General features: G+C 47.5%; 1 protein-coding gene across 5 annotated transcripts; it reads left to right on the top strand.

Annotated features, from left to right (window-relative positions):
- Nucleotides 1-28709: 28709 nt before the first annotated feature.
- Nucleotides 28710-71768, top strand: SUDS3 (SIN3A corepressor complex component SDS3). 5 transcript variants are annotated; one of them, XM_085897618.1, is made up of 13 exons: nucleotides 28710-28850; nucleotides 30740-30849; nucleotides 30953-31022; nucleotides 34607-34662; nucleotides 34919-34990; nucleotides 39525-39544; nucleotides 43551-43707; nucleotides 43825-43920; nucleotides 44013-44074; nucleotides 44495-44516; nucleotides 57410-57506; nucleotides 57616-57700; nucleotides 71180-71768. In XM_085897618.1, exons 2-13 carry the CDS (start codon nucleotides 30744-30746, stop codon nucleotides 71276-71278), a joined length of 942 nt encoding a protein of 313 aa, XP_085753744.1. In that variant the 5' UTR covers nucleotides 28710-28850; nucleotides 30740-30743; the 3' UTR covers nucleotides 71279-71768. The 5 variants fall into 5 exon arrangements, with proteins under 5 accessions (XP_085753744.1, XP_085753746.1, XP_085753747.1 ...); XM_085897620.1 differs by having other exon boundaries at nucleotides 28820-28887; XM_085897621.1 differs by lacking the exon at nucleotides 28710-28850 and adding an exon at nucleotides 29842-30424.
- The last annotated feature ends 321 nt before the right edge of the window (nucleotides 71769-72089 follow it).

Below are 72089 nucleotides of genomic sequence, written 5' to 3'. Positions count from 1 at the left end.
CCCCGCGCTGAGATAGTGCAAAAGGGGGCCCCGTTCCCACCCCACCCCAAACGTCGTGCCAACGAAACCCGCCAAGGAGCACGAGTCGGGGCACAGCAGCACGGCCACATTTTGTGGCCTGCCCGCCAACGCGTCACGAGGACGCAGGTAAGACCTCCCCGGTCTCGCGGACCTGGCCGCTCCTCCAGGTCACGCGCACATTTGGCCTACGGGCCCGTCTGCCTCCTTGTCTGTGAGGGTAGCTTCTTTCCTTTGATTTTGTGTGAATGTGTGTTGGCGCCGTCTGTGAAGTAGAACTGTGTAAGTGTTGCCGTGTGTACGCGTTAGTCGGTTGTATCACATTTGCTTTATGTGCATTTCGATTCTGTATGGCTGTATATACGTGCTTTCTGTGTGCCGGGAAATAAAGTGCTTGCATGTTGAACTGTGCCCGTTTCGCTTCGTCTCCTTCCTTTTAATTGACTCTCCATCCTGCTTCACGTAAAGGGTTCGTAGTCGGTGCAACATCCCGGTAATTAATCTGAACCGTCCAGGTCGACGATAACACCGCTCGGTTATCCTGATAGTACGGAACGGACCGCCCAAGCGGCTCGTGTCCGGAGTCGACCTGCGGCGTGGTACGATCGCCCGGTTTACCATCCACGTGGGTACTAAGGTAGGTCGAGTTTGGCGAACAACCCTATCCTACGCGGCTGGCCGATTGGCATGATTATGGTGAGGTCGAAAGGCCCACCCGTGACTGGCTGCGGGCGTTAGTTCCCGGAGGGTCACGACTGAATTGTCCGTCCGGTGGGCTACGTGCCGCGATCCGAGTTACGTGGCCATCCGCACGCCGGCGGGCGCGAATTCGCAACAATATTTTTACCGGCCGAAAACATCTGGATCGACCAGACAGGCCTTCAAGTTGACTAAGGCAACTTTTTGCTTAAAAGGCAGCCACATTGGCTATTAAAGGTAGTTACATTGACTATTAAAGACAGTTACATTGGCTATTACGGATTAAATCAAAGACAAAGAGACTTCGCGACTCAGCCTGATGAAAAGTAGAACCGCCACAAGAGGATTACTGTCTTAGAAGTCCAGTATTTCTTCCTCTGAAGTGGTTGCTGAACTTGGCTCTTGACTGCTGCTATTACAAAACTCAAGTCCACTATTACATGCTAACCAAACTGAATACTACTGTGTAGTAGATCACCACAGCAAAAGCAATGTGACACCCGCATTCACAGTTCATCGTCTGAATCATCATCAGTTCTGCTTTCATCATCCATAAGTTCCATTTCTGCATGGGTCTGCTCATCGTTGGCACAGTTTTGACACCTGCAGCACTCTGTGCAGGACAGTCCTTTTGACCGGCAAGAACACTGGTTGGTCTCGCATTTCGTCTTCTTGCAATTAAATTTCGTCGCCTCTAACAGTTCCTTCGGCGCTGGTGGTTTGTTCAGCCAGTGAACAGTCAGTGCTCCGTTGCGTTCCACCCATCCGTGACATGTAGGAGAAGGGGCTTCTATATACCTCTCAGTCACGCGGTGGTGGATCGCAGACTGATAGTTCACTCTTTTGCAATGCAGCATCAGAGCGTCGCTTGTAGGCGGCAACTTCTGTTCTCCCAGCGACTGGCTGCAGAATAGCTTGTAGCGAACCTCATCCACACTCTTCATGGTCGGCTGATTGTACATGGAGCAGACGAATTGTTCCAGGTCGTGAATGATATTCTGATCTAGCGTGAATCCTCGACCAATGCTCCCGAAACAGGTGATGAGATGGGGACCCTTCATCATCAAGTCAAATGGCCTTGTTTTGCCCTTACCGTGGAATGCACTAGTGGTATCACTAAACATGACCAGATGGAAATTTTGCGCCCGAATCAACTTCTAATGAACAAATGCCAACACACACATCAGTGTCGAAACTCTCGATGCGCACCGACTCTTCATTCTGTCCCGCGTGAGCGGCATGTAGCAGGAGCTTTGTTTCAGCTTCCTCATGGTCACATTCAAGTTCAGGTACTGACGACACAGTCATGACACCATTCGATGCCTTGATTTTCTCACGTTTTCTGACATGAATGACGTACAACAGCATGTCGCCCAGTTTTGATGGAGAGATTTTTCTCGCCCATGATTCGACGATGAACTCTATCAACGCCTCCTTGTTGGCTCTGCTCAGGAGATAATCGGCCCACTGTTTCGGAAGGGCTTGATCACGTCTGTAGATGGTTCGCACCTGAAGATCGCCCGCCCTGCCCACTCGGCTGTCGTGCTCCAGGCACTTGATGCTGATACTTGGGTAAGTATCAAACACCACGTCCAGTCTCGAAGATTGGTTATGTCGTGCTTTGGCCGCTACGATGTTCAGCACCATCTCTTCCGGTTTGCCGAAAGTGTTTGGCAGTGACCCAGCCTTTATCGCCTGAATAACGGCCATTCCATCCACAATCATTGCACCTTGGATAGGCCGAGCGTCCACACGCCAATCGGGCCACAGTTTCAGTATATGGTTGCAGAGTTTGGCTTTGTCCATCTTAGCAATCGAACCATCACCGAATGCCAGCGGGAAAGATATGTTCGCCAGTGGATACACGAGCAGATCGTGGAGTGTTACATTGCTTTTCTCGCCAATCAACAGCAGTCGTGTGAAAAGACGACGTTCATTCGCAATTTCAACCTTCAGCGTCTGCTGGTGGGAGTCGCCGACTTGCCTCGCGCCTTTGAGATAGTTGCCAATTTGGCCTTCGAAATCGGACTGAAGAATGGGACCTCACCTGAAAGAAGCCGATCACGCATGAATTGCACGACAGCATTCTCTCCCTTGACATACGTGTTCATCAAGTCTGCGGAAGTGGCTGGCGGTGCGATGATACCTGAGCTAATATTAACGAGTTCAAGGTGAGCGCCGGAGAAAGGGTTAATCATTTGAAGTACTGTGTCCATCACTTGTACCACCGCTGCTTCATTCTTCTTCGAGCTCGACACATCCAAATCCTTTCTCGTTCGGGGCTCGTCGTGGATACCCGCCATGGACTTGCATCTCCTTGCGATTTCCGCATGTGCTGGTTCGGACAGGAACCACTTCTTCACAGCTGTGCTTTTCTGAGTGTAACCAATGATGCCTCCACTGGTCTCGCTGTCCCTATTTAAAGTCTGCTCTATGATCTGATCACACGCAACACTACTAAATCCATAACGAGTATGCCGTTGGGCAGTCCATTTGCCGTCCATGAACGCTTGATAGGTGTCTTGGTGGGAGTACTCTAGCCCGGCCATTTCCAGCCAGTAAACGGGTAAGTACCTTGCATAGTTTAGGTGATCGTACGCAAAGTACCAGGGCATTGACGCTCTCGTGATCGCAAGGTGTTTCGGCCAGTTCGAAGTACGCGTTGCCTGTATAAGCTCTAGTGCTAGCTCCACCATTTCCAAGTAGGGCCATGTAATGTCCACACTTTGGTGTTTGTTCAGGTCATCCCTCACCATGAGTGCTCCCGAGTATAGAACATGTAAATTGAGGTCTAAGTCACCCTGCTGTGGACCCTGGCTGGCTTCATCCTCTGTAGTTGACTCTGTTTCTGTTGTAGAGCTACTGTCTACAACAGCAGCCTGAGCAATGGAATCAATATCAATGTCCTTCATGTGCACCACTTCGCTCTCAGACATTTTTGGTGGACGATTAGAAAATCATGTCTGGGTACCGATCCTGCAGTCTTTTCTTCAGTGTTGTTGCCTGGTAGTTGGCCTTATCCTGACCTTCGCATACTCTGAGTAGGTCATTGAACATCTCACACAACTTCTTCATATGTATAGATTGCTTTCCATAAACGAGTCTTACCTGGATTACTTTATCACAGAAAATGTCAAATGTTGAGTCATAGTTCACTTTATGAGTTTGGAGTTTACTTTCACTCTGTCTATGGTATGTGTCATTCACATACTCATTATAACATTTACAGTGATAACAAACTTCCAGCGCCACACAGTCTTTATCCTTTATCGTTGTTATTATTCTCACATCACGTTCATCTCTTCTCTGCTCAGCAGTTTCCCTCAGCTTTCCTCCATCCTGTGTTTCTGCCAGGGACAACTGATCACGTTGAGATTTTCCTTTGACACGGATGAATTTGTCTTTTTTCTGGCATATAATGCAAATTCTTGGCAGTACACCAGCTGATTTGCCAGCCACCCTTTCTACAGAGGTTCTGAGGGATTTTCTACATATTTTGTGGTATGAGTGCCCCTGTTCTTCTTGTCCGCCCACCACCTCACTAGCTCGAGCAGAAACTGCAGTAGTGCTGGCTTCTGATTTCCTTTTCCTGGCTTCAGCACGTTTTATATGATCCTTGTTACAAAACGACGCATAGCAGAACGGATGACAGCCGGCATCCACAGGAGGATCAGTCATTGGCAGCAGTTACATCATTTGATCAGCCAGCAAATGGCATTTGTTGATAGTTTCACTATCTGCGGCGTCGCATCAAGCCTTCGCACACTCACATACCTTACGCCAGCTCTTATCCGTGAATTGCGTCACTTTCTCATCATCCTCCACACCCAAGTGTGAAACAACGCATATTTGGTTGTTGAAAGACCAAAAATCACTCGACAACCATGGGCGCCGCCATCTTGATTTGTTGTTTCCTGGTCGTTTCCTTCGCGATTACAAGCATGCCTCGCCCACTTCACGGAGGTAATTTCAAATGGTAATAACTGTCGGTGTGTCAACTTGTGCATATGGAAACAAGTACGAATTTCAATGGTGTGTTCTCATGAATGTACAGGGTGAATTTCGTTAAGATTGGTGATCTGCACAACGAAACTGAACGAACCGACCCACCTCCACATGACCTATATGTTGAAAGTGCCACCATACCACGTGGAATAACTGGTAGTGGGTTTCAACACCCGATAAACAGAATCGCATCCATCGAGGTCGGCGATAACACTGCTCGGTTAGCACGGAACGGACCGCTTTAGCGGTTCGTGTCCTAGACTGACCTGCGGCGAGGTACGATCGCCCGGTCGACTACTCGCGCAGGTACATAGGTAGGTCGTATTTGGCGAGCAACCCTATCCTGCGCGGGTGGGCAATTGGCACGATCGTGGTGAGGTTACACCCCCACCCGTGACTGGCTCCTGGCGCTAGTTCCAGGAGGGTCACGGCTGAATTGCCAGACCGGTGGGCGATGCGGTCGCGATTAGAGTTATGTGGCCGATCGCACGCCGGGCAGACCGAAATTCGTAACAGTGGTGTCCAGGAATGCGGGATTCGAATCCACCTCGGTCTCCAACTAAATTTACGGGAGTCGGACCAGGGGTGTGCGAAGCAACCCACCCCCCCCCCCCGTTCCCCCAAAATTAATTTCTTCTACGGGATAAGATGGCATTTCAACGCGAACGGGAGCCGGGGGTATTAGAAATGGATGTGGAATTGGTAGAATCCATGGTTCAGGATGAGAACCCCGAGCAGGAAATGCTTGTTGTGCAGGAACAATTTCCCCCCCAACCGAACCCAGAGCTTGAAATGGGCGCGGCAGCGCCCGCGGTTAATGACACCTCCCCTCCCCCTCTCCGCCAAAACCCCCCAATCCTTGCCGAATCGGCTCAGCCGAGCGCACCCGACATGGCCCAGCTATTCGCCATTCTGGCAGGAATCAGTGGGGATATGCAAGGAATGAAAAGCGAAATGAACAACAAAATGGATGGCATGAATAAAAATGTGGATGGCATAAAAAACAAAATGGATAACAATGTGCAAATGCTGCGGGAAGAGATGCAGTGCATGGGTGCAGGCCTGCAGGATGGGCTGGACAAAGTGAAGAAGGGACAAGACCAATTAAGGGGGGAAATGGAAAAGAATACGAGGACGGTAGAGCAATTAAAGAAAGAGCAGGGGGAAATAAAAAAGGGATTGGGAGACGTGAAGAGGGAGAGGGAGTGTGAAAGGAGACATCGGGAAATAACGGAGAGAGTGGAAAACCTGCGGCAGGAGGTAAAAGCGAAGACACAGAAGGGATTAAAGGCCGTGGGGGATGAATGTAGAAAGAGACATGAGGAAATAATTATGGAAGTGGAGCGGAAAGCCGAAGAAAAGACAAAGGAACTGGGGAAACGAATAGAAACACACGAGGACGAGAGGAACGAGCAGTTTAGGACAACGAAGGAGGAAATAGCAGAGACAAACAAGGAGGTGGCACAGGTAAAAGAGGAGCTCGGAAAACTATCGTTAGAGACGATTGGGGAAGAATTAAATGAAGTAATGGAGGGGAAAATAGAGGATATGGAGAGGAGGCTGGCGAAATGTGTGGAGACCCAGTGTGAGAAGCAGGGTGTCCTCCTTCGGGAACAGGGGTGGGGGGGAGGATATGCTCCCTCGAGGCAGATCGTGCCCAAGTGGGGCCGGTGTCACAGGGTGGAGGAGGAGGGTTGCACGATGCGGGGGTGTGCATGCCGAGTTTGGGGAGGTTAGAGGCCGCGGGGTTTTTTGGCCTAATGCGGGCATCCGGTATGACTGTTCCGGTGGGTGTGCAGAGTGCGAGTCTGATGGCTTGGGAGAGTAAGCGGAACGGTGCGGAGCACGCACAGACATGGACGGGGGTGGTAGATTCCCCAGGCAAATGGCTCGGGCCCTGTGGGAGTGGGGTGCCATTGGGATCTGGGGGGTCCACCCTCCAGGAGTCCCTCGGGAACTGGAGGGGGGGACCTCAAAAGGACCAAGGATGCCGCTACCTCCGTACAATGGCAAGACGGACCTGAGGGCATATATGGCTAAGTTCAACTGCGTGGCCAGAGGCAATGGCTGGAACGAGGTGCAGGGCGTGGCACGGCATTGGAAGTCCTGACCACGGTACGCAGCGAAGGGGTGACCCTGGAGGACCTCCATTCGGCCCTAAAAAACCGATTTGGCATGGACCAGCAGAGCGAGCTTGTTAAAGCTCAGCTCAGTGGGCGCAAACGAGGCTCCCAGGAATCACTGGGAGAATTGGCACACGACATTCGCCGCTCGGTGGGGATCACGCACGCCAACATGCCGCCGGAGTACCAGGAGGAGATTGCCCTGGACCATTTTCTCCGAGCGATAGGGGGCACCGATGTCGGGGCGATATAATTCGGGGGAAGAATTTGGCGGTTTGGCGTGGAGCATGGCCCAGCGGGAAGACCCCGTGATGGGGCCAGTGTACAAGTGGGTCCAAGAAAACAGGAGGCCCAGTGGGGAGGAGATCGCCCCACTCGGAGCACGAACAAAAGCGTACTGGGCTCAGTGGAGGACCCTAGAAATGAGGGATAACATCTTGTATCGCAAGTGGTTGGAGATTCCCTCAGAACAAACTTCTTGGCTGGTGATAGTCCCTGATGAGTTTAAGACCCAAATTTTGAAACAGGTGCATGGCACCTGCACCGGCGGGCATTTGGGCAGGACCAAAACAAAATCTCGGGTCCGCCGGCGGTTCTATTGGGTTAACATGGGGCGCGATGTACAGGACTGGTGTGGAGCATGCGTAAAGACGCCTGTACTGCCAAAAAGGGACCGCCACAGAGGATGAGGGCCCCACTCCAACTACATCAGGTTGGGGCCCCCCTTGAGCGAGTGGCTATGGACATTTTGGGACCACTGCCCCCCACTCGCCAAGGTAATAAATACATCCTCGTGATTATGGACTATTTCACCAAATGGCCGGAGGCCTTTGCCCTTCCCAACCAGGAAGCGGGCGTCATGGCAAAGGCCTTCGTGGAAGGATTTGCATGTCGCTATGGGATTCCGCAGGAGCTGCACACGGACCAGGGATGAAATTTTGAGAGCGAATTGCTAAGGGAGGTGTGCAGGCTCCTGGAAATTTGGAAGACACAGACAACGCCCCTGAGACCACAGTCTGATGGCATGTTGGAGAGGTTCAATAGGACCCTGGTCCAACAATTGGCCCTCTTCACCGCCACTAATCAGGAGGACTGGGACAAACATCTCCCGTACCTCCTGATGGCTTATAGCGCATCCCAGCACAGGGCCTGTAGTCCGGCGCTGTTGATGTATGGACGGGAGCTGAGAAGCCCCGTCGACTTGTTGTGCGGTCCGACGCCTGAGCGTCTTGATAGGCCCCCGGGGGAGGGCTATGCCCGTCGGTTGGAGGAAGGCATGGAGAAAGTCCATGCCTTCGTGCGCCACCAGCTCCAAGAGGCGGGCATAAAGATGAAACGCAGGTACGACCACCGGAACCAGGTTAGCGAGTACCCACCGGGGGCGAAGATTTGGTTCTTCAACCCCCGGCGGAGGAAGGGCAGATGCCCAAATCTTACCTCACCTTGGCAGGGCCTGGGGGTCGTCCTGGCGCAAATCAGTGACGTCCTTAAAATTAAAATGGGACCACGGGCCCTTCCCCGAATAGTCCACGCGGACCGCCTGAGACCTTATAAGGACGACCTTATGCCCTCATGGACATGTCTTGCCGGAGGAGCCGGTGCTGGAGCAGCCGCTCCAGCAGAGGCGCAAGGCTCGCAGAGCCTTGCTACGAGTTCACGAGCCCAGTAGGGAGGGATGAAATCCCCCCTGCGAACAGAGGATTTTGAGGACAGTGAGACTGTGAATGGGTAGAGGGGATGTAGCTTAGCTTCGTAGTGTTAAAAGGATGTGCTATAGTGTAAGGGATGACATGGGAGCACGAGGTAGTTAGGGGATTTAGTGAGCAGAATGGCAGGATTCAGCGGTGTGTGTGGAAAGTGGAAACATGTGCTTGATGAGTGAGTGAGGCCAGCGGGTCTGTATGTATGGAGCAAATGTCGTATGCATGGTGTGATGAGTGATTGGGGGGAGGAGTGACTCCCGCCCAAGGGACCCCGGGGTCAGTATAGAGTGAGGTAGCTGGGTTCGTCAAATTGACAAAAATGGAGGTTGTTTTGTTGTTGGTGGAAAAGTAGGCTCGATACCCGCTTGGAGGGGTGCAGGAGCCCTGTTGACGGGCTGGGAGCGTGGCTACGAATGGTGAGTATCACTGAGTGGGTACCCCGGGCACCGGGCTAGTCGGCCGCGGTAGGCCAAGGGCCCATGGGGGGCCGGGATAGTGAAGTGGGCATGGGTGCGCCCACATGATGCGGGAGCCCGGGGCGCCATATGCCACGGGGGCAGTGTATAGTTTAAGCGAGAGGCGCTTGTTGAAAGCCCGGGGTAGTTTAAGGAATATAAGCTAGGGTAGATAGGAAGTGTACCCCTCCGCACCATCCATCCCTTCGCTCTCGTTGTGGGCCGCTGGACCCACTTTGGGTTAAGATTGCGGGACGATAGCTCTCCCTCATTCCCCTCCAGGAAGGGAACGTAGGGGTTGGGAGTAGGCTCGGAGACGATAGGTTAGCCGAAGAAGGACAGTAAAGGGGGTGAGGGGACGAATTGTAGTGGTGAAGTAGGAATAAAAATAAAAACAACAAAATATTAAGTTGGGGCTCAATTGGGTTTTTGACAAATTAAGGGAGTGGGTATGGATAGAGACAGGCAAAGGCAAAGGCGATGGGTTGGGAGGGAGACCGTAGGGTAGGTCTGAGCCCGCCTTCTGAGTGGCCAGCACCACCGCACTCCCGCCACCAACCTCCATCTCAAGGCAGAGGATGACCAACTTCATCGGCTGGCTGTTTTACTGCAAGGCCTGTGCCGGCCAGATCGTCTGCCAGCTGTTTACTGCAAGGCATGTGCCGGCCGGATCGTCTGCCGGCTGTTTTACTGCAAGGCCTGTGCCGGCCGGATCGTCTGCCGGCTGTTTACTGCAAGGCCTGTGCCGGCCGGATCGTTTGCCAGCTGTTTACTGCAAGGCCTGTGCTGGCCACGTCATTGGCTGCCTGTTTTGCTTCAAGGCCTGTGCCGGCCATTTAATCTGCCGGCTGTGTTCGCCTGCAACGGCCTTATTTTGCCATGCCTTGCCTGCCCACCTTTGCCATGCCATGCCTGCTGCCCATGTTCACCAGCCCCCGTTCTGTTTTGCATCCCCCCCCTCCTTTGTTCATGGCCATGTGCGCCAGGATCACCGCGAAAATTGCAGGGACTGCTCTGATGACAGCTGCAACACGGGCCTGCATTGACGGCCCATGCTTGTTGTTGTCCATCGTTCATTGCTTGTGTTGCTTGAGCCAACACGGAGACTGCGTTTGCGCAGCTCGTGCACCGTTGTGTTCGCTGCGTTCATTTTAAAAGGGGGAGGCCTTGGACTGCGTGTGAGCAGCCGGCCCCGTTCCCTGTCACCTGCATTTCATGAGCCAGAGACTGTGTTTGAGCAGCCTGGCTCCCTGCTAACTTTTTTTTTCACAGAGTCCATTGATCCTGGGCCATGGTTAGTGTAAAATTTGTAAGGTTAAGTTGTATTGTACATGAGTGCGCCCCTGGCATGTCACTCATAGCGCCGGCAATGTAGTTAAGTCGTCTGTATGAGTGGGTTTGTTTCGTTAGTTACTCAGCCCGGAGGTTATTTTGGGGACATGAATACACTGAATACCGCACTCAGGGATCCGAAGGTAAAACATATTAGGGGAGAACTACACATGATGGCACACGAAAATTCGACGACTCGGGACGAGTCTGTAAAAAAAGGAGGGGGTAGTGTTATGGCTGTGGAAATTTGCAATACACCATAAAGGTCCTCAGGTCAGTTATGCCAGTAACTTTTTGTTCAGTTAGTTCCCCACCGTTGTTCAGAGGGATTTATTCGTGTGTTCATCAGGCTGCGACTCTTTGAGATAGCCGTTTCTCTTTATCTATCGTTATTTTGGATCAACCACACAACAACCACCTTAACCACAACACCAACCATGCCACCATTACAACAACCACGAACCACGTCGCCTCAACAACCACCACGTTCTACCTCGGCACACGGTTGCCAGAGGCCTGGCCTTCGACAAGGGAAAGAAGGCGGCCCCCGCCCCCTCCCCCCGAGCGAATGGCATCGCCGCGGTGGATTTCACCGCGGTGCAAGGGAAAAAGAAGAATACCGCGGTGGTGCAAGTTTCGCCGATTTGGCGGGAAAACCCCCCCTTCTGGAAGTTTCCCGCATGTTCTGGAAGGAGGGCGGGAGTTGAGAAGGGGCGGGGATTGGTGGAAAAGAGGCAGAATGCAAGGGGTGGGGCTTGGTGAAGAAAAGGGGCGGAACGCGAACGCGAACGCGAGCGAGTTGAGTTTGGAAAAAGAAAAGGAATGCGAGAGTGAGTTTTTTTTTCCGCTGAGGAGAAACGCGAGCGTGACGACAAGGTCTGAGGCGTGCGTGTGAGCGGATGCGAAGGCTCGCTCGCTGGACCTCGCTTGCCGGACCGTGCTGGCTGGGTCGCTCTGGATCGAGGGCACCTTAAGGGGGTCGGTGGTCGTGGCGGAGTCCCTCCAGATCGTGTGCAGAGCCGGATCGTGGAGGACATGAGCTCGAGGAGCTCACCACACGGTCACGCTCTTCCTTTTATTTCTTTGGGCTTTTGTATGTGTGTTTGTGGCACCAGTCTCCATAAGTAAAACAGTTTAAGTGCTCGTAAAGAATAACTAATAGTCGGTTGTAGTGCTTTTGCCTTGCTCGTGTCTTTGTCCCCTTCCCGTGCACGATTAATTTTCATTGCATTGCCTGTAAATTGCATGACTGCCCCTTGCTTGTGTGCAATAAATGTGCTTGTGAAATGTTTCCCGTTCATTGCGTCCTCTCCCTATGTTGAAAGTGCCACCCTACCTCGTGGAATAACTGGTAGTGGGTTTCAACACACGATAAACAGAATCGCATCCGTCGAGGTCGGCGATAACACCGCTCGGTTATCATGGTAGCACGGAACGGACCGCTTAAGCGGTTCGTGTCCTAGGCCGACCTGCGGCGAGGTACGATCGCCCGGTCGATGACTCGTGCAGATACTTAGGTCGGTACGAATTTGGCGAGCAACCCTATCCTGCACGGTTGGGCAATTGGCACGATCGTGGTGAGCTTAAACCCCACCCGTGACTGGCTCCTGGCGGTAGTTCCAGGAGGGTCACGACTGAATTGTCCAACCGGTGGGCGACGCGGTCGCGATTTGAGTTACGTGGCCAATCGCATGCCGGGTGGACCGAAATTTGTAATAATTGCATAAATTAAGATTGTGGAAGTTCTAACGAGATACGTCTGCTCTGTGTCTGCTTTTGTAAATTGCTTGCCTTTTGTCGCACCCCACAAATTCCTCGCTATCCCTGCTGCACATACCAATAAACCCCATTCACTGTGACACATACCTTTCCTCGCTTAATTGTAAATAAATGCTTGTATAGAAATGTTCCCAGCTCGCTTTCGTCATTTCCTTCATTGGTCCAGCATGGTTCGTATCCTAGCCTTGCCGGGACGTTATCCTCCAACGATTTGTTTTTCTAGACGGTATGTCCTTTGGCAGTTACTCTCAGCTGTATCTGATCCGATCAGGTTATCCGGTTTGAACAAGACATACTGAGGGCATGTCCCCCAGTAATTATATCACGTGAATATTAGGTAAACGGTATTTATTAGTCAGAGGACCTTAAGTCACGTGGTCGAGTTATTGGCGTTCACGGTCGATAAGCGACCCGCCGCATCACACAGTTATTCAGGTGCTATGGCCTGTGATTCCAGAGGGTCTGGTAGGAACCCGAGGTAGCTTCCGCCCTCTTGGTCTTCTCGTCCCCGACCCCCGGTCTGCATCAATATATTGTTACGAATTTCGGTCCGCCCGGCGTGCGGTCGGCCACGTAACTGAAATCGCGACCGCGTCGCCCACCGGAACGGACAATTCAGTCGTGACCCTCCTTGGAACTATCGCCAGGAGCTAGTCACGGGTGGGTCTTTCGACCCCACCACAATCGTGCCAATCGGCCACCCGCGCAGGATAGGGTTGTTTGCCAAACTCGACCTACCTAAGTACCTGCGCGGGTAGTTAACCGGGCGATCGTACCTCGCCGCTGGCCGGCCGAGGACACGAACCGCTTAAGCGGTCCGTTCCGTACTTCAGTGATAACCGAGGGGTGTTATCGCCGGCCCTGACGGAAGTGATTATTTACCGGGTGCTTACACCCTTCTACCATTTCCTTCTGTGATGCAAGATGGAGCTTTCAAATAAAGGAAAGGACGCAATGAAACGGGGAACAGTTCGACAAGTACATTTATTACGCACTCAGACAAGGCAAGCACGTATTCACAGCCATACAGTAAGAATGCAATTTACAAGCAAGAGTTACAACCGAATAAAGCAATGTTTATTTACATGCACTTAAACAGTTTCTACTTTACAAGACACGGCGCCACAACACACATTCAAAGAAAACACAAGAAAAGACCCCCTCATAGACAAGGGAGTCAGACTGGGCCCGTGGGCCTAATGCGCATGGAACCTGGATGAGTGTCCAGGTCCACGAGACCAGAGGGTCCTACCCGCGCCCTCGTGGCGCGATGGCGGGCAAGCCGCGATGTCAGCGTAGCTGCGCCTGGCTTTGTGCCCCTGGCGTGGTCGGCGAGCGCTCTCTGGCGCTCCCTGTCTGCCTTTCCCGTCGGCTACGAGCTCCGTCTCCCGACTCGACTGCCCCGCCGACACTGCTGCTGCCACTCCACTGCTCCCACTTGGTTCTTGACTTTTCTGCCGACGTACTGCACCGCAAGCTGCGTTGTGCTCGCGCTTATATAGCCCGGGGGAGGGGCGTCTATGTAAATTTCTGGATCACAGCGGGTTCGGAGGCGGGGCTATGCCACCCGATGCTCAGTCATTGGATGGATGAAAAGGGGGCGTGAAGCATTCCTGATCCGATTTTTGAGGCGAAAGAAACGCATTCACAACCCATGGCCCGGCGTGTGGTAGAAAGGCGGAGGTGGTGGGAGTTTGGTTGTTGGCGGGTGTCGTTTGAGAATGGCGGTGAAGCGATGTTTGCGGGATGGAGTTGTGGAGGTAAAGAGGTGAAGGTGGTGGTGGCGATTTGGTTGCTGCGGTGCGTTAGTGGTGGCGATTTGGTTGCTGGGGTGCGTTGTTGGTGGTGGCGATTTGGTTGTTGGGGGATGATTGGTCCAAAATAATGATAGAGAAAAGAAAAACGGCTATCTCAAAGGATCGCAGCCCGGTGAACATGGAAATTCCCTCTAAACAACGGTGGGGAAATCTAACTACACAATTACTTATCGTCATAACTGATCTAAGGTCCTTTATGGTGGTCTGCGAATTTCCACAGCCGGAACAATATTCCACGGCCTGGTTATGTGTGTGGAAGAGATAAAATTAATTATATTCATGTATTCTCAATTTTTCTGTTACTGTTTTTAACAGTGCAGAAGAAAGTGTTACTTTTGTACTGGAATCAAATTGACTGTCAGTAAAATCTCCTTTTACAGTCTTTTGATCTCCATAGCGATGTATATGACATACAAGCAAGATAAAACGGTATCTTATTCAATCTTATGTGCTTTATCTCATTGAAATGTATGTATGTATATATATATATATATATATATATATATATATATATTTGCAGGCTGGGGGTCGGGTGAGAAGACCACCAGGGGGGGAAGCTATCTTGGGTTCCCACCAGACTCCTGGAATTGCAGGCCGTCGCACACATAATTCTGTGACGCGCCGAGTCGCTAACCGACTGTGAATGCCAATAATTGAATCATATGACTTGGGATCCTCCGTCTAGTTTATCCAGTCACCTAAAAAATAATCACGTGATCTAATTACCGGAGGACACCCCCTCGGGGGCGCGGTAACTTGGTCACGGTAAAACGGTCACAAGGTAATTTGGTCACGGTATTATTATTATTATTATTATTATTATTCACTGCATTTAAGGGCCAAGAGCAGTAATAAACATTTTCATTTCATGGCCAGCGAATCTTGTTGGCATAATGACTTATTGACCAAGTTTACTGACTACTATAATGAAATCGATTCTGTCTCTCTCAACTTTTAAATTCCGATGCCATTATAGTCGTCAGCAAACTTGGTCAATACGTCATTATGCCAACAAGATTCGCCGGCCATGAAATGAAAATGTTTATTACTGCTCTTGGCCCTTACTGGCCTTAAATGCAGTGAATAATAATAAATAATAATAATAATAATACTGTGACCAAATTACCTTGTGACCGTGTTACCGTGACCAAGTTTCCCGTGACCAAATTACCTACATTCCCCCCTCGGTACGCCTTGTCCTAACCGGATCACTTTACCGGATCGGATGCAGCCGAGCGACACTGCCAAGGACGTACCGGCTCAAAGGAACAGATCGTTGGGAATAAAGTCCCGGCTAGGTTTGGATACGGACCATGCTGGATCAATGAAAGAAAAGACAAAAACGAGCTGGGAACATTTCTGCAAAGGATTTATTAACAGGCAGGTGAGGAAAGGTGTGTGGCGCTATTAATAGCTTTTATTGTTGTGTGTGTGCATGGAGAGGAAGAAAAGTATGGTGCTACAATAATACAAGCAACTTATAAAAGCAGACACAGAGCAGAGTTATCCCGATATAATTCTTGTACACTCTTAACTTAAGCGGACAGGTGCCATGACTCCCCCCCACCCCCCCCCCCACACACACACACACACACACACACACACACACACACACACACACACACACACACACACACACACACACACACACACACACATCCCGATGAAGAAGAGTTAATGAGAAGAAAGAGGAGAGGAGATGAGGCTAACGGTCTCTCTCAAACCTTGCATGATTGACCGACCATGCCACCAATACAATTTGGGGTGATGCTCCGTTGGGCGATACCTCCCTGACAGCTGGCGCGTTGTCTCCCACTTCGTGACACTTCAAGCAGCTAAGCGTCGATCCACAGAATGGAGTGTGACCATCAGGCGTAAAGGAAGGACTTTAGGCGGAGTCAGAAGCCAGTGGGTGGAGGAAGGTGGTGTCCGGAGCAGTGGGCGGATTGACAGACAGGATTAGGTGGATGGGTGGAGTCAGCAGCAAGGTGGCGAAGAAGGCGGAGTCAGCAGGTGAACACGAAGATGAATGGGTGGAGATGGAGCAGGACAGGAATCACGAGCAGGAACGAAGACCTGGAACTGGAACTGGAACTGGAACTGGAACTGGAACTGGAACTGCAGACGGGAATGCAGTGCTGGAAAGACGACGACGACACTCCCGCGACCCGTCCTTTTATAGACCCTGTGGGGCGGTCAGGGGTGACGACCCTAAGTGATGTGTCGTCACCCGAATCTGGCGCTCTGGGCCCCGGCCAGCACACGGACCAGCCGTGATGGCCGGAAGCAGCTCCACTTTACTTCCGGCCAAATGGTTCCAAGTTGTGGAATCGTCTTGCTCCGAGCACCGTGACACGAATCGCCCTGCACCGAACTCCCGGGCCGTCCACGGCGACCGGCGGTCAATGCACTGCCTGTCTGTAAGCCATACAGCATGCCTCTGCCTAGCTGCAGCCTCACCAGGCGGAGAGGCGGGAGGACGTTCGCCGTCCGCGGGAGACACCCGCGGCCGCGGTGGTCAGCGAAGACCGATGGTAAGATGCTATGGTAACACATGCGCAGACCCGAACAAGATGTGTGCCACTCGCGCCCTACTCCGTGTGTGATAATAAACTACCCCGGGGCTGCAGATGGGTCCGCCGCCATTGAGCATGTGGTCATTTATCAAAAGCGGTGGTGTGCGCGGTGCCGGCCCTGATCTGTGTCAGGAATTGAGGGAAAAGATTGCATATAATTATTAGATCTGTAGGTTTGGTTTGAAGAGAGGATAGATATCAGTAATGGACTCAGAAATGGGTTTTAAAAGTGTGCCGCATGCATACTGTAAGTTGTTAGCATTTGGGGTGTTGTTTTCTCACGACTGGCCTTCGCGAGGACCCATTCTCATGGCGAAGGGTGCGGCTGTGGTTTTCAACAGGTGGGTGTCCAAGGGCAATGTCCGCCGGCCTCTTCGCGAGGACCCATTCTCACGGCGAAGGGTGCGGCTCTGGTTTTCGACAGGTGGGTGTCCAAGGGCAATGTCCGCCGGTCTCTTCGCGAGGACACCTTCTCACAGCGAATGGCGCGTGGCTGCGGTTTTTACAGATGGGTGTCCGAGCAAGTGCCCACTGGCCCCTGCGAGGACCCATTTCTTGGATTTACCTCAGGAATAGCAAAAAAGAATAGGAATGAGTTCAGAGATTTAATCATACCTAACTATGATATTTACACAATGCACTGTCTCGTTTGACCCATTAGACAAGAAGGAAGGGACTATCTGAATGTATATTAATGAAATAACTGATTTGGGACCACTGTATGTTGGATGCCATTGCCTTGGAGGGATTCGGTCCCAGAACCACAACACCCTCTCCCTTTTGCTAGACTCGACCCGAGTTGTTAATATTCGTGTGGCATGGAGGTGTAGTTTCCCCGAGTACGCTTTACCTACGGATCCCTGAGTGTGACATTTCAAATACATGTCCCAAAAAAATAAAGCTAGTGCGTTGTGTATCGAAACGAGCAGACTCATACGGACATCCTCATGCTACATTTCCGGAATTCAAACCAAACAAACAAACAGGTGGGTTTGAACTATATACAGTTCTAATATTTACATTACTCATGGCCCAGGACCTGTGACTCAAGGAAGAAAATACAGTAAATGAAACCATTTGGGGATGAGTGCAGCAGCAGGTGATCATGCAGTCTGGCATCTTCAGGGCCCTAAATGGTCCTTTGTATTTTTGTTTTGTTTGTTGTTTTTTTTTTTCTCCTGGCTGCTGGAGGAAACTCACCCCAACACGTCAGGCCACACGCCATCTCACAGTCCATTTGAACTGGCCTTTATCAACAATAAGATGTCCGGGCTACGCAAATACAGTCCCCGGTAATGCGGTTGCCTGCATGGCAGTCCCTGCAAACACTTTCACAACAGATGGTTCTGATGCACATGGCAAGGTTCAGTGATATGGAAAGGCATGGAAAGTGGAGTCAAGGCAGAGGCATGGCAAATGCAGACCAGGCGAGGAGCAACAGGTCGGCACAAGAAGCTGGCTGGCCTCGGTGTGGTCTCGTGAAGTTGTGGAGGGAGTGTGGTGGCGTTGGCCGGTCCGAAGACGGGTTCGGTCCTACCCTACGGTCTCCCCCCATCCTATTGCCTCTGCCTGTCATTGGCCATCCCCACACCCTTTAGGTTATGACAAACTAACCAGGTTTAGAATATACTAGTACGGGCCCGTCGGGGCGTGCCCGTAGGTGAGTGCCAGTATGTGCAGCCTCTCTCTCTCTCTCTCTCTCTCTCTCTCTCTCTCTCTCTCTCTCTCTCTCTCTCTCTCTCTCTCTCTCTCTCTCTCTCTCTCTCTCTCTCTCTCTCTCTCTCTCTCTTTCACCTCGAAAAGGCACATCTGCGGGTCCCCCGGCAATATTCCTGGCAAGTTTCAATCGTGCAAAAGAAATAATAATAAATAAATAAATAAACATTAATTGTGATGTCATAGCCACCGTGTCCTGTCATTGGTCGACAGATAAATGGCCATAACTTGGGAACCGCTCAACCGATTAATATCAAACCTTGAAAAGCACATCCACGGGGCCCGGGCAATATTCCTGGCAAGTTTCAGTCAGATCAGACCGTCGATCGTGCAAAAATAAATAAATAAATAAATAAACCAATGTCACCCGCAGGGTGACCCGTATCTTGCCAAAAGGTGACCACGTGTGACTTCTTTAAGGTCACATTGAGGTGAACAGAGCTGCTATCCACCAGGAGCGACTCCTTGAGGAATATCTGCCTACGAGAGATTCCGATGAGAAGCGTTCTACAGAGTAACCATGAAAAATATGTTTGCCTCATAACGTCACCAAATGACGTCATAATGTCTCAAGCTTGACATATCTAGAAAGCACTCATCGAGGTGTTCAATTTGAGGAACTACACGATATGGTTCCTAAAACTTGAAAATTTGACCTTGGTGTCAAATATGTTTGACCTCAGGCGCTAACCATGAAGGTCAAGGCCAATCGCCACCAAAAACTAATCAGCTGAGCGCCAGACCATATACTACATTCCCATAAAGTTTGGAGACGATTCGATTAAAATTACTCAAAAAATAAGGGTTTCGTCGACTCCCCTGATTTGCGACAAAGTGACCTTGACCTTTGACCTTGACCTTCAAAATTTTATGCGCTGAAAGGGACCTCTTATACGCCTCTGATATGCGAAGTTACAAAAATTTCCAATGATAACTGTGTTCTGCAGAGTGATTTATACGTGATTACAGACAAAAAAAAACATATGAAGGTCAAGGCCAATCGCCAGCAAAAATTAATCAGCTGAGCGCCAGACCATGAACTATATTCCCATGAAGTTTGAAGACGATCCGATCAAAATTACTCAAAAAAATAAGGGTTTCGTCGACTCCCCTGATTTGCGACAAAGTGACCTTGACCTTTGACCTTGACCTTCAAAATTTTGTGCACTGAAAGGGACCTATCGGCCTCTGATATGCGAAGTTACAAAAATTTCCAATGATAACTGTGCTCTGCAGAATTTTTTATACGTGATTACAGACAAACAAACAAACAAGTTAAAAAAAAAACATACAAGGTGACTAACATATCTTGCAAAAACTTCGTTTTGGCAAGATAATAAATAAACATTAATTGTGACGTCATTCGTGATGTCATAGCACCGTGTCTTGTCATTGTCAGACAGATAAATGGCCGTAACTTGGGAACCGTTTGTCCGATCGATATCAAACCTCGAAAAGGCACATCTGCGGGGCCCCGGCAATATACCTGGCAAGTTTCAATCAGATCGGACCGGCGGTCGTCGAGAAACGGCAGTCGCAGACAGACAGACAGACACACACACACACACACACACACACACACACACACACACACACACACACACACACACACACGTACACAGATTGCTGGAAATATATATATATTTTTTTTTTTTAAATACGTGTCCCTAATCCTCTTATCATCTGTGTTCGGCTAGTCTGTCCTAATCGTCCATTCACAATCCCCAAAATCCCTGAAAAGAGGATTGGGCAAGAGTCAAGCAAATCTGTCTGGAGGTCCAATGCAGCCTCAGAATAACTCCCACAGGTCTCAGTATTTCCACAATGAGTCCAGCGGCCTACGAACAGTGAAGGGATTGATGGTGCAAAGGGGTACACATTTTCTACCTATCCTACCATTTCTTACTTTTTAAACTATCCCAGGGGCTTTTCAACACACCTGTCTTCACAACACGCTCACTGAGGCTGTCTCTGGGCCTACCTACTCTTCACTAACATGGGGAATGTCCTCACTGACATTTCCCCGTCGATGCACACATGGCATTTTGGCGCTCCGGGTCCCTCCCTATTCCCTGGATACCCGGCCCATTACATACTCTTCTAAATCCTCGGTCACCTGGACCCATGGCCTACTCTGGCCGACTACTTCGGTGCCCGGGGTACCCTCTACTCATTACTCATATTTCACAAGCCACGCTCCTAGCCGGTTAATAGTCTCCTGCATCCTGCAAAATGTTTCGTGCCTTCATTCAACACCAACCACAAAACGACATCCTTTTTGTTAATTTCACTCTCCCGCGAACTAATATTACACTAACCCTGGGTTCCCTTGGGTGGGATTCACTCCTCCCCCCAATAATTCGTTCGCAACATTCATTCCACATTCACTTCATTCACACTCGGGCCTGCTGACCCACATTCAATCATCAGGTTTTTTTTTCACTCACACCGATGCTCGACTAGCTACGCCCCCCTAACTCGTGCTCCCCGTCATCCCTTACTCAAACGCACGATCTATTTAACTGTATCGCTAATCTACGTCCCCACTATACGTTCCATGTGTGTCCATGTTTTCAATCCATTCTAAATTCCAACCTAAATCCCCCCGAACTGATGTTCCCGGGACCACATGGAGGACTGCTCCAAATGCCCCAATGAGGCCAGTCTATCTAATACTAAACCCTTCCCCTAACTAGTGCTCCTTGGCCCCGGCTTTTTTTTCCAAAGTCATTTAATCCCTCTGTTCGCTTTCCTTTAAACCGTCCGCGCTCCGGCAATGTACCTGGCGCAGATCATTTCAATGCCTGCTCCCATGAAGCCATTAGCACATCGAGTCATGGTCGCTGCTCAGGTATGCTCAGGAGGCTCGCCCCTCCCGGCCGTTACACAAACCGCTACTCCTGTCTGGGTCGATGCGTATCCCGTTCTCTCCCGTGCACTCACCCATGCAATGTTACTCTTATTCCGCACAAGTTCTGACACAATCATACTTGTGTTACCTTGTGTTACCCCTAGAGATCTCGGGGCCTCCACCCCCCCCTAAACTCGGCATGTACTCTTTTGCATCATGCGCCCGCTCCACCTCGCACAGACTTACCGGACTCACCTGGTCGTGGTCTGCGTCGAGGGAGCATATCGTCTCCCTTTGTTCCTGAGGGAGGTTACCCTGACCCTTACATCGGGTCTCAAGACATTCAACCAGCTCAATGTTAACATCCTTTACAATTTCTATTTGTGTTTGCTCCTCTGTCACTTTATGTAATTCGTCTTTCACCCATTCGATGTCTCTTTGTGTCTCTGTTCCGTTATTTGATTCATTCTTTACGGCCCCCAATTCCTGGTTCTTCGACTCTACCTGTCCGAGTTTATGTATTTCTCTCTTAACTGCCGTTGTTTTGTTCGTCACTTCTACCTTACCCGTCTTCATCGCGGTACAAACACCTGCCACATTTCCCTTCACCCCGATCGTTTCCTCACGTCCTGTCCTGATCTCATGTGTAAAATTCTGGACCATGCTTTGTATCAGACCCTTTAGCTCCTCCTGACTCGCCTTCGATGTTTGCATATCATTCCCTTTTTGGTCCATTCTTTGTTTCAACATTTCCATCATTTGATTCATGTCAAATGGCTTTGGCGAAGCCGATCTGCTCTGATCGGGTGTGGATCCTATGGGAATCGCTATGTCCTCCGTGAGGGAAATTTGATGGTGGGGGTCCCCAAGCATTTTCGCTTTCGCAGTTGCCCCCAACGTTACCTCTGGGTATGGCTGCAGGGAATGATCTCCCTCAAAGCTGTCGTCCTGAGCCACGGAGTCCTCCAACAATGTTGTCTCCAAACCCACCTGAACCAGCTCGTCTTGGTCCACACCAATAATTAAATAAAATTTGTATCCTAACCCACTCTTAATTTTGGGCGGTGGGGGTGGGAGGGTCGCAAAGCACACCCAGGTTTGAATCCCATTCCACATAGCAAATTTTTCAGGCTCCGTACCACTCCTGACACAAAACTGTTGTGGGCCGGGGGTTGGGTGAGAAGACTACCATGGGGGGGGGGGAGGGGGAGCTATCTTGGGTTCCCACCAGACTCCCTGGAATTTCAGGTTGTCGCACACCGTTAATTCCGTGATGCGGCAGGTCGCTAACCGACCGCTATAGTAAGGAAATTCATCTGGTTTGAAATATTCACTTTGAGTGAACAGTGATGGTATTGAGCATTTTACTGGTGGACTCAGGAGAGAGCGTTTCTCAACAATGACAAACGCAAATAATCTGATCCGAATGTTCTAAAAGATATCTTACCCTTATATGAAATTAACAAGACCACAGTATATTTGAACAGAGATTCTATTCCACTCACTCATGTCCTGTCAGTATTGACGCACCATTCTGCAAATATAATGAGCCCTGACCTTGTCATTGTGAAAGACCTGATAAGCATAATTATCCTGCAGACAATTGAAGTCTTTATCTCAATTCTATATCTTTCTGGCAAACCATTCCTTATATGGTGATAAAGTCACCTTAGCCAATGCTTTTCAACAGACTTCATACTGCTGTGGGGCCGGGGGACGGTGGCGAGGAGCGACCGCTAGAAGGAGCAGAAGAGTCGGCTCCACCGAACACCCGGAATTTAGGTCGTACCTTTCAGATAAATTTGAAAGGTCACGGGTTCTTTATCGGACCGAAGATCACCAATAGGTCGACCACGTGGGATAGGGTTAATTGCCAATTTCAATTTACCTAAATACCCACGTCGTCCAAACTACCGGGGAAATTCACCCTCGGCAGGATCTGCGCGATCCGGGCCGTTACCGAGCCGGATCCGAGTCGTACCCCGAGCGGAGAGTACCAGAATCCTGCCAGGCCGATTGCACGGTTATGGCAGCAATGAGGCCTCCTAATTCCCGTTCCCAGCGCGGCAAACCAATCATAGAAAGGACAAGGACGAGCTGGGACATTCAACAAGAGGGGATGTATTTACAATGGGGAGAAGGGAATGCACAAAGAGCAAAGTTATCCGAATAAGAAATGTATCAAATGTACAAGCAAAAGCACTAAACGATCCTACTTATAGACGGGGCCCACGGACACACACACACACACACACAAATACCCAGAAATGGACCCCGTCGGGTCTTTATTGAAGGTTTCCAGCTCGAGGGAAGATGACCTGGAGACCAGAGCTATGTTGGACCTGTCCACCTCGTGTGGTCTTCGACGTTCTGGACCAGCGGGACACGAACCCGCAACCACGATGCCACTCCAAGTACCAGGGACGGAGGATGAAGGACGGACGCCAACCAGCACGAGGGAGGACAGGGCAGCGAGCGCCAGCAGGCAAGGCGAAGCGATCCCGGACGATCCGGCAGGCAAACCCCAACTCTCCACAGTCGGATCGCACCTAACCATTATTCACTCCCCGTCCAGGGGGGAGGGGACTCCCTCTCGTAACCCGCCCCCCCCTTCCTGGATGGTTTTGGCGCGCGATCCACTCGTTGGCCTTGTGATTGGCCAAAAGGGGTGCCAAGTCCGCTGATTGGACTGGGGGGTGTGGCGTGCGTCACGGCGGACCGCCCCTCAAACAGGAAGATGAGTAATATTGTCCTGTGTTGGCCCCCATTGGCCGAACGATGGCAAACTCACTCGCATCTCTCTGATTTGTCGAGAGAGACGCCAAGTCCTTCATTGAACTCCACCCACGCACACATGCCGGCGAGCGCGAAGAATGCCAAGAGCAGAGTGTTGTTGTTGTTGGGGAAATGTAAAAGAAAACCCTGACTATCAAAATAACTCCGCAGTGCACAAACATTTAATCACCCATTAAACATAGGACGGGACCCTACCGAGAAACACATACTTACCGATATTGTTACGAATCTGGCAGCTATGAGCACTCAACATTCAGGTTCCAAGGTTAGTTATGTCGATAAGTATGTGTACAGTTACAATCCATCCCCTTCTGTGTAATGGTAATTACATGTGTGCGCTACAGATTATTTTATAGCTGGGATTTTTACATCAACAATGCCAGCAACAACACTCTGCTCGCGGCATTGTCCGCGCTCTTCACGGGCTCACGAAGCGTTTCGTTCTGGCCTGGCACCAAATAAGGGTATGCATCATTTTCCGGCCAATCGGTGACGAGCAGACCAGAGCCGGGGCAGTCCTTTGCAAGAAGGCGGAGCCGCGACACACGGTCCGCCCAATGAGAGCAGGCCACAGATGAGCCATGGCATCTGTGGCATCCATGCTGAACTTCTCAAGGCTGGTGGAAATGCTGCACTCGTGTCATTGCATGCAGTTCTGTGCTCTGCCTGGAACACAGGCATCATCCCAACTGATTGGAAGAGGGGCCTTGTTGTTGCTCTCTGGAAAGGGAAAGGTGATCGCCAAGACTGCAACAACTACCGAGGGGTGACGCTGCTCTCAGTGCCGGGCAAGGTCTTTGCTCGGATAATTATTGATAGGGTTCGCCACCATCTGCTTGAGCACCAGCGTCCAGAGCAGTCAGGCTTTACACCAAAGAGGTCAACGATTGACCGTATCCTTGCTCTTCGTGTCCTCACCGAACGCAGACGAGAGTTTCGACATCGGCTGCTTGCAGCCTTTGTTGATCTCTGTAAAGCATTTGATTCATTGAATCGGGATGTCCTCTGGAGGATTCTTGGTCTTCGTGGGCTGCCACCAAAACAGATCGATCTGATGTCTGAACTCTACTCTGGTACTGAGAGTGCTGTGAAGTGTGGTGGTACCATCTCTGACTTATTTCCAGTTGTTACTGGAGTTCGTCAGGGGTGTGTCCTGGCCCCCACACTTTTCAGCACTTGTATGGACTGGATTTTAGGGATGATGTCGGAGAGATCAAGCTGCGGTGCATCGTTTGGGAATGTCAAGATCTCGGACCTTGATTTTGCAGATGATGCAGTCATCTTTGCGGAGACTTTCGATATCCTTTTGGGGGCCCTCGAGGTGCTGAATGAGGAGTCGGAGCCGCTGGGATTACGGGTTTCTTGGGTCAAAACTAAGATCCAGGCTTTTGGTGACATCTTGGATGCTGCTGTCCTGTCTGTGTCTGTTTGTGGTGAGGATGTTGAGGTCGTGGAGAGATTCACTTACCTTGGCAGTGATATTCATGTCTCTGCTGGCTGTGAGTCAGAGGTCAATAGACGTCTGGGTCAGGCCTGGGGAGTCATGGTATCACTGGATCATGGGGTGTGGCGCTGCCGGTACCTGTGCGGGAGGACGAAAGTCCGAGTCTTCAGGACCTTGGTGCATTGTCTTGTTCTATGGATGTGAGACTTGGACTATGGATTTGAGACTATGGATGTGAGATGTGAGACATCACATCTATGGATTGTGAGACAAGACGTGGCAGTATGCATAATTTTAGCATCCTCTGAAGTGTGGACCACATTTAAAAGGGCCCCCCAATGCTTGGGATATCTCAAGTTTGATCAATGCCAGAGTGCCGGAACGATGCTCCACAGGTTGTTTGACTAACTTGGGAAGGTCATTGTGTAACAAACAAAGCCACATGAGTACAATCAAATTCTTGCGAGAAGGTGAAAGTTCTTCTTCCTCAGCTGGAACCACCCCGTGATGGGTAATACTGTTGTGTGCCGGGGATCGGTGGCGATAAACGACCACTAGGGGGAGCAGGAGGCACGTCTCCACCAAACACCCTGGAATTTAGGTCGTGACTCTCGGATAAGTCCGATTGTCCGGACCGTGGTCGCCAATATTTCAACGGCGTGGGGTAGGGTTAATTGCCTAATTTCAATATACCTAAGTACCCACGTCGTCCATCTACTGGGGAAAACCACACCCTCGACGGACCTCGTTGAACCGGATTGCTTGAGTGACCTCGGTCCGGTGTAACCGAGCAGAATTACCAAAGTCCGTCGGACCCAATGACAACTTACAGCACCAACGGCCTCACTATTTCTCAAGGCCGCACCATGCTGGGTCAATGGAAGAAAACACGGGCAACGAACTGGAACATTTAACAGATATTTATTTAACAATAGGGAGACACAGAGCAGAGTTATCCGAATAAATGCAATGTACAATGAACAAAAGCACTTAACAATTCTACCTAAAGACTGGCGCCACACACACACACACACACACACACACACACACGAAATGGACCCCCTTGGGTCTTTATTCGGTCCCTCAGCCCAGGAGGGAAAGGCGAGCTGGGGACCAGGGTCTTGTCGGTACCTGGCCGCCTCGTGCGGTTTGGCCCGCGACTGCACGTGTGGGACCCGTGGTCTGTACGAGCTTGGATGTCGAGCAGCCGAGACTCCAGACTCGGCGACCACCAAGACCAAGACCGCTTGGACCACGACCAAGACCGCTTGAACCACGATCGCAGACGAAAAGCAATTGCCACGATCACTCCTGTACTCCCGTCGTGACAACCACTCGACTCTTTCTCTTCTCCGGCCTCTCGCGTCCTAATTGGACGAGGGGTTGTGGGGAGATCAGTGGCCTCCCCTCATTGGTCGGGCCGAACACTCCATCTGGCTAAGGCGGAGTCGGCCCTGAGGTGATGAGCTTCCTGATTGGACAGGGGGGGGGGACCCCCTCCTTTCCTGGGTGGAGTCGGAGCTCTGAGGTGAGCGAAGAACGAAGGAGATTTGTTGGCGATGTAAAAAACCTGACTATAAAAGAAACCCGCAGCGCACACATGAAATTAACCCATGAGGCAGAAGGACGGGACCCTGACTATAAACACATACTAATATCGAAATAACTGAACTGCGGGGGCTGCTGTCTGTTTGTGTGCAAATGGCTTCCAGATTCGTAACAATACCGCTGTCATGGTGCAGCAGGTTATCTTCAGTGAAGGCAATTAAGCGCTGATGGTGGTAAAGGTCTTCATGACGCTCATCTGGTTTGAGATGAATGTCAGAAAAGTCAATGAGATGAGCAACTGTAGATTGGAATCCATATTGGTGGGGCATGACTTGCCAAATGCTGTGTCTGGATGTGGAATTTTTCACAAGGGCTTCGAGGAATCACGGGACATTATTGGCTATTTGGCCGAGCATTCATTCCAGCATGTTCACTTTCTTCTGGGCTCTGATCTGATCTTCTTTCACCATTGAGTACCATCAACAAGAAACGGGGCAAAATTGGCGTCCAGTGAAAGTGTATAATGCAACTTCTGGCACCTATTTTCGAAATAATTCACAGTTTCAATCTTCCTGAGACACCATTGTCTTGGTGCCCAATGTGTATTTGCCTGGTTGGACACTGTGTGCCGACGAAATGACAAAGCTGGTACCATCCAGGTGGCATTCTTCGAGCTGATTGGTCACGTTCATGTAAGCCATCCAGGTGGCATTCTTCGAGCTGGTTGGTCACGTTCATGTGAGCCATCCAGGTGGCATTCTTCGAGCTGGTTGGTCACGTTCATGTGAGCCATCCAGGTGGCATTCTTCGAGCTGGTTGGTCACGTTCATGTGAGCCATCCAGGTGGCATTCTTCGAGCTGGTTGGTCACGTTCATGTGAGCCATCCAGGTGGCATTCCTCGAGCTGGTTGGTCACGTTCATGTAAGCCATCCAGGTGGCATTCTTCGAGCTGGTTGGTCACGTTCATGTAAGCCATCCAGGTGGCATTCCTCAAGCTGGTTGGTCACGTTCATGTGAGCCATCCAGGTGGCATTCTTCGAGCTGGTTGGTCACGTTCATGTGAGCCATCCAGGTGGCATTCCTCAAGCTGGTTGGTCACGTTCATGTGAGCCATCTAGGTGGCATTCTTCGAGCTGGTTGGTCATGTTCATGTTAGCCATCCAGGTGGCATTCCTCAAGCTGGTTGGTCACGTTCATGTGAGCCATCCAGGTGGCATTCTTCGAGCTGGTTGGTCACGTTCATGTGAAAATGCTCGTGTAGAATGAGGCGGGATTTTAATTTACTATTCGTTCTCTGTCGATTGTTGAGGACATGGACTCACGCACGCACTGATTCTTTTGGATTGTTAACAAATTTAAATAGGAAGTGTGTTTCGTTGTTGGGCACCAAGCGCTTGCCAAGCCAGCCATTCCTTATCACCGGTTTCGAATGGAGTGCTTGCTTAAGTGCTTAAGCCATCTGACGAGCGCTCCACCACAAACTTGGTAACTGAACACAGCCCTGTTTTCGACATTTTTGAGAGTTGTTGTTCTGATAAGTGAGTGATTAAGGCTTTAGAGTATGTGTGTGTGTATGAATGTACGATAAGCTTGGCTGGATCCTGCCCTCGATCTTACATTTGTTCTCTCTTTGGAGTCAATATTCATGTATCCTCAATACTGACAAGTATGTAATCTTATAGATTACAAAACTCACAAATACTTTGTACAAAGTAGTGCCCAAATTATAAAAGGAAAGATTCCAAAACGTCACTCGAGGTGTATAGTAATAGTTTTTCCCTTGTTTGGCTGGATGTTTCTTTTTTATTTTATGTTTTTTTTTTCTATTCTCTCCGCGACCGATTTTATTTTGTCGCAAATATGGAGTCGGTTGTCAACGTTATGCACGGATTCTCAAACAAACTGAGGAACTCGATTAGGTTTCCGTACTTTGCTGAAACGATCAACAGTTTTCGTGACGTCACTTCGTGTTCCCCACTGTGAGGAGGTCAGTTCGTTGATGTTGAGTGGAGGAGTGGTGTTTGGTGAGTGCGTGGTGTGGTGAGGAATGCTGTGGAGTGCTGTTGTGGTGGTTTGCTTACTTGGATGTCGAGGCTGGAAGCGATGCTTACGTGCCCCTTGTTACTGCGCTGATGGATGTGTTCCTCTGGTAGGATTTGTACTTCAATGGATGGTTTACCCAGTGTACCTCCAGTGCTGACTTGAGCTGGTTCACCGTTTTTTTCGTTGACTGTTCTTTCATTTCTCGAGTTCCAGTTGTTGATGTTTCTGACTGACAATGCGTTCTGCCTTGGTCTGGGTCCACAGTGGTATTTCCTGATTACCCTCCGCCACCGAAGGCGAACGAGCTTGTTTTTACCCCCTTTCTGTCTGTCTGGGTATTCTCGATGTCGTTAATCTGAAAGGTCTTCGTTGTACTTTCTCCATTAGGTCCTCGTCCTTGTATGTGGGGTACGATACCGAGTTGCAGTATTCTAGTGTCGGCCTCACAATGGTCTTGTAGAGTTGAAGAATTCCTTTCAGTTTTCGAGCTGAGAAAGATCCTTCAATGATCCCCAGCTTCACGTTATTGTTAGCTCTATTGGCCAACACTACGGCATGGTGTTGTGGTGAGGAACTGTACCGAGTGGTGTTGTGGTGAGGAACTGTACCGAGTGGTGTTGTGGTGAGGAACTGTACCGAGTGGTGTTGTGGTGAGGAACTGTACCGAGTGGTGTTGTGGTGAGGAACTGTACCGAGTGGTGTTGTGGTGAGGAACTGTACCGAGTGGTGTTGTGGTGAGGAACTGTACCGAGTGGTGTTGTGGTGAGGAACTGTACCGAGTGGTGTTGTGGTGAGGAACTGTACCGAGTGGTGTTGTGGTGAGGAACTGTACCGAGTGGTGTTGTGGTGAGGAACTGTACCGAGTGGTGTTGTGGTGAGGAACTGAACCGAGTGGTGTTGTGGTGAGGTACTGTACCGAGTGGTGTTGGGGTGAGGAGCTGTTCCGAGTGGTGTTGTGGTGAGGAACTGTACCGAGTGGTGTTGTGGTGAGGAACTGTACCGAGTGGTGTTGTGGTGAGGAACTGTACCGAGTGGTGTTGTGGTGAGGAACTGTACCGAGTGGTGTTGTGGTGAGGAACTGTACCGAGTGGTGTTGTGGTGAGGAACTGTACCGAGTGGTGTTGTGGTGAGGAACTGTACCGAGTGGTGTTGTGGTGAGGAACTGTAACGAGTGGTGTTGTGGTGAGGAACTGTAACGAGTGGTGTTGTGGTGAGGAACTGTAACGAGTGGTGTTGTGGTGAGGAACTGTAACGAGTGGTGTTGTGGTGAGGAACTGTAACGAGTGGTGTTGTGGTGAGGAACTGTAACGAGTGGTGTTGTGGTGAGGAACTGTAACGAGTGGTGTTGTGGTGAGGAACTGTAACGAGTGGTGTTGTGGTGAGGAACTGTAACGAGTGGTGTTGTGGTGAGGAACTGTAACGAGTGGTGTTGTGGTGAGGAACTGTAACGAGTGGTGTTGTGGTGAGGAACTGTAACGAGTGGTGTTGTGGTGAGGAACTGTACCGAGTGGTGTTGTGGTGAGGAATTGTAACGAGTGGTGTTGTGGTGAGTACGTCGCACAACCCTTCAGTTAATTGCTGTGACGACGTTATGCATTCGTGGTTTATTTTCTTATTTTAGTCGGGTTATTGACAGTCAGTGAAATAATCCGACCAATTACCATAGTTGATGTTTACATATGTACACACACACACACACACACACACACACACACACACACACACACACACACACACACACACACACACACACACAGACACACACACACACACACTCCAACCCCCCTCTTCCTGCCCCACGCCGTTCCTTCGGTACACCACACCGGGGTGCAGGGCTATGGCAGGCTTGGTGCAGTGTCTGGAACAGGGTGTGCAGGACGGGCTGGGCGATCCCTTGGACAGTGCCGACGAGGTTCCAAGAAGCGGACGGAACTCTGACGAGGGTCAGTGAGGAATATGTGAACTTAGTTTCATTTTACTCACCCGGTTATTTAACGGAAAGGTTTTCCGAACTCGTGCACACATTTCCATTTTGAACTTTTTCAGACACAGAAGATGCGAGTGAGACGGACATGGCGAAGAGAGAAGATGGAAACTATGTGGAAATGAAGGAGCAGTGAGTTAATTTTGATGGATCGGTGTGCACATGGGAGGGAGAGTTGGTTTTTCTCTGCACAATGTGGGTTGTGTGAACATTCGGTGGTAGCCGAGAACTGTAGGTTATGCCAGCTTTCGTATGGAACCACAAACCAGAGCTTGTGCAAGCCCTCAGTGGGAACTGTAAATGTTGTGCTTGCCTTCGATTGAAGCAGAGGCTGTGATTGTCAGCAAGTATTGACTGTACCAGCCTTTGGTGGCAACTGGGAAGCACAAGTTATGGCAGCTGGGAAGAATAGGTTGTACCAGCCCTCGCTGGTGGCTGGGAAGAATAGGTTGTGGTGGCCAGGAAGCAGAGGTGCCAGCCTTCGGTGGCGGCAGGGAAGCGGAAGTCATGCAGACCTTCCTTGGGGGTGGGCCGTGCAGGCAAGAGTCCCTATATACGAGGAGTAGCAACATGGCGCGTCCCAAAAATTTCTGGTGAGTTGGGCCATGGGTGGAATTTTATATCCATCGATGACTCTCTATTCTTTTTAAAACGACAGGATGCTTTGCCATTGGATGCCCCAATCGATCAGAGAAGGGATTCAAAATGTATAGATTCCCTGCAGACGCCGGAAGGAAAAAAACAGTTGAGAAAGCGATTTTTTTTTATTGATTTTTTTTTTTATTTTTTTTTTTGGGGGGGGGGGGGTAATTTCTCTGCCAGGTACGTTGTAGTGCTGTGTGTGTTCATTTTTTTGTGGTGCTGTGATTATATTGCAGTTGGGTATAACTCGTTAAAAGCCAAATTGTAATTCAAACATCAATGCATAACTATGACCTATCAAAAACATCCTGGCAAAGTTGCTTACAAGTCAACACGTCACCTGTGTCTGTAACACAAGTTTTATTTATTTATTCAAATTGTTCTCGGTGTTGCATTTAACATTGGTTTAACCTGAGTTCAAATCTTGGCCCAGCTTCAAACTATCATCCTGGTGTTTCACAGGCAGAGTTATTCTTCATTGTTTGTACTTTATCTCGAATGGATGTTAAGCCAGGTGTCCCGTCTGATAGCATCAGTTGGTAGACGTTAAAGATCCCACAGTGTCCTTCGCGAAGTGTAGGTGAGCTATTGCCAGCACCATGGACAAATTCCAAATTCCTACCTTGACCAACTGCTGGGAAGTCAATGGCAAACCACTCAGTATCACTCTCGTCAAGTAGCCGAGGACTTGCCTTCAGGCAGAGCACACTTCTCAATCAATCTTCTCGAGCTCCTCCTCCTTTAAAATTTTTTTTTTTTCCATTCACAATTGTTATCTTTTCTAATTCTCTACTTTCTCTTTTCCATTTCTCTCTTTCACTTTCCTTCATCCAATTATTTAAAAATTCTGCTTTCTGTCACTACCGATGTGTTTCTTCAATTCACTCGCTCTGTACATTTGAAATTAGGAACTCATCAGCATGAACCTTTACTCACGCATTACACTTAATTTTGTTGCGGTTGCAGCGATCATGTTTTGAGGTTAAATCAATCCTGTCTGATCGTATGCTTATTCTGACATGTTGGAAGAACAAAAAAAATAGCATTAAGTTATGTAATCTTCCCGTTGGGTGCAGAGAAAGACAGCTTGACTAGAAAACTTATGCATTACATTTCACGCACGATGGGCACAGGTTCGGTGGATACAAAATGGCGTCAAATTGCAAGTTGTGTCTGCTCCTCGTATCTACAGTTAAGCCCAAAATTATTCATACCCTATGAAAAAAAATCAGAGTTTTGCATTTATCTCATACCTACAAGCTGGAGTGGTGGAACTTTCACTTCACCCAAGGACATTTAGTTGGCATGTACAAATCCACATATATTTTGGCTCAACATTATTAGCATAACAATAGAAATGTTAAGATTTCTGTTTTTATGCATGTCCAAAATTATTCATACCCCATACCAAGTCTCAGAATTGAGGCCAATGTTTGTGATAATGCACATGCTTTTGATATTCCTAAGATTCTTTGTAATGTTATGCAATTATTCCAAGATGTGTGCATACAATCTGAGTGCATTACAAATGTGGCCTATTGAATGTACAGTGAGGAATGTTATAGAACAACACTCTGCTTTTTGACTATAAATTAAGGGGAGCTGATGCAATCATTCTCAGGTCATTGTCAGCATGGCAAAGAAGAAAGAAGTCAGTGAGGACCTTCGGTTGTGCATTGTGAATGCTCACAAGGAGGGGAAAGGCCACAAAGCTATTTCGAAGCAGTTCCGAGTGCCAGTTGCCACCATACAAAGCATAATTAGGAAGTGCAAGGAGTTCCACACTGTAAAAAAAAACATTGAAGGACGTGGTCGGAAGCCAAAGGTGTCGCCTTGTCTGGCAAGAAAAGTATGGCGAGAGGCCAACAACAATCCACGGATCACTATTAAGGTTCTCCTGAACAACCTTGGCGAGTCTGGGACCAAGATATCAAAGCAAACACTCCAGCGGACGTTGCATAAGGGGGGGTTCTCCATGGACGCCGACTAAGAAAGACTCCACTCATCCATCCCAGGCACAGAAAGGCTCGTCTAGCCTTTGCAAAAGCTCACCTGGACAAAGATCCAAGCTTTTGGTCCTCAGTTCTGTGGTCGGATGAGACGAAAATGGAGCTTTTCGGGCACAGAAATGTTGCTTTCGTTTGGCGAAAGAAAGGTGAAGCATACAACCCTAAGAACACAGTCCCGACCGTCAAGCATGGAGGCGGGAGCATAATGCTTTGGGGATGTTTCTCAGCCAGTGGGCCCGGCAATCTCGTCAAAGTGGATGGCATCATGAAAAAGGAGCAGTACATCAAGATCCTTGAGGAAAACATCAAACTGTCCGCAGAGAAACTTCACCTCGGGGAGCATTGGACGTATCAGCAGGACAACGATCCAAAACACACCGCCAAGTCAGTCAAGAAATTGTTCCGGGATAATGATGTAGAGTTTGTAGACATTTTAGAGTGGCCAAGCCAAAGTCCGGACCTCAACCCAATCGAGAATCTGTGGAGGGAGCTCAAGACCGGAGTGATGGCAAGGAAGCCTTCCAACCTCAAAGACCTGGAGACCTTCGCGAAGGAGGAGTGGGCCAAAATCCCTGTAGAGACATGCAAAAACCTTGTGAGCAAGTATAAAAACCACTTGGAGGCTGTAATCACAAACAGAGGCTTTTCCATTGATTACTGAATGTGACTTTGAACTGATCTAAACAAGGGTATGAATAATTCTGGACACGACTTTTTTTGTAAATCTATCAATAAAATACCCCCAAAACAATGTATTTCTTGAAATGTCTCTTGCAGTGATTCTTTCAGCTGTTTGTCACATTCTTATGTAACTTAAGCCAGAAGTAACTCATTCCTCAAATAACACGATTCAAAATACTCCAAATTTGGAAAGGGTATGAATAATTTTGGGCTTAACTGTAGGTACTCGAGTGCAGCCTTAGCCGGGAGCTGTCGTTACCTACACAAAGACTCAAAAGGTCATGTTGTATTCAACATGCCTAATAGTTGCCAAATGTATTCCTCAACCTGTCTGTAAATGTTCACCTGTAACACGAAATTTTTTTTTCCTTTTCCCTCTTTCAGAATGTTTCAAGATAAGGTGATATCGTTAAAGAAACAAGTGCAGCAATTGCAAGAAGGTAAGTAATGCGATCTGTTACAGTAAACCCAACTGACTCTTGCATACCAGCACTTGTGTCTGTGACCCATAAATGTCCAAGTCAGGTTTAATGCAAAAGCAAGATCTCATTTTCAAGCATTTCATTTGCTGCTGGTTGTACCTCTATATATGGCTGCGTACAGTCTTGCGTGTTCTTTGGAGCATGTTTCTTGGAGCTGCACATATTGGCAGACAAATACTTGAGTGCATGAAATGACTTGCTTGCTCGTTCGTAGGCACTCTCTTGGAGTACCAAAAGCGGATGAAGAGGTTGGATCAGCAGTTCAAGGAGCGCACTCGGTGTACAGGTGGGTGAGTTTGTTCCTCAGTACTCTTGGGATGCAGGATGTCGTGTTTTCCAGGTAGACAATCTACCTTTAAGAACCCTTTAACAAATGAACGTCTGAACTAGGCTTGGGTGGAAGAATCGATGACCCGGTTTGAATCTATTCCCTAGTAGATATTGCTTAAGAACAGATAGAAATGTAGAGTAGTGTGGTGCACGTACAACTAGTTAGCCCATCTCGATGTGATTAAGTAGGGAAACATAGCTGAAGAATTGTCTGTTTAAATGTGCACCACATGGAGGGTGATTCATTGTAATAAATTGTTAGGGTTTAAGGTAAGGAATTGTATGTATAACCTATTGTATGTCCTACCGGGTGAGGCTGAAGCAACGAGAGAGGAGGTGCTTTAAAAAAAAAAGGGGGCGGTGCTGTCTAGAGACCGAGGGGAGGAGCTTTTCATCGTCTCCCGAAGGGCGGAGTTATGAACGCCTCCAAAGTTGTGTTATTCTTCTTTCCGGAGGGGCAGAGTTTTTGTTGCCCCGAGAGGTGGAGTTTTGGGGGCCCATTGGGGGAACTCGCGAGAGCCAGGAGAGTTGGGAGTCTTTGAGGGGGAGGGAGATCATGTACAAAGGAAATGGTTGCTCTGCCCATGGTGCTTGCCTGCCTTCCTTCTCGTGTTCCTGCCTTTGCCCTGTGCTTGCGTCGCCTTGCCTGTGTGATTCGTCGCATGCCTCATCGCCTGTTGGTCTTTCCTGCCTGTGGACCTGCTCCCTCCTCGTCCACCAGCAGAGCTAAGGCCCACCCGGTTATTGTTCCCTTTCCCTGTCTGAACAAGTCTGCTGTGTGGCACCATAGGTTTTATTCCTCTTGTGCATCACTATTTATTTATCGATTCCATGTTCGCCCCTTTGTTCCCCACTTCAACCTGTCATCATCTCCACCGTCGCAATCACCATCCCATCATTTGGTTTGGGAAATAATCCCACTGGTTATAAGAGTTAAGAGCCTCGTGTGCATTTGCGATTCCCACGCGTGCAAAGCCGCCATTAATTGATGTGTCCAAGGGAGTAGTCTCCCACCAGCCGCACACATAAAACAGTTCTAAAACCATCCACCACTAACTGCTCATAAGCAGCTCTACGTGCGCATAAACCATCCTGTACCACCAATGGTCACACAACCCACCCCTCCTCCATCTACCCACAACCCCTACATGACTATTTATGTGCAGCGTGTCCTGAGTTTCATTGCCCTGCTGCCTTGACCTGCTGGGATTCCTGCTCGTGAACTTGTTGCACACATTGTTTGATCATGGGTCCGAAGCGTACGAGTAGTGCACGAGATGTCTGCTCCCAAGAGGCAGAAAAAATGTCATGAGCTTCAGCCGGAAAGTCGAGCTGCTTAACTGACTCTGAAGAGGTGAGAGTGCGGCCCTCTTTGGGCAGGCACCATGGCATGAACGAGTCGACTGTGCACTACATAAAGAAAAATAAGTAGGCAATTCATGAAAGTGCTGCTTTCAAAAGTTTGAAAGTACGAGCACAGTAAGCTTGGTGTTGGCTTCGTGGTTCAGGTTGTGGGTTTGGGATCTTAGGGTCCTGAGTTTGAGCCCCTTCGGCCGTTGAATTTGGCTCAACGTTATTAGCATAACAATAGAAATGTTAAGATTTCTGTTTTTATGCCTGTCCAAAATTATTCATTCCCCATACCAAGTCTCAGAATTGAGGCCAATGTTTGTGATAATGTTTAAACACCAGGTGGGGTTCACTCAGCCTGTCATCCTTCTGAGGTCGGCAAAATGAGTATCATTGTACTGGTAACGGGCATTGTATCAGCGGTGCCTCCATACTCGATAGTCATGGCGATGCACCATTGTTCATAACCAGTGAAAGCATGAGATCATGCCACCACAATAAGGATAAATACAAAAAAAAACACAATATCTATCACCAAAGTGGTTACCCACATCAGGGACATTGATATCGAAGCTATGGAGAAGACATGAAATGTATGGGTAGAGGACAATTCCCAGACAAATGTGCCTTTTAAGCGGACCTCTGATTCGTAAAAAAGGCAAAGCGCAATCATCTGGTTGGTGTGGGCGGTACTGCAAGCATGAGTGATGTGGCTACAAGTGATGCAGGTATGAGTTGCCCCCATCCCTTTCAGTACACTCTCCACAATGTAAAGCTCACAGGCGAGCGTGACTCATTGGACCATGAGGCAACTGAAACTTTCCATGCTCAACTCGCGCAGCTCATCGAGGAGAAGGGGTATGTACCGGTGCAGGTCTTCAATGCAGATGAGATCAGCCTGTTCTGGAAGAAAATGCCCATGAGAACTTTCATCTCAAAGTGAGAGAGGACAGCATCGGGGTTCAAGGCTGTTAAGGACCAGATATCTGTCCTCTGCACCAATGCCAAAGGGGACTGCATGATTAAGCCCATGATGCTGTATCGTTCCCGAAACCCACGTGCTCTCAACGGCAAAAACAAGCAAACTCTGTCCATATTTTGGAGGGTAACAGAAAGGTCTGGGTAACAGCTGCCATCTTCATGGATTGGTTCTTCAACTGTTTCATCCCTCAAGTTGAGACTGCAGATGTACCTGGTAGTAAAGAACCTCCCCTTCAAGGTCCTCCTGCAAGTGGACAACACTCCTGGCCACCCAAGGGGAGAAGGTTGGATAATGTTTTGCTGACTTCCAAGAGAGCTGCACAGAAACCTGCAGCACTCAGCAACGCAGCTCTCAATCACCAATTTTTCTTTTCGCCCCGGCCCCTTGACGTCAACACCTTCAACTCCCTCACCTGCATCCCCTTCAGTATTTGACTCATCAGCACCCTCACCTGCATCCTCTTCAGAAGAGTTCATTGAGTTCACTGGATTCTAATTCGGCATCATCATCATGACATTTAATGTTACGTCCTATCTTAAATAAAATTCTTTTAACATTACCTGCTGTGGTTGTCTTTTTATTTGTCGGCATTTTAATGAAACTTTAATGATGTGCATTCGTATTCGTAAAATTTTAAAATCTTCCTTTATGAATCATGAACTGCCTGGAACCTACCCCCCTTTTTCCCATTTGAAACAATGCCCCGACACTTGCGGACTCGACATTTGCGGCATTTTTCAGGAACTTATCTCCCACGAATGTCAGGGTTTTTCTTGAAGAACACAAAAATATGTTAAACCACCATTTCCCTGAAAATATATCGCTGAGTTAATAAATGAAAACTTCAGTACTTACATTGTTTTGAAAACCATTTTTCATCTGATCAACTGTGCAAAAACCCACAGTACTACCCCCTATGACACACACACACACACACACACATACACACACACACACACACACACACACACACACACACACACACACACACACACACACACACACACACACACACACACACACACACACACACACACACACACACACACACACACACACACACACACACACACACACACACACACCCTGCAACATTGCGGTTCTGCAAAAACCGCATGCTTCTAAGACAATGCCATCCAATATACAGTGATCCCCAGGCAGTTATTTCATTAGTCTTCATGTCGTTGGTCCTCCCCTCATGCCTTGTGGGTTAACGGAATAAAGTGCGTTGCGTGGTTCTTGTAGTTGTGTCTAGTAACTGCTCCGATTCATATTCTGATTCCTACTCTAACCCTTTCCTTTTATCCATAGTACATAACAAGCATGCAAGCACACACGCCATTCAATCGGCAATTGATAATAAGCACTCCACAAAACCTCCCGTGGCTCGGATCCACCACATCTCCACTACACACAATACCACCCACGCACGTGGATTGTGTGCCATTATTTCATTCAAATCTGCGTCTCAATTCCCAACCGGTACCTCACTTTACTTCGCACCTCGCTCACCAAACCTCACCACTTTGACCACAAACGCCTCCCGCACATGAGAAAAATATTCCTGCACCACCTCATACCTCTGCATCGCTACAATTTGCCACTCTATTTTGAGGAGCATCGCATGACGTCTGATTGTCCTCGGCACCGCGCGACGCCCGACCACGCAACAGACATTAATAGCTCAACCGCAACTCACCAGGGACGTCCCAGGTGAGCATCCATAATTGATAAAACCCTCATCCAGTCGTCAGACCTTGGCAAGACCAGGGGCAATGAACCTGAGGTAGTTCGCCCTTCGTGGTCTTCTGCCCTGACCCTGGGTGCGCAACAGTACAATAACACATCACAAACAGACTTCATTGCAGTACACAATATGCAACATAACAGGCACAGAACCAGATTATTAACAGAATTGAGATGGCAGCTGATAATCGGAATCTATTCTCAAATGTAGAGAATTGCTCAAGCCTAACCTGAGCAAACTATGGTATGTGGACTTCAGCTGGCCAGGTTTTGTTTGAATTGGACTTCTTTTTTTGTTGTTGTTGTTGGGGGAATTTTGAGATTTATTTGTTTGTTTATTTTTAAAGAAAGTTTGAACAGCTGGAGCATCACTGTATTTCTATCTAAGAGATTGTTATTGTGTGTTTTACAGAACTTTTCGTCATTTTAGAGGTGAGTATATCTGAATGTGGATTTATGTTGATTATATGTGGATCAGGTTATGCTGAAAGAAATGGGGTGAGTATGTGTGGATTATGCTGAAAGAAATGGGAATGTCTGATGATAAGCCTGTACACTGAAGAAGAAGTTGCAGTAAGAACAGAGAATGGAGACAGAATGCTTTGGAATTGTAAAAAGGGTTAGACAGGGATGCATTCTCTCCACTTACTTGTTCAATCTGTATAGTGAGTACATAATGAGGAAATCAAACTTGGATGAATTGGAGCTCTGTTCTTCATTGCATGGCCTGTGAGCCACTGGTGAGGTGACCCCTGGTGGGCTTAAGTGCAGCCATTGATGTGTAGCCGATAATACACAAATGTGAAAACCCCCCATCATCATAATACACCATAAATGCTATCAAATTGACCCATGAGTTTAAAATGAGTGTTCCAACGTGAAGCATAAAAGTAATGTAACTACATCAGTAGGTGGCAGTATACAAGCAATTCTGCTTGCAGCCCAGTTCACCACAACGAAGAGTACGTGGCGTAGAGGTAGGGCCGAATAGCAGCCATTAAAGAGTCTTGCAAGCGGTGTGGCAGCTCTCACACTGATGTCTTATCGGCAAAAGTGGCCTCCCTCTTAAAAAACAGTGAAGATCACTGACTTAGAGGTTGAAGTCATGATTGGAGGAAGATGCATCAACAACCTAAGGTATGCTGATGACACCACTCTGTTGGCAGAAAGTAAAGAGGACTTGATTAAACTGCTGCAGACAGTGAAGAAGGAAAGTGAAAAAGCTGGTCTTTATTTAAACCTAAAAAAAAAAAGATTAAAATATTGCCAACCGAGAAGATCGATGTATTCATATTGGGAGATGATCACAGAAATGGTGGAAAGTTTCATCTTCCTGGGTTCGAAGATTGAAGCGGGTGGAGAATGTGGAGGAGAAATTAATGAACGGTTAGCATTGTGGAGAATAGCAATGTCATGATTGATATAGATCTGGAAAGACAAAGATGTGACAACACCAACCAAGAGAAGGCTCGCGAATAATCTTGTCTTTCCAGTTGCAATGTATGGATGTGAGTCAAGGACAGTGAAAAAGAAAAAAAGTAAGAAGATTGACTGTTTTGAAAAGTGGTGTTGGAGACTCATGTTAAAAAATTCCATGGACTGCAAGATATACAAACAAATCAGTACTTGAAGTAACTGTGATGGCACTCGGTAGAGTGCATACCTCTGCCAGGCTGAACAGTTTACGTTTTGTATTCCACTAATAGGTTATATCTACATCTTGACCTGAACCAAAATCTAAACGGCTTGTTCTTATCTCTTATCGAAATCATCCACCAAGTTTTGTCATAATCCATCCACAACTTTTTGAATTATCATGCTCTATGTTGTTTTTGGCCCCATCTCTCAGCAGTGAAGAATTATTCAACAGGTCCAGATGCGGATCTTCATCAAAATTTTAGCAATTTGTCCTTGTCACGCACCAAACCTTTCCACTAAGTTTCATCCAAATTCATCCATGACTTTTTGAGATATTCTCCTCACAGACAGACATGGGTGAAAACATAACCTCCGTTCACCTTCAGTGGTGGGGGTAATTAGACCACCATGTGCATTACAAGTGCTGATGCTGAAACAGAAACTGTCATACTTTGGACAAATCATGTGTGCAGAAAATTTAAATTCAGAGAAATCAACCATGCTTGGTATGGTTGAAAGAAGAAGAGGGAGACCTTGTATGTGCTGAATGGATGGGATAAAGGCTACAACCAAGCTCTCTGCTAGAGCTTCAGTAAGCAGTGCAGGATAGGGATGTTTGGAGAAATCTGATCATGAATATCACCAGAAGTCTGCTACGACTTGAAGGAACTTGACAATGATGTATTTGAATATTATTTTAATCCTTCTCTTCTTCTTGCATATGGCCAGTTTTAAAAAATCCTTTTCAATTCATTTTTTATTTTAATCTTCATGGGTGGTTCAGTAAATGGTTAAAAACGGTTGTAGGTGATAATTTATAAGAGCTGTTCTGTTGAGGATATGGAGGCAGCACTTCATCAGATCACTTCTATTTGCTTTGATGAAATAATGATGTATTAGCATTACAGAGGTTTACCTTTGAGCTATAAAGAGTGATTCAGATTTATCAAATGCTATAGCTTTACCATTATATATAACAGAAAATTTGTGCATTACAATTCTGCAAAACAGGACATCTTCAAATCTAACCCAGATTAGACAGCTCAAAGGCAACCTTGTGCTCCCTCCAACCTATGCTCTTGCCCTCGAGCTTTCTTTTTGAGGATATCATTGTAGCGCTTCATTATTCTTCCACAAGTTTTGTGCTACTTGTCTTCATATTTTTATTGGTTCATTATGCCCACCAGATAATGCTGATACATTCAACTTCTCCAATAAAGATTCTACCAAAATTGTGAAGCATAACGTTGTTGTTATGATGCGAAATAGTAGACCTCAAATAATTAGACTATCATCAGTGGTAACCGAACTTTTGAGTAGCTGTGATTAAAACTTGGTGGACATCATTATGATGCACTAAATTTATGGGGAAAAAAACGAGGAAAAAATGCATAAAATGTCATAGCCCCCGTTTTTAGTAATTTTACTGTATGAAGTTAAAGGGCTGTCCAATATTTATTTACAACTAAAATGGCTGCGAGTCTACCAGTCGGTCATCTTTGATCAGATCACAGAATAAAGTTAGGTGCAAGTGTATGCCATCGTGTACTGTGCTTGTGCTATGTTTGAACAAAATCGGACCATGCATGGTCATGTTCAACATCGGGTTTTTTTTTTTCGAACTAAAATGGCCACCAGTCGGCAATCTTGAATGTGATCTAAAAAGAAAATGACGTGCGTATGTGATCCACATTCATTATCTGTGTGCCCAGTTTGAAGAACATCGGTAAATGCATGTTCGAGAAATTGTTGAGAACGTGTTCGATACCGGGTTTTTGTTGTTTTACAACTAAAATGGTCGCTAGTCTACCAGTCGGCCATCTTTGATCAGATCACAAAATAAAGTGAGGTGCACGTGTATGCCATCATGTACTGTACTTGTGCCAAGTTAGAATAAAATTGAACCATGCATGTCTGATAAATTGTTTGGGACACATTTAAGTAGCAAAATGGCTGCCACTCAGCCATCTTGGATCTGATCTCAGAAAAAAATAATGATGTGTAATGGCTATGTCAGCCATCATTCATTATCTGTCTGCCAAGTTTGAACAAGATGGGTAAATGCATGTCTGAGAAATGGTTGACATGTTTGATACCAGGTTGTTGTTGTTGTTGTTGTTTTTTACAACTAAAATGGCCACCAGTCGGCCATCTTTGATCGCATTGCGAAACAAAATGACATGCATATGTATACCATCATGTATTGCATTTGTGCTAAGTACGAACAAATTGGTCCATACATGTCTGAGATATGGTTGCAGATGCACGCACACACGGACACGAAAATAGAGACCAAATTCGTAAGATCCTGTTTCGGACTGAGTCCAATGCGGGCTGAAAAGAAGTGTTTTTTTAAATATTGTCAATATGTACTTGTTTCTGGGCCAACATGTTGCCTTTTTATTCACACAAAATTGAGGCTCATGGAAGAGATGGGATAAAAAGGCAATTCACTGACTGGAGCCACATATGGACAAACGTAAAAAGAGGATGTGAAGATTTTTTAACCTGCAAGTAAGTTCGGTGGAGTTAATGGGGATAGAGAATATTGTGGATCAGGGGTTGTACATGAGATGGTAGTGTAATAATGGTGAGAGTGAACGTCTCCAGAAGGCTGTTTCACAAACTGGGGAGAGGAATACAATGTCTAGTTGTGCAGTACACTTGGATTTTGGTAGTTTAACTGGGAGGGAGTTACTGGAAGAACACTTGCATCCTCGCGGAACTGGGGAGGGTTTGAGGTTGTAAAGCAATGGCTATTCTATACCCAGGCTGGCCTGGTTATGTCTCTTCGCTGCAGACCGAGACAGTTGAAAGACTCTACGTGAAAGACAAACATGCAGCAGTGAAGGAGTTTGATGATAAAAAAGTTGAACTGAAGGACAACTTGGTTGCTGAATTGGAAGAGAAGAGAAAGATGATCGAAAATGAGAGATTGACGATGGAGTTAACAGGTGGTGAGTTCTCATTTTTTTGTCTTTGTGAATACACTCTCACTACCAATGTGGATATTATGCCCGTCGTTGTCACTACTTTTCCATGAATGTCATTTTATCCATTGATACTTCTGACAGATTCCATGGAGGTGAAGGCTGTGATGACCAGGAAGTTAAGACGACGTCCCAATGACCCTATTCCTTTGCCAGACAAGCGCCGCAAACCAACACCATATATCCTCTTTAGAAGTTTTTTTTTCCTCCTCCAATTTCCCTCCTTGTCTACACTTTTCTTCCACCTGCAGTTGACTTTAACGAATCATTACCCCAGGTGAACCTTGCCCTCACAGAGGAGCAGGTCTGTGATGATCTCAAACTTCTGAACAAGGTGAGGAACTCATGTTTGGTCAATAATTGTTTTATAATTATTTGCCTTTGCGAAAAAGAACAGCTTCCCATGGGACAAACATGCATTTGCGAGTACGGGCATATGTGTACAACTCACTCAAATAAATTGGGCTGTGCACCGATGCACAATGGCCAACATTTTTTGAAAGATACCATGGGACCTTTTATTTTTCAAAACCTAAATGAAGACGCATTTATTTTACTTGTTGACTTGCATTCTCAAACTGGCCAGTTTTGATGAGAATAAAACTCTTCCTGTGGATCATTTAGTTGTATATACATGCTTACAATGCAAAGGGAGGGGGCAAAGGATTGCACCTTCATACTCGTGACAATGTTCAATGGATTATTTAAACTTGTGTCTGATGTCGCTGATCTCTCATGTCCTCATTCTCTCCAGGGAAAGTCACTTAAATCATCATGTAAGTATAATCCTTTTGTATTACTTTTGTTGCTGTTATTATTTTAACTGTAATGTTGTCATTATACAAGGGTCGGTACGAAAGTAATGCTTCTTTTTTTTATTTTAAACATAATTCCAATTCCAATGAAAACTAGAAAGAGCAATTGGAGATTGCAGACCCTCACCAGAACTTCTTTTGTGTAGCAAATAAATGGAAGGGTGTACTAAATAAAATGTCACCAATTGCAGATGAAACGTCTTAGTTGTCTAGTTCTAAAGGGTCTTAAAAGGTTGAAGGGGTCCAAATAATGTAATTTAAGGTCTTAAGGTGACTAACAGGTCCAAAAGGATTGAAAGGTCAAAGGGGTCTACAGAATATTAAAAGGTATGAAAGTCCAAAGGGTAGAAAGGAGTATAAGGGCTGAAGAGGCTCAAAAGGTTCTATAGCCCTGTTCTTCATTGCACAGTCCGCGAGCCACTGGCGGCCCCTGGTGGCCTAAAGTGCAGCCCCTGACGTACGGCTGATAATACATTAATGTGAAAACGCCCCATCATAACCAGCCATAAATTTTATCAAGTTGACCCAATTGTTTCAAATGAATGTTCCAAAATGAAGTATAAGAGTAAGGCCAAAAAAAAAAAATATGTTGCATTGGCGTAACCCGCCCGACCCTAAAAATTCCGCCGACCCTACGGTTTTTTTTTTATCGATATCAAGTATCTTGTTGATTGCGATCGCGATCGCAAAAACCCGGAAGTGTTTCGGACAGAACCCGCTGCACGCTGCGCTATGCATATGTCATAGTTTAGCTCGCTGTGTGTGTGTGTGTGTGTGTGTGTGTGTGTGTGTGTGTGTGTGTGTGTGTGTGTGTGTGTGTGTGTGTGTGTGTGTGTGTGTGTGTGTGTGTGTGTGTGTGTGTGTGTGTGTGTGCGCGCGCGCGCGAAACGGCTCTGCATATCATCTGTACGAGGGAGAGATATTGCGCCTCGCTCGATCAGTACGTCATCTGTTGTTCGTGAACAATGCTCTGCCCCTCCAATGCTTTGTCTACCATGTACGACAGTACGCCACTGGCTGTTGTAAAAACTACAGTCAACCTTGTCTAAGTCGAATCTGTTAGGACTGAAGAAATAGCTTAGATTTAAAGGTGTAAAAACAAAAGAATATAAAGAGAAGAGAACTTGATAAGATCTTTGACTTTGGCGATTATTCGACTTATGCAAGTTCGATTTAGGCAAGGTTCACTGTACTAGTTTTTTTGAGTGGGGGGGGGGGTCGCCGACAAAAAGGGGGGTTACTCGAGCCGAGGGAGATTTTGGGAAGGATTTATTTGAAAAAAAAAAATCCCTACCTACCTACCCTATTTTTCAGTGACCCGTTACGCCAATGCAACATTTTTTTTTTTGGCCTAACGTAACTACATCAGGATATGGCTGGAGTGTAGAAACAATTATGCTTGCAGCTCATTAACCACAACGAATAAGAGAATGTGGAGGCGGGGCCGAGTGGCAGCCATTCTGAAGTCTTGCAGGCGGTGTGGTGGCTCTCGCACTGATGTCTTATCGGCACAAGTGGCCCTCCCTCGAAAACAATAGTGAAGATCACTACTCTAAAGGGTGTTGGGGGTCTTAAATAATTTCAGGGTTTTCATGGTGTTAATGGGTCTCAGGGTTGTAAAGGTTCTAAAGGGTGTTCAGGGTCTTCAAGTGGCTCATGTCTATCTATAATTCCAGCAGTGTGTGTGTGTGTGTGTGTGTGTGTGTGTGTGTGTGTGTGTGTGTGTGTGTGTGTGTGTGTGTGTGTGTGTGTGTGTGTGTGTGTGTGTGTGTGTGTGTGTGTGTGTGACCGCTGTTTCTCGACGACCGCCGGTCCGATCGGATTGAAACTTGCCAGGAATATTGTCGGGGACCCGCGGATGTGCCTTTTCAAGGTTTGATATCGATCGGACGAGCGGTTCCCAAGTTATGGCCACTTATCTGTTGACCAATGACAGGACAAGTTGTGATGACGTCAGGAATGACGGCACAATTAATTTTTATTTATTTATTTAGTATTTATTAAATTTTTTTTTTTGCATGATTGACGGTCCGATCTGATTGAAACTTGCCAGGAATATTGCTGGTGACCCGTGGATGTGCCTTTTCAAAGTTTGATATTAATCGGATAAGCAGTTCCCAAATTACGGCCATTTATCTGTCGACCAATGACAAGACACGGTGCTTTGACGTCACGAATGACGTCACAATTAATGTTTATTTATGTATTTATTATTATTTTTTTTTGCATGATTGACGGTCCGATCTGATTGAAACTTGCCAGGAATATTGCTGGGGACCAGCGGATGTGCCTTTTCGAGGTTTGATATTAATCGGACGAGCGGTTTCCAAGTTACAGCCATTTACCTGTCGACCAATATCTGTGAGAGAGGGTAACGGAAGAGGGGGGATGAGAGAGGGGTGAGAGAGGAAGGGGGAGAGAGAGAGGCGGTGGGAGTGGGGACGAGAGAGGGGTGTGAGAGGGGGTGTGAGAGTGGGGGAGAGAGGAGGGGCGAGACTGCGTGAGAGAGGGGGGAGAAAGAGGGGGTGAGAGAGGGGGCGTCACAATTCAAGAGAGAGGAGGGTGCGAGAGAGGAGGGGCGAGACTAGGGGGGAGAGAGGAGGGGCGAGGCGAGGGGGGGGGTGAGAGAGAGGGGCCGTCACAATTCTTCTTCATTTGATATGACGTCACAATTGACGCTGGAGACCTGAATATGTTTCCCAGGTGTTTCCCAAGTGATGGCCATTGATGATACGGTTGGTCCGATCTAATTGAAATAATGCCCCAATCCAGTCATCGTTTACGCACCTACGGGCCCGTACTAGTGTAATTAATACACACACTGTACTCACGTTCTGTGCGGACAAAGAAACGGACCCAAATGCAATACACTCTCCTCTGGTGAGGGTAACTAGAGTGTTCATGGAACACTTTACCCCGCACGGTCTTGAGAAACAGACATTAGGTCATGATGACTTAAAATGCTGTAATATTTTGTCCAAGTACTGCTAAATGGAAGGTTTTTGAAAGTGGAAATAAGGCGATTTGTGTTCTCTTGTGTTCACATATATAATTCAATTGAAATAGAATAAAGATTTTAAAGGTTGTCGGAAAAAAAAAACATTTCGGAACTTTACTGCCTTTGATGTAGCATCTTCTGCATCACCTTGTTTGACACGTTACATTAGTTCTTCATGCCTGTTTGTATCCTTTATGACATCCTTTAAAACAGCAAGTTTCCTGTTTGAAATTATTTTCAAATTTGTTTGCCAGACAGGCAGACAGACTGAAAAAATTATCTCACTCCTTTCCGTGCAATTGGGACAAATTAGGCCAAAATACTGCTACACTACTGATTTGTTTTCCAATTTGTGTTTAAAATATAACATTCAATTGAAATGAAATTGTTCCTCGATCATAAACTGACATTTGTGGGCAGACGACAGACAGACAGACAGACTCAACCAAATGCTTAACCCTGCTTTTTGCTTCTTGTGCACAGGGTAATGATTTGCATTTGGTGTCATTGTGGTTGCAGGCCGACCACTTCAAGGCTTGTCTGTCAGTTTCAGGAGATACAAATCTTTCATTGTGATCTCGCGTAGCTTTCCTAGAACACTCTGGTTACGAACTGAAAAATTTGAGGCATTAGTTTTGAGAAGACCCTCGTAGTAGTGGGGCAACTTAGCATAACAATTGTGCATTTTGTGAGGAAAGCACCAAATTTGGCACACTCGTAGCCTATCATATTATGAACAGATTTGGATATTGGGCCATCTCAAAATTTTTGATGGCAGTGGAAAATGGCTGCCACAGCCATCAGCGGCTGAATTTGAGATGGCCCAATATCCAAATCTGTTCATAATATGATAGGCTATAATATGATGGGCATAACAAATTGTGATGCTATATTTAGCTAAGTTGCCCCACTATAGTTACAGTTCAGCTATTCTATTTTATTTGTTGAACAACATCTAAAAAGGGTCTAAAAAAACATTTAAAGTTATTTCAATTTTAAAATTTTGCATTATCATTTTGACGTCTTCTCTACCGAGATGACCTAATAAAGCCGGACCAGATGTATGTCCGTCCGTACGTCCGTCAATTTTCCTTTCCGATATTGATGAATTTTAGTATGTGGGTAGAGGTCGATGAGTGTTGCACAACGATATAACTTTTGTCCGGGTTCAAGGTCAGGGACGAGGTCACGTAAGTTATAAAAATCGCCATTTTCAAAACCTCTCTAGTCTGCCATTCTACAAGATATTCGGCAACTGTTTATTGATTATGATAGTAAAAAATATTATCTTGTATCTAACCGGACAGATTTTTGAATTTCCTTCCCGTTTCATCGTCACGTGATCTGGAAGATGGCCAAAAACGCCGATGCGATTCGCAAAGAAGGAAGGAAGGAGAAATGAAATATAAATATAAAACACATTTTTAGCCTTTTATATTTATACATTTTCCGCCGAAGGTGCAAAAGTTTCAAAACCCGAAATGTAAACGTCGGCATTTATTTTCAAAATATAATTTCGTGTGTGCGTGCCAAAATGCCGAGTCATCTTTAACCCAACTGCATAGTAGAACTGCACAGTAGTCCGGTCATGGCGTCTGAGCAGTGGCCAGCGTGGTTCAGATTGACTGTGGTTTCTGGGGCGAAGGTGATTGTTAAGAAGTATGTCGGCGGTATAAATTCGAGTGACAATTGGTGATTTAATCACGCAACATCTTGACAACGAATATTCTGGCAGAACGATTGCATCAATTCAGTGCATCAGCAGGGATGATTCGCAGGCTCTTCTCGATCGTGCCGATATCTAACATGATCACCGGCGGACATAGGGCTGTGGGGCGAGGCCACGGATCCCGGATGAGGGGATAATTGATAAATTATGCTACATACTTCAGGCTTTCTGATTACTATATCAATGAGTACATTCCATAATTAATGAATTGATAATAATTAATGAATCTGGCATACAAAATGTTTTTTCATACCTGACATGTTACTTTGTGCAGTGTCACGAAACTTCTGTGGAATTAATAATGCATTTGCTAGCTCTAACGATTTTTCAAACCTCAATATCTCTATAAATACTTGACCAATTTTCATTCTGAAAGTTGCATTATAATCTACAGGATTATCATAATCTCCGAGAGCTAAGACTATTTTTTCGTTTTTTTTCTACAACCGGAAGTGAAATGTCCCCAGAGAGTGACAAACCGGAAAACCACATATTGCACTTACTGGTGATTCTGATGTGTTAATACGGGTACTAAATGAACAATACATATTTATTAATTATGTCATTAGTAGTATTATCCTCGTGTATCTCTGTGAACTATTTCGATCTAAACGGTGAGTTTGGACTGTTTCGCGGTTACCTGAACTGAACATTGAGAACTTGTGGTATTATAGAGATGACAGTCACCCCCACACGGGGGTAATTTTTGACATTGTAAAGTAATTGACCTTTATTTTAGAAATGTCTAAACTGACGATTTCATCAGTGCGAATACGCAGTAGGCTTTGAAATAAGTGTACTATGGAGAGGTTCCTTTGGGTTGTGTTGGATTAGTGTGGAGTGCGCCACCATTGTGTTCTATATTCTCTCCAGCAGAATGCTTGAGAGATCTAAATTCTTCCTCGACATCACATTGTTGTGGGCTGGGGCTCGGTGGTGATAAACGTCCACGAGGTCGAGCAGTAGAGCCGTCTCCAACCGAACACCCGGAATTTAGGTCATGACTCTCGGACAACTCCGAAAGGTCATGGGTCACTTAACGACCGTGATCGCCAATTCTCTGACGGCATGGGGTAGGGTCAATAGCCAAATTTCAACATACCTAACTACCCATGTCGTCAAATTACCGGGGAAGTTACATCCTCAACTGACTGTCGAACCGGGTCGCTCTAGCGACCTCGGTTCAGTGTAACCGAGCGGAATTACCAGAGTCAGTCAGACCCAATGACAACTTACCAGCCCAAACGGCCTCACTAATTCTCAATACGCACTGTGCTGGGCCACTGGTGGACAGTGACAGACAACGAGCTGGTACATTGAACATGGGGGGTTTATTTATCAGGGGGGCAGGGGGGGCACAAAGAGCAGAGTATCTGAATATGCAGGGAAATGTACAATGAACAAAAGCACTTAACAATTCTACTTATCAGACTGGCGACACGCACACGCACACATACACGCACACGCACACGCACACGCACACACGCACACACACGCACACACACACACACACACACACACACACACACACACACACACACACACACACACAATGGACCCCTTGGGGTCTTTATTCGGTCCCTCAGCTCAGGAGGGAAAGGCGAGCTGGGGACCAGGGCTCGGCTTGTACCTGGTGGTCGGAGGGAAGGCGCACTCCGCGATGCAGCACCTGACAAAGGTCGTCAGTCCGATCCCCAGTCGCACCTGGGGGACTCGTGGTTCGTCACGGAGCTCGGGTGGTGAATCGTCAGGGTCCACAGAACTCCTCGTGCCACCGCCAACGACAATGACCTTTTGTCCACACCACTCCCGTTTTTCCACCAACCACGCCTCAGAGTATCTCTGGAACTTTCTGGACCTCCCCCAGTGGGGAGGGGCCTTGGTCAGCACACCTCGCTGTTCGCCTCTAAGTGGCCAAGATCCAATGGGAACAGCCTTCCTGGGCGGGGTTTCGGCCATGCAGGAGAAAGCCGCCCCTCCCCTCCACACATGTTTGAGGAAGGTGGATGGTGGTGAAGCCCCATTGCGTGTGGAACGTTCGTGGAAGCCGAGGACTGGGACCGCGAGGCCCCCCTCTGGCAAGTCAAGGGACGAGCAGCCAATGGTGCTGATGGAGTGTGATGGGCAGGTGGTGAGATGTAATAACCTAACTATAAAATTACTCGTAGCACACACACGAAATTCCATTAGACAGAAGGAAGGATTATAACTATATACACATACTTATCGAAATAACTAAGCTTAGGGACTGCTGTCTGTTTGTGTGCAAATGGCTTCCAGATTCGTAACACCACCCCCCATCCCCCCCTTTTTTTACAGACTCGTCCCGAGTCGTCAAATTTTCGTGTGGCATGCATGTGTAGGTTTTTCCTCGAGTGTGTTTTACCTACGGATCCCTGAGTGCGACATTTTTATACGTTTCCCAAAAATAAATAACCTAGTGCGCTGCGTAACTAAACTATCAGACTCACTCGGACAACTTGACTAAATTGCCGGCGCGAGACAGACACACAGGTGGGTTGCAACACTTATTTACATTTTCTAATATTTACACGAACCATGGCCCAGGACCTGTTATTTGTGGAAGGAAAAAGTCATTGGTGCAAAACACACAGAGTTGGGTGCACGGGCTGCACAAATGCGGTCTTTGTGGAGTGGCTGCCTGCAAGGCAGTCCTTGCAAACACCTGAAGATGGTCCTGGCGCACATGGTTGAGATGATGACACAGCAGCAAATGCAACAAGGGTGAAGCAGGCATGGGGTCAAGGCAAAGGCAGGCAACAATTCATGGCAAATGCGCGGACCAGCAGATGCAGCACAACAGGCCAGCATATGAAGCTGATCGGCCTCTGGTATGGTCCCGTGAGGTTGTGTGGAGGGAGTGCGGTGGTGCCGGCCGCTCTGAAAACGGGCTCGGACCTACCCTACTGTCTTCCCCCCCAACCTATCGCCTTTGCCTGTCTTTGTCCACACCCACTCCCTTCGTTTGCAACAAGAAAACAAAATTTTGCCTTCCCCTCCATTTTATTTTTCTTTATAATTCTCAGTGTCCCTTACCCTCCTACTGTCTTTGTCCGGCTAACCTATCCTGTCCGTCTACTCCCAACCCCTAAAATCCTTTTTGGAGGGGAATAAGGGAGAGACTAGTGTCCTGCCTCAAGGCCCAACGAAGCCTCAGAATAGCCTCCACAGAGTTCAGCGATCTTCCCAAAGTGAGTCCAGCGGCCTACAGAGAGTGAAGGGATGGTGCGAAGGGGGTACATTTCCTCTCTGTCCTAGCATTTATTTACCTTTAAACTATCCCCGGGTATTTTCAACACGCCTGTCTCTAAACTATTGGTTCTCGAAACCATGATTCCCGTCACCTGTGTTGGTGTCTATTATCAATTTGGGCCCTGCCCGCAAATTTGCTCTCATGCCCTTGCACAATTTCGTGGCTGGGCAGCGTGGCTCAACTGGCAGGGACTTCCGTCTGCCGAACTCTAACTATGGCACCCCCAGGCCCTGAGGCTGTCTCCGAGCCTACCTGCTCCCGATGAACGTGGGAGTGCCCTTCCCGGCTACTCCCCCATATATGCCCACGTGGCATCTTGGTGCTACGGGTCCCGTTTCCGACAGGCCACCCGTGCCCATTACGCTATCCCGGTCCCTTGGACCCATGGCCTACTCTGGCTGACTAGTCCGGTGCCCGGGGTGCCCTCTACTCAATACACTCATTTAAACAGCCACGCTCCCAGCCGGTCAATGGACTCCTGCACCTTTCAAAAAGGTTTTGAGCCTTCTTCCCACACAAACAACAAAACGACCACCTTTTGGTAAATTTGACAAACCCACAAACTAACATTACACTGACCCCAGGGTCGCTTGGGTGGGATTCACTCCTCCCCCCAATCATTCATTCACACCATGCATTTCCCATCCACTCCACTCACACACTCTGGCCCGCTGACCCATATTCACTCATTGTACATTTTTCACTTTTTTTCTTCTTTCTTTCAATTCACCACACTGCTAGCTACGTTCCCACTAACTAGCTCGTTCGTGCCCCTCGTCATCCCTTAAACTAGTGCATGTTCCATTTAACTCTCCTGCTAATCTACGTCCCCACTACACTGTCCATGTCTGTCCATGTCTCCAAAATCCATTTCTAAATCTAACCTAACATTCCCTCTAACTCGTTCCACAGGCCCCATGGAGGACTATTCATACTGTCCCCGTGAGGCCAGTCCAACTAACGCGAAACCCTTCCCACTAACTAGTGCTCCTATGCCCAAGCAGGATGTCTACCACATCCTGGCTGGGGCCGTGTACTTGGAGCAAGGCCCTTCTTTTTTTTCTTGCACCGCCAGGGTGGCGGTTTCCGACTCGCTTGTTCGTCTCTTCCGTCGGACGATACCTGGGGCCTTGTCGTCACCCCGCTAATCGCAACAAGCGCTCGCGTTTGAGGGACTCCCCACGTGAACCGCGTGCTCCTTACCCGGCTCTCGTGCCGTGCGGATGACGCCACTCGCACCCAGCCCGCTTCGCGAAGTTCGCTTCGCACACGAAACCCGCGAGGCTTACCGTGACTCTGCCTGGACTCGCTCCGCGCAGCACGTCGGCCTCCGTGCACGTGCTCACATGGGGCCACGTGCTTTCCAAATTCACTCCGTAGTCGCCATTTTAGCCGTCCACGCGACGGTCTCTTCCAAAACACGGGACGTTCACGCGCCGGCTTCTTGAGTCGCGTTCGCCCAGGCCACTCCGAAAATGAGGAACGGACCTTGGACGCAACGTTCCACGGAGCCGGCGCGATTTCCAAAATAAACCCGTCCGCCGTCTGGGTTGGTCTGCATACCATTTCCACACACGCACGCCATGTTGCTCGTACCACTCGCACACCTTGACATGCACTCTGGGACAATCACATCGGGGATTCGTGTTACTACAAGGGGTCCCGAGGCCTCTGCCCCCCCCCCCAAACTCTGCATGTACCCGTTCACATCATGCACCCGCTCGACCTCGCATGGCCCGACCGGGCTTACCTGGTCGCAGTCCACTTCGAGGGAGCTTATCCTCTCCCTCTGTTCCTGAGGGAGGCTATCCTAATGCTCACACCGGGTCACGAAACATTCCCAATGCTCAACCCCATTGTCCCCTCCTATCTATACCTGTGTGTGCTCCTGTTTAATTTCATGTAGTTTCTCCTTTACTTCTTCTAATTCCCATGTCTCCTTTTTCATTTCCGTTGTCTCTTTTAATTTTTCCATTGCCCCCTCGTGTCTTGTTTTACACGTCTCCCCATCAATTTCCCCACTAATTGTCGTGGCGTCGCTCATCATCCAGACCTCACCCGTCTCCATTGCGGGCCGAAAATATTTTGCACTCCCCCTCGGTTCGGTCGTTCCGCCACGTGCAGGCACCATTTTCTCGCCCATGGCCCGCATTTTGCCATGTGCAATCGCCCTTATTGCCTCTTGACCTGCCTGGAGGTTCATCCCCATGCTCTGCATTTCACCTCTCATTTCGTTTTTCATTTCTTTCATATTCCGGTCCATCCTTTGCGCATTCGCATCCATTTTGTTATTTGTTGCTTGTAAATCACCCCCCAGTGTTTGCATAGTTGCATCAATTCGTTGCGCATTCGCGTCCATATCCCTTTTCATGTTGGCCAGTATTGCCACCAACTGGCTCATGTCAAGTGAACTCGGGGCAGCCGATCCACCATGATGGTGTGCGGAACCGGCAGGGATCGGGGGGGTGGAAGTTTGACGGGGGGGTGTCATACGCCGCCCCTGCCGCTCCCAATATCCCTTCTGGGTTTGGCTGCGGGGAAAGTTCTTGCATGGGGGGTTTCGTCTTGGGCCATCGGTTTCTCCAAACCTACCTCTAAACCAACCTGAGCCAGCTCATCTTGGCTCACCATGGTGCGTCTTGAGAACAATTTAATACACTCTTAATTTGGAGGGAACGGGGGGGGGGTTTTGCTCGGTACACCCCTGATCCGAATCCCGTGAAGCTCGTGGAGGCGGAGGGGTTCGAATCCCACTCCTGACAAACTGTTGTGGGCCGGGGCTCGGTGGAGATAAACGTCCACTAGGTGGAGCAATAGAGCCGTCTCCCTCCGATCACCTGGAATTTAGGTCGTGACTCACAGACAACTCCGAAAGGTCACGGGTCACTTAAAGACCGTGATCGCCAATTCTCTGACGGCGTGGGGTAGGGTCAATAGCCAAATTTCAATATACCTAAGTACCCACGTCGTCAAATTACCGGGGAAGTCACACCCTCAACGGACTCTGTCGAACCGGGTCGCTCTAGCTATCTCGGTCCAGTGTAACCGAGCGGAATTACCAGAGTCGGTCGGACCCAATGACAACTTATCGGCCAAAACGGCCTCACTAATTCTCAATACCACTGTGCTGGGCCACTGGTAGAAAGTGACAGACAACGAGCTGGTACATTGAACAATTGGGGGTTTATTTCTCAGGGGGGCAGCGGGTGGGGGGGCACAAAGAGCAGAGTTATCCGAATATGCAGGAAAATGTACAATGAACAAAAGCACTTAACAATTCTACTTATCAGACTGGCGCGCCGCATACATGCGCTCACACACACACACACACACACACACACACACACACACACACACACACACACACACACACACGAAATGGACCCTGTGGGGTCTTTATTCTGTCCCTCAGCTCAGGAGGGAAAGGCGAGCTGGGGACCAGGGCTCAGCTTGTACCTGGTCGTCGGGGGGAAGGCACGCTCCACGATGCGGAACCTGAGAAAGGTCGTCGGTCCGATCCCCAGTCGCACGTGGGGGACTCGTGGTTCATGGCAGAGCTCCGGTGGTGAATCGTCGGGGTCCACAGAACTCCTCGTGCCACCGCCAACGACAACGACAACAACCACGACAACGACAACGACCTTCCGTCCACACCACTCCCGTTTTTCCACCAACCACACCTCAGAGCGTCTCTGGAACTTTATGGACCTCCTTCAGTGGGGAGGGGCCTTGGTCAGCACACCTCGCTGTTTGCCTCTAATTGGCCGGGATCCTACGGGCACAGCCTTCTTTGGCGGGGTTTCGGCTATGCCCGGAGAAAGCCGCCCCTCCCCTCCACGCGCATTTGAGGAAGGTGGATGGTGGTGAAGCCCCATTGCGTGTGGAACGTTCGTGGAAGCCGAGGACTGGGACCGCGAGCCTCCCTCTGGCAAGTCAAGGGATGAGCAGCCAACGGTGCTGATGGAGTGTGATGGGCAGGTGGTGAGATGTAATAACCTTCCTATAAAATAACTCATAGCACACACAAAATTCCCATTAGACAGAAGGAAGGATTCTAACTATAAACACATACTTATCGAAATAACTAAGCTTATGGACTGCTGTCTGTCTGTGTGCAAATGGCTTCCAGCTTCGTAACAATATGTACCTTTTGAATCTTGCATATAGTCATGTGCAACTTAACAGGATTGCATCCACAACAGCATCTTTTTATAATTCACACGTACTGCTAACAATAACTAAATTTTGTTTCAGGGCCGATTTTTGTGAAACAAATCGACAGCTGCTGTTGATTATTGCTATTCAATCCTGAAAAGTGGTTGATGGTGTAACTTTGTCAAGCTCTGGATTGTTCAATGTGTGAAAACTGCTGATTTTCATGTTTTTAACATTGCTTGTGTATGTTTTTAAGTTGAGCAGTAGCTTCTCTTCGTAATCACATGGGTTATTAAATTGCAAAACGGTTCACTTGAAAATTGTCAAAATTCCAATGTCGAGGAAGCGTGGTTTCTTAATGCATTGTGGAAACTCTAAATACCTGTAAGAAATGGCAAGTTGATCCCCACTCGGCAGCTTGTACGTGGGGATTTGTTTTTGAGTTTATACAAGCAGCTCAACCTCAGTTTATTTCTCCAGATCCACTTCTGCTGGATGAAGTATACCTGGTATTGCTGAAGGAGTCCAAATGAGTGTTCTCTAAATTGTTTGTCATGCTTTGTGTTCCACGATTTTTCTTTTTCAATCCCTTCGATTATGACCAAAAGTGGGGTCTATGATCCCCTCATATTGCCTTTCAAGAAGACTTATTGCACTTGGTGTTCAGGATATAGTTCTCATAACAGTTGTGATTGTAGCATTGGTGCTGGATGGTGTTGGGATGCTGGTGGAGGTTCCGTTTCAGCGCTGTGAGGCACGGATCGATGATGGAAAGTTGCACTACGATAACAGATGGTAACTACACTTTCTTTTTTTTTTAATTAAAAAGTCATACATGGCGTTGAGCAAGACAAACAGATTTATGACTTTGCCAGCAAGCGCAGAATTTTCTGTGTGTTTCCAGGTTCCACAAAAGCCAGCCTGTCTATCTGGACTCACGGGATTCCAGCAGGATCAGCTGTGTGATCAGCTCAGTTGGGACAAATGAGGTACAGAATTGTTTTCCCACTGCCATATGTGACATTTTACCTTGTGCTGCGTATATGCACTTTAACAGGCTGTTAGGAAGCTATTGTTATGCTTGCACACACAATAGGTTGTTATGTTGGCTTCTTTAATCCCATTCTGTATTCTTTGTCCTTTACTTGCTTTACTTCAAACATATCACCTGTCGTTCATGCACTGTATGCTGCAGACCACAGCAACAGGCAGCTTCATTTGCATATGTGTGCCATTCTGCATTCAAAACTCACGTCAATACCAAACAGACACTTACCAATACCTTCTCCAGACTCTGACCACAACGCTACTGCATTCCTACAACCACCACAGCAACTTTATAAAAATTCTTACATCAATCCAAGCTTGCTTACCTTTGCCACCAACCGCTATGATGCCCCAACCACCTCATCATTTCTCACCGCTATGACCCCTTAACCACCTCTCCATAACTCACCACAACAAACTCCGCCACAGAGGCCCACCTCTGCCCTGTGGAGATATCGAGGAACAATGGACTGCAGATGCTTGTGCTTGGGACGTTCTGGCGTATAGATGGAAGCGCAAGTATGTGTTAGAATCCGTTTAACATCGAATGGATAGCCCCTACGCTTCTCTCAATTACAGCCCCCATTTGGTGTTCAGCGCATGTTCATGGCCAGAGAGCGCCACCAGATACCTTCACCCCACTTTAAAGTCAGAGCTCCATCGCATGACCGAGTTCAGAAGTGAATGAGACCATTTCCGTTGCCGAGTCCTCACGTGGGCGGGGCCAACATTTGGGGACGCGTCCGTGCATCAATGGAGATGCTTGGGAACGTGTACTGCCCGTCCTGATCCGCCTTTAGGCTCCTCTCTCGCTAAACAACGATAAAATACCCTACAAGGGGGAGGAAAAAAGAGGGACGCTTTTGGCTCAGTCGGCGGTATGGGGGTTGAAGGCGGAGTTGAACAGGGGGAACGGAGCAGGCGGAGCGGAGCGCTGGGTGGGTGAGCGAATCAAGTGCCAGGCCGATCACAGTTATCCAACCATTAGCAGTGACACTGAGCTTAACAATGAAGTGTAAGGAAGTCGATCTTCTCACACGTTCTTCTTTGTTTTCCATCTCGTCTGCTGTTGACGCAAAAGAGCAATCAGTGAGGGCAAGTCCTGACAAACATTATTTTCAGACCAACCCCACAGACATGCACCTCTTTCCATTTTTCTTTTCTGTACTTCATCTGCATTTTACTGCACCTCATTGCACCCCTCATGTTGCACCTCCTCCGACCACGCACCAAGACACCCTCAGTTTTCCTCCTCCCCCTCCTAAGCGACTGGGAAGTGTTGGTCCGTCGGCCGTGCCAGGTACAATTGAAGTCACAAACACCTCGTCTGTTCTAATATTTCTTTACTCTATAATTTTCCTTAGGGTATGTTTCTGATGTCGCCTATTTTAGAAGAAGTTCTTCATATCAGTATCGTTCTGCACTTTGTGCTTTCTTGTTTTTTGTAAATATTTGCATGTCCTTTCTTTTCGTTTGTGGATAATTGTTTGTGTTATAAATGTATCGAACTCATCGTGTCTTTTCCCTATTGGTCCAGCAAAGTCCGCACACAGTATAGCTGAGAAGTTTTGCCCCACGTAAGTTGCTCTGATTAGCCGTTGTATACTCGCAGCTCCACTTGGCTGCACCTGATCTGGTAAGTTGGAGGACACATCGAGGGTCCAAGACCCCCCTTGGTGCAGCTGACCACACATAAGGTATCATGTGAAGTAGTGTAACCCTGTCGGATTGGCAGTACCAATCGGCGCTTGTGGTTGCTTAGCCACCTGCTGGCATGCGGAGTTATCTGTACCGGGTGTTCAGGAGGAACTCGAGTGCTTCCCCTTGGGGTAAAACTTGAACCCCTGATCCATAGCATTTTGGTGTCAGTAGTGGGATTCTGACCTGGGGGGGGGGCGACAAGCACACTCCCAAAATTATAAAGGAGTAGTTCAAGAAAATTTTAGCGAATTGTTTGTGCGGATTAGGGTGGACCAAGACAAGCTGGTCCAGGTGGCCATAGAAATGGTAGAGGAACCCATGGTCCAGGAGGGTAATGTAGAGGAAGAGGGGGCAGTCGGGGGCGCAGTGGAGGTGCCAACAGTCCTCGAGGAGCCCAGCCACAATTACTTGAAAAATGTGCTTCTGAAGGACCCCCCACTGCAGCAGGGTAGATTCGCACCAATGATGTAGGACGATGGGTTGGCTGCGCTGGCATCGTTAAGCACCAACCAATTGGCAGTGATGATTCAACAGATGGTGACCATGTTCAGAGAAATAGCTTCCGGTAAGGCGACATGGTTTAGCAAGTGGAGTGAGGGGGCTACAGACGAGCAGAGGTTAGCCATAATTCTGGCGGATTGTAAGGCTGAATGCAAGGCCAGAATGGAGACTTGTCTGTCTGGACAGGCAAAAAGGGTGAGAGGTCAGGTGAGCATGGAGGCAAAAAACAAAGCCTGGGCAGGCAGGAACTGGTCTGGCAGACCCTGGAAGTGCGTTGGGATGTGAGGAATGGGAAAAGAATGTGAGATGCGTGTGGGATGTGCAGCATGTAATGGCGTCTGGTCAGGTGAGTGGAAAATCAGAGAGAACACCAAGACCAGCGCCATTACGGGTAAGGGAAGAGGTAGAGCCATGGGAGAGCAGGATAGAGATGGATAGTTGTATGAGGCCGGAACATGAGATAGAAAATTTATTTTTTGAGCCAGTATGTGGTAAGTTATTTAAAACAGAGGGATGTGAGGAGATCGGGGCATGTGTGTAAACAAATTCATGAAGGACCCACGTGACCCCACAGCTGTGCACATCCATGCAGTGGGTGGTGTTTCTTTATTGGATAGTGGAGCCGGTGGTGTTTCCCAATTGAATAGTGGAGCCGGCACTTGCCGAGGACGGGTACGTACCGCCCAATGGTACGAATAGGGAGTATGGGGTTGATAAGGAAATTCTCCATGGGGGTGTGTGTATGTGACTGAGTGAGGAGGCACTTGGGCGGTGTGCAAGTCCTGCCTGCCTGCCGTCCGATCTCACACCCAGACCGGCGGCAGTGAAAACGGGGCAGCTGTCTGGCCAGCCGCATGCTTTGGCATGTGGTGAGCAGACATTCCGTGTAAGCAGACGCTGCCCGACATGTGCTATCTGGCATGGGTGTGGAATACGTTCAGCGCGCGGTGAAGGATGAGCTGCCGTTTACATCCATGTCCATGACATGGGTGTGTGTGGCGGAAATTGAACTACTGTTTGGTGAGGTGTGCACCTTGATGTGCGCTGAACTCTTGGTGCGGGAGATTGAAGCTGCGTTCTCCGTGCAGGTCTGCATTGGTGCGTGCACATGTTGAACGGATGAAGGTATGGATGTTGTACCAGAGTGCATGGGTACGGTTCGTGTGGACCATGAGGAGATTGAAGGAACATGCAGGGGAGAGCCATCAATGACAGACGGTGTAGTTTTAAATTTAAAGATAAAGGCACTTCGACAAAGCATTGACTCAGGGGGTTGAACACTTATTTATGCAAGATATTTTAGTTTTTCATTTTGAATTAATTTGTAAAAATTTCTCAAAGCATGTTTCACTTTGTAATTAGGGGGTATTTTGTGTAGATCGGTGACAATTTTTTTTTAAATTAAATCCATTTTAATTTCAGGCTGTAACACAATAAAATGTCACTAAAGTCGAGGGGTGTGAATACTATTTGAAGGCACTGCAAGTTAACATTGTAGAAGTTCTTTATATGTTTTGTAAATATTTGTCCTTCATTCATTGTTCTTCACTGTGTCCTTCATTGTTCTTTGTAAATATTTGCATGTCCTTTTGCTTCACTTATTGTTATAAATTGTTTGTGTTATAAATGTACCAAGCTCGTAGAGTATTTTCCCGTATTGGTCCAGCAAAGTCCGCATGGAGTATAGCCGGGAAGTTCTGCCCCACGTAATTTGTTCTGATTAGCTGGTGCGTACTCACAACTCCACTCAGCAGCATCTGATCCATTGAGTTAATTGGAGTATGCATCAAGGCCACGAGACCCCCTTTGATGCAGCCGTCCACACGTAAGGTATCACGCGGTCATGTAAACCTGCTGGATTGGCAGTAGCAATTGGCGTTTGTGGTTGCTTATGCTTCAGTCACATTTGGCTCGGCGGCCATAGGGTCTAAAAAATCTACGGCCACCAGCAATTATAGGGCGGCCACAGTATTTCCACGGTCACACAATGTAGCAGTCACATATGTTCTTATTTTTCGGGTTTCCATACCTTGACCGAACCCAGTACCTGCAGAGCCTAGCAGCCGCATTGCTGAGGAAGTCGCCATTGCAAGGCTTCTTCTTATTCTTCTTCTTATTCTTCTTCCTCCTCCTCTTCTTCTTCCATTTTTATTCACGCGGCAGCCTGATTCAGCATTATCTTATAAAACAAGTAATCTATTATCATGTACATTTTTCTCCTCATTGATATAATTAATTAGTTCGGCAAAATGCGACCCGGAAACGATAAAAATGTTATCGCACAAAAAATTAACGGACATTATGGGACTAATAAATCGAGTTATTGGAAGTTAACTTCCGATAATAGTCCGATTAAAAAAGTAAACTTCGATAATGATCTGTTATCGGATTATCGCTTTTGTGCCCAACATTGGTGGCAAACACCTATACTCATATCTCTAGCGGTAGTGCACGGTCGACGCAGACTGCCACGGAGGCCATACGTAGGACGCACGGCGGGCGTAGGGGGAACCGTGCGTCGACCCTGCGTTGCCCGCAGGTAGTCACACAGACTGCAAGGCCACCGTACGTTGAACACAAGGACGCTTTAGAACTACCCTACGGCGACCGTGGAAATAGTGCGGCCGCCGTAATTTTTTGGGGGTTGGAAAAATTCATTTTTCATTGATAAGAGCTTACGGCAGCCGCATGAATAACGCAAGCCCACCGTACGCCCTACGTACGGTCGACGTGGAACACATTTACGTCATGGCTACGGCTTGTCGAATTGCTACGGCCAACCTAGAAATGAAAAAAGTTATAACTCCGCGCTCTAATTCCACGGAGACCCCTACGGCCTATAAAAGATAGCCATACGGCGTAGGGCCACCCTGAGGTCACCTCAGAAACTCTGCAGCCGCCGTACATTTCTGTCAATTCAGGAGGGGTACGGCCGCCGTATCCTAGCCGTAGAGCAAATGTGACTCATGCTTTAGCAACGCACTGGCGTGCAGAGGTATCCATGCCAGGTGGCCTCAAGACCTAGTGTTCGGGAGGAACTCGAGCACTTCCCCTCATGGCGAAACTCAAACTCCGGATCCGTAGCAATATTTCAACTGTATTTGAGTAAGTACCTGGAAGCATCGGGGATAAAGGGTGCATGAACATTGGTAGGAATGGTGTTGTGGTCGTTGGGGTGTCCCAGTTGCTTGCAATGAATCTGATGAACCACATCAAAGTGGCCACCACAGCCAGCCATTTTGGAAGTCCCCATTGGGTCTTGGGCCTGTTTTACTTCATTACCTGCTGCAATGGGGTGCCAGAGATGACCGGGTGCACATGCTAATGCAGTGCCTAACGTCTGATACCCCAATTAGCAGTTTGAGCGGAGGTCGCCCGATGCAGGCACAGTTCTTATGGCGCTACTCGCCACACAATTATTCCTATACCAAACAGTTCAGCGATCAAAGCTACCCGAATCGCACAGAGACCAGGTTCATGTGCAGGGGCGTTTTTTAAAGAAGAAGAAGCATGTGTGAGGGAATACAAGATGAAGCAATAACAATTCTTTACAAGAACTATTTATATCCCCATTATGTATCCTGTGTATTGTACATTCAGAAGAACTTAATTATATAAGCCAGAGTGCCTCACTCATTCCATGGGAAGACACAGAAAGAGTCGCACAAGACACAAAGGAATATCGGAGCGGCGCATGCCGCAAATCCCCACTGAAAAATTGTTGCCTCTGGTGGGAACAGTTTATGCCACACGGCGCTAATAGGCTTAGCCGGCGTTGGAGATGAGGACTCTCTACCCACATGTTTGACACATTATCTCTCATGGGGATTACGTTATACTTCATCCAACATGTATTCTGAAATAACTATTCTCATCTATTCCCCATTTTACCCCCAAGGCCAGATCCATAACACGATTGTATCCATCTCTCAGCTGCAATTACTTTGGAATACTTTGGAGAATTACTGAAGAGAACTAGAATGGGCACTCGGTAGAGCACATACCTTCGCCTCCGCTACTTTTTTGTTCTTGGCATAAGAGTGGGGGGAACAGAACAGTGAACATTTTGGTGTTGGTTTCATGCAAATCGGCTTTGATTTGACCGTGTTATGACAAAAACCGCATATTTTGAAAGGTCGTGACTCCACTGACCTTTGACCCCCAACCGCTAACAAGGTTAATGACGTAATTGTGTCATGTCGCCCATCACAAGATTGAGCAATGAATTCTGAACATTTTGGCATCGGTTGCATGCCAATTAGATCAAAATTTACCGCGCTATGGTAAAAATATGAATTTGACCTTTCCGTGACCTTGACCTTTGACCCGATCGCTCCCAAAATCTAATCAAATGTTCCTTGGATAATAACCCATCATCCCACCAAATTTCAAGCGATTTGGTTTAATACTTTCTGAGTTATGCGAATAACAAACAAACACACACACACACACATTAACAAATAAATAAATAAACAAATACACAGCGACCAATACATAACCTTTCGCAGAATGCGAAGGTAACTAGAAGGGCACTCGGTAGAGAATGTACCTCCACCACGTAATGCCTGATCCATGAGAACATATCGGGCCCAATACATTTTTAAAATATCATGTTATACAGTACTATATCGTTTTTGACCCTATCTCTCAATGGGGAAGAATCACTTTAAAAATTAAATAATCCTCCTATCTGGATCCGGTTTCTGATCTTCACCAAAATTGAATCAATTCCTCATCCCCGTCCCATCGCGTCCCATGTTCCCAATTCCCCATGTTCCCCGTCCTATCCCTCTCCCTTCCACAGATCTCCGAATGTCGAGCTGTTCCCCACTGTTTTGTCCTTACCACTCCTTCCCCTCTTGTCTCATACCCCCCCCCCTTTGCTGTGCGTTGTGTGTTAGCTCTCACCACGAGCCTTGACAAGGTATACAACAAGGACAAATGTGTCCACGAGCAGCGTCCTAAAGGTTTTGTCGGCTAAAAAAAAAAAAATTAAAATAAAAAAAAAAACAACAACAACAACTTCCGATATTTCGTCACGTGCCTTGATTAAGCCAATAGCCAAAAGCGTCATAATGTATTTACGTATTTACGAAATAAATAATGTATTTACGAACTTACAATACGATAAATGGAATAATCTTTAAATAGTAACGTGAACTTTTTGAAACTTTAAAGCAAATGTCTGAATATATTTAAAAGTTCATGATAGACGCTCTCAAAAGGCACCGTCTATGTGAGAATGCGTACATGTGCTCAGTATTTAAGGAGATCCGGATCTTGTATATACAAGAGGCGAGTCCGAGAGATTAAGGTTTTGTCTTCACAAGAAGAAGAACAACGCCGAGCTCTCAATGCGCAGCGTTCGCTACGCAAGACCCTGCTAAAAAACAAAACAAAAAAATCATTTCTTCCGTGTCACACACCAAACATGTCCACCAACTTTTATCTAAATCAGTCCACAACTTTTTGAGATATCGTGCTATATATCGTTTTTCGCTCGATCTCTCTGGTGAAGAATCGCTTAAAAAATTCTAGTAGCCAGATCCAGATCCCGATCTTCACCAAAATTTAATCAGTTCGTCCTTGTCACACACCAAACCTGTCCACCAAATATCATCCGAATCCGTCCACAACTTTTTGAGATATCCTGCACACAAATAAACAGATAAGAAGAAGACATCGTGCAGAGCATGATACTTGCAAAATTCATAAAACAAATTTGACCTCAAAAATAATTTGTGGTTGAATTCGATGATCAAATATGCATCTCCTCTTCAAATCTCAAGTGAATCGGATGAAAATGGACAATTTTAGAAATCTGGCCAATGTTGACCTTTTGGCCTATGTGGTTGAATGTTGACTTGTGTTCTTATCTTGACCAATGTTGGTTGAAAACCTCAAAAATAATTGGTGGTTGAATTCAATGACCAAATATGCATCTCCTCTCCAAATTTCAAGTGAATCGGATGAAAATTGATAATTTTAGAAATTCGGCCTATGTTGACGTTTTGGCCTATGTGGACCTCAAAAATAGTTGGTGGTTGAATTCAGTGACCTGATATGAAAATTCTCTTCAAATTTCAAGTCAATGGGATGAAAATTGAGGATTTTAGAAATTTCACCTAAGTCCTTAACCTTTGGACTGAGTATGTTGACCTTTTGACCTCAAACAATAGGCTTCTCCCTTATGACAAACTCTACCATGTGGTGAAGATCAGTTTAAAATTGTGACCAGTCGGCGACAGACAGACTCGACTGACCAATACTTGAAAAATCTTCGATTTTGCAAGTAACAAACAGACAGAGGGGTGAAAACATAACCTCCTTCACCTTCGGTGGTGGAGGTAATTACTTCGGATTACTTGGGAGAAGTGAATTCTTGTGGAATTCGTTTTCTGTAAGGCCCACGTGGCTGTGCTTGGATAGGGTTGTGGAGTAGCGGCTGAAACCCGAATCCTATCCAGGTTCCTCTTGATGACTTCATCTTTGGTTTTTGCTTCTTTGGGTTCCTTCTTGGTCTTCTGTTTGATTACTATTTATGGCTACCCTGTATACGTTTCCATAATTATTTCCAAGACCATGTCGAAAGTATTGTTGCGGTTCTGGAAACCGCATGCCTCAAAGGCAATGACACCCAACATACAGTGATCCCCAGACAGTTATTTCATAAGTATACATGCAGTTAGACCGTTCCCTCATGTCAAATGGGTAAACGGGACGAAATGCGTTGTGTGTCTCATAGTTTGGTCTGATTATATATCTTTCTTCCTTTCCGCCGCTGTGGTACGAATGAATGTCCTCGCGGAGGCCAAAAGAAGCATCAACCACACGATGGAAAAACCCTCCGCTGCAAGAATACGGTGTCCAGGGGAATAGTAGAACCATACATGAAATCCCAACACTGTACAGGACGTGCGCGACGCACTGTTTTCAACCCTGATTTATATCCAATCCTTTCCTTCAATCCATTACACAGATCAGGGCCGGCACCGCGCTCAGGCAGTCGCCTGTGAGGATCACCACTGTGATAAATAACTGTATGCACGATAGCAGACTCGCGCACAGCCCCATGATAATTACCATCACACTGTACGGGGCACGCATAGCGCACCTCTTCATTTGGGTCTGTTACCTGATTACAAGGGCATTTAACCATCAACCTTTGCTCGCCACCTCGGCCACCAATATCTTCCCGCACATCTGCCTCGATGCAGCCGCAACCAAGCAGAGGCGCAGATGCATGGCCCAGATCACTCAGGCCGTGTGGCATGCCATGAAGCGGGCACATTGTCTGGCGCGGCCCTCGGCCGTGCTGAGAGCACAGCCCAGGAGTTCGGTGCGGGGTGATTCATGTCACGGTGTTCGAAGCAAGACAGTTCCACAGCTCGGTGATGTCTCGCCCGATGCACCAATGAGGCCGCTTCCAGCCATGGGAGCAGGGCAGCGCAGGGCTCGGGCCCAATCGGAGTGCATGATTCGGGTGACGACGCATCACTTTGAGGTGGCGCCCCGCCCTGCACCGCAGGACCTATAAAGGATGGATCGCGAAGCCGTCCGTCGCCATCTTCTTCTTTGTCTGGCCTTGGTTCGATCTCTGCATTCGCCTGCTGCGCCACCAGTCCCGTCTGCCACTCCGCCCACTCGCTCTCGATCTCCGCCTTCCTATCTCTGGAATCCCGACATTCGCCATCTGGATCCGCCTACTCCATCTGCCTGTCTCTCGATCATTGACTTCACGTGCTGGCTCCACCTAACGTTCTCCCTCATGCCTGATGGTGTTGCCCATTCTCTGGACCGGTGTACACGCTGTGCCATCACCGTAAACATGCAGGAGACGACGCGTCAGCTCCCAAGAAGGGATCACACGGCGGAGCGTCCCCCCAAAACGTACTGGGTAGCGCAGTCGGTCAACCGTGCAAGGTATTATGAGACCGTGAGCCTCATCTCCTTTCTTCTAATTAACTCCTCTTTATCGGGGTGTGTGTGTGTGTGTGTGTGTGTGTGTGTGTGTGTGTGTGTGTGTGTGTGTGTGTGTGTGTGTGTGTGTGTGTGTGTGTGTGTGTGTGTGTGTGTGTGTGTGTGTGTGTAATGGCGCCAGTCCTAGCTTTAAGTTAAGATTGAAGAAGATATATCGGTATAAGTCTGCTCTGTATCTGCATTTGTAAGTTGCTTGCCTTGCTGTCGCACCACACATTTCTTACTGACCCTGCTTGCACACAACAATAAATCTATTCATTGTGCCAAATATTTTTCCTCGCCTGCCTGTTAATAAATTATTAGTGGAAATGTTCCCAGCTCCTTTTTGTCTTTTCTTTCATTGATCCAACATGCTCTGTATCCTAGCCTAGCCGGGACTTTATTCCCAATGATCCGTTCTTCTAACCGGTACGTCCTTGGCAGTGTCGCTCGCCTGCATCTGACCCGGTAAGGTGACCCGGTTCAGACAAGGCGTTCTGAGGGCGTGTCCCCCGGTAATTAGGTCACATGATTAATGAGGTAACCGGTTTAGACTGAGGACTCTCGGTCATGTGGTTGAGTTATTGGCATTCACCGTCGATTAGCGACCCGCCGCGTCACAAAGTTATCCGTGTGCGACGGCCTGCGATTCCGGAGAGTCTGGTGGGAACCCGAGATAGCTTCCCCCTCCTCGTGGTTTTCTCACCCCGACTTCAGATCTGCAACAGTATATAACATCCTGGTGATGTCCTTCACTAGCTGCACTGTTCTCCTTCCACCTCCCACCACCCCTCTCCCAAGTGAAAATGAAGTTGAGAAACTGATTGAATGAATGTAGTGTTGATATACTTGGTGTACAAAACATTAGGAACACCTTCCTAATATTGAGTTGCACCCCCTTTTTCCTTCAGAACAGCCTCATTTCATCAGGGCATGGACTCTACAAGGTGCTGAAAGCATTACACTAGTATGTTGGCCCATGTTGACTCTTCCCACAGTTGTGTCAAGTTGGCTGATGGTGGATCTCTACTCCGAATAGCTCGTTCCATCTCATCCCACAGATGCTCAATTCGATTCAGATCTGGTGACTGGGCAGACCACTGCAGTAAGCTGAATTCACTGTCATGTTCGTGGAACCTTTCCTGGACAATCCTTGCCTTGTGGCATGGGGCATTATCCTGCTGAAGAAATCTATTTGCAGATGGATACACTGCTGCCATGAAGGGATGCACCTGATTGGCAATGATGTTCAGATATCCTGTGGCATTCAAACGTTGCTCCACTTTTATCAAGGGTCCCAATGTGTGCCATGAAAACACACCCCACAGCATCACACCACCACCACCAGCCTGTAATGTTGACACACGGCATGATGGATGCATGTACTCGTGTGGTTTTTCTCCATAACCTAGTCCTCCCATCAGCGTGAAACAGCAGGAACCGGGATTCATGAGACCAGGAAATGTTTTTCCAATCCTCCGGTGTCCAGGGCTTTCGTTCCTTAGCCCACTGCAACTGCAGATTCTTGTTTTTTGCTGAAAGAAGTGGAAATCTGTACGGTTGTCTGCTGCCATACCCTATTCGTGTCAAGGTACGACGAGTTTTGCATTCTTTTATGGGTCTTTTGGCACCAATGTTGTATTGGACTGTCAGTTGACTAACTTTAGCCCGTCTGTTGCTCTGCACAATTCATGTCAGTCTTCGTCTTCGTCTTCCGTATGGCAGCTTAGCTGCCGGGGTAGCTATCATTTCTCGGAAGCGCGACTGTGTCACTGAAGCAGTGCCCCTCTACCAGTACACACTGGAACTCATTTTGCCGACCTCGGAAGGATGACAGGCTGAGTCAACCCCCTGGTGTATTAATTCAGCAGCCAACGGGGCTTGAAATCAGAACCCAAGGATCGCAAGCCGCCACCCTAACCACTAAGCCAACACCAGGCTACATGTCAGCCTCCTTTGGCCCCTTTCATCAATGAGCCGTTTTCAACCACTGGCCTGCCGTTGGCTGGATGTCCTTTGGGTGGTGGAACATTCATAATCCACATGGGAAACTGTTGAGCGTGAAAAACCCAGCAGCGTTGCAGTTCTTGACACACTCAAATCGGTGCACCTACTACCATACCCCGTTCAAAGGCACTTAAACCTTTTGTCTTGCCCATTCACCCTCTGAATGGCACACACACAATCCACGTCTCAATCGTCTCAAGGCTTAAAAATCCCTCTTTAATCTGTCTCCTCCCTTTCATCTACACTGAAGTGGATTTAACAGGTGCAATCAATAAGGGATCACGGCTTTCACCTGGATTCACCTGATCAGTCTGTTTCATAGAAAGACCAAGTGTTCCGAATATTTTGTACACTGAGTGTGGTGCAGGCATGGCATGATGGACCAAATGGCCTCCTCATGCCTCAAAGTTCCTTGTTTGCAAGTTATTTCCGATTTCAGTGACAGTTTGGCATAGAGCAAGCAGGGTACCCAAATTCCTCGTTGATTCATTTGCTTTTGTATGTTATTAATATACTGTACTTCATTACAGGTTGCTTAGTTGATCATTAAAGCCACATTTGCACTGCAAGGGGGGGGAAAGGAAAAAATACGACTTGAGAAATAAAACAAGTGTGTGCAATTGAGATTGATTCCTTTAATGAGAAAAGGGATCCATATTAAAATGTGCATTGAAACCCTCAGAGGTTGTTCACAAACACCAAAGTCACATTTATTATAATGGTTGATTATATATACACACGTATAATACAAGTGTGTCTATTTGCTAAACAGTCGTTATTTGATAATTTCAAGCAGGAATGTTGTGTTGTCAGAAAACCCATAGCACTGATGTGAAAATGCTAAGCAGGGATTTGATCCTGACGGACCACTTTGCACCAGGATGGTTTTTATTTATTTATTTGTTTATATATTCGAATGCAGCTTGTGGCTGCTTGGCTGCATCATTTTCTGGGGGCACAGCTGTGCCGCTGATGTGTTGTGTGCTGATAGTGCAGCTGTGCCGTGTGCTGATACCAGCACACTGTTACTCATTTTGCCGACCTCAGAATGATGACAGGCTGAGTCAATCCTACCTGGTGTTAAATCAACAGCCCAATGGGCTTGAACTTAAGATCCTAGAATCTTTGCCAAGCACCTTAACCGTGAAGCCAACACCAGGCCTACCAGGATGGTGGTGATGGCTTTCAAAATAAATAAATTAAACTCTACCCATGTTATAAATCTCTCTTTTGTCATTTTGTTTTGTGTACAGGTATGGGTACGAAAGACTACTGACAGCACCAAAATTCGAGTGTACCTCTCTCAACTACAACGTGGAAAGTACTCTATTTGTAGCAGGCCTACTCCCTGAATACTATCCCACTGAGTTGGGCTGAGCTCTATCCCTGCAGTGTCATTGGATGTTCATTATGGGGTTTTGGCTTTGAGGTGTCATCGACATGGAAGTTGAGGCATGCGGGTGAGGTTGTGATGTTTAGATGCGTAACATACCTGTTGCCTTTTTGTTGGGATTGGACTGTTTGTGGTCATGACCTACATTGTGTTTTGAAGTTTGGCGGGCATTCTGTGTACAATTTTGAGAAATATTTTCGACATCAAATGGAAGAATTTTGTACTTTTTTAAATCTCTAACTTGTTTGACATGAGTTTTAAATGAAGATCAAATGGAACGAGGAATTCTTTTGCATTTTCTGGAAGAGAAAACAAATGAACAATTTTGGTTATCTCGTCTTGCCCGTTGTCAGTATCGCGTTTACTAAAGCCACCTGATACCATTAATGTACATATTGTTGTTTAAAATCAAGGTGTTCAACATGACCAAACATGGCTGCAATGAATTATTCTCTGGTCAGCCTGTTCATTTTAAATTTGATTTTGTCAATTTCATTCTCGTTTTATTTTTTGCTGCCTTTATGTTTACTTATTTGTTTTTGTTCACACTTTAGCCTACAATACTTTATGCCACTTTTTCCTGGCTGAACGGCCACTAAGATAAGAATGAGTCTTGCATTTCCTGGCCTTGGCTGGGATGTTTAGAGTTGTCGAACCTCATCTGTTATGGAGTCTTACTTTTTGATTTTTCGCTACAGTACTGACAAATCACTCCCTAATGTCTGGGTGAATACGAGGTCCAAAGGAAAAGAAACTTTGTCTGCAATGTT

This window comes from Eptatretus burgeri, chromosome 10, assembly GCF_056783735.1.
Source record: "Eptatretus burgeri isolate ZD-2024b chromosome 10, Ebu_testis_v1, whole genome shotgun sequence".
In the NCBI taxonomy this organism is placed as follows: Eukaryota; Metazoa; Chordata; class Myxini; order Myxiniformes; family Myxinidae; genus Eptatretus; species Eptatretus burgeri.
The sequence above is the reverse complement of the archived record's forward strand: the minus strand, read 5'-3'. Positions and strand labels throughout refer to the sequence as shown.

Coding starts and splice junctions, on each gene's coding strand:
- SUDS3 (XM_085897618.1), top strand. CDS start 30,744: ATGGCAGGCTTGGTGCAGTGTCTGGAACAGGGTGTGCAGGACGGGCTG. Junction 31,023..34,606: donor TATGTGGAAATGAAGGAGCA/GTGAGTTAATTT, acceptor TCCCTCTTTCAG/AATGTTTCAAGATAAGGTGA. Junction 43,708..43,824: donor GACGATGGAGTTAACAGGTG/GTGAGTTCTCAT, acceptor TACTTCTGACAG/ATTCCATGGAGGTGAAGGCT.